At 40.4% G+C, this 58926-nt stretch overlaps 1 protein-coding gene across 1 annotated transcript; it reads left to right on the top strand.

Annotated features, from left to right (window-relative positions):
• The first annotated feature begins 9307 nt into the window (after positions 1-9307).
• LOC124258312 (stress-70 protein, mitochondrial-like) lies at positions 9308-32238 on the top strand. The gene is made up of 17 exons (XM_046692395.1): positions 9308-9473; positions 12213-12265; positions 12444-12713; positions 13606-13730; positions 14469-14542; positions 15626-15732; positions 18653-18815; positions 19676-19768; positions 23157-23366; positions 24410-24499; positions 26028-26165; positions 26487-26591; positions 28415-28532; positions 30014-30108; positions 30499-30591; positions 31432-31572; positions 31798-32238. The coding sequence occupies exons 1-17, from the start codon at positions 9369-9371 to the stop codon at positions 31927-31929; spliced, it is 2112 nt and encodes a 703-aa protein (XP_046548351.1). The 5' UTR covers positions 9308-9368; the 3' UTR covers positions 31930-32238.
• The last annotated feature ends 26688 nt before the right edge of the window (positions 32239-58926 follow it).

The following is a 58926-nucleotide window of genomic DNA, read 5'->3' as shown; positions in this document are numbered from 1 at the left end:
AGAAGTTTCACCTTTATCAGAAAAGTTTTACATGAGAGTTAGGAAGAACAAGAATTTGACTACAATGTTTTAGTCATTGTTGTTTATAAAAGTTTTGGAAATGATTCTGGTTATATATCATCTCTTGTCGTGTCCTCAGCAGCATGCTACAGTCATCAGTCAACAAGAAACCATGGTACCCTTGTTAATTCACTTGAAAAGGCATTGTATCCCAATTGCGTAGATTGATGCTCATGCTGTTGATCACTGGATTGTCTGGTCAAGACTCGATCATTTAAAGACCACCGCCATATAGCTAAAATTTTGCTGAGTGTGGTGTAAAGCTAAACTCACTCACATGAAAATGTGTTTGTTTACCTAAGGGCCCATTATCAGTTTTCATATTAATGCTCATCTATGTAGAGTTAATATGTTCTGGTATTACAGTATGGTTATTCATGGACACAATATTAGGTTAATGGCTAAATCCATTTCACAAAAAAAATTAAAAAATTAAAGATCCTTGAGGTCACATCCTTATGTGCTCAGATTTCATGTGTTAAGAGATCTGTTTTTATGCAATCTTCTTTTTTGTATACTGCCTTGTTGAAATGGCCTCCATGACTGACATTTTGAAGGGAAAAGAACAAAAGCATTAATGGCTTTTTCGCCTTCCCAACTGAAGATAACAGTTTTGAAAGCTGCATTGAAATTAAATTATTTACAGTAATAATGCTTGTACACAAATATATAGGCGAATGACCTTGTGTCTCCATTTTCTTCCATTTAAGACAGATCAGTGATCCCAGCTCGCCTTGTTTTTGTTCTCTTGTACTGATGCTTCTTGTGTTAATCATTTTGTTACAGTGGGACCATTAATGCTCTTTTACTCTCGTCTTAAGTCACCGTCTCTTTTATTTTCAGTTGTTGACTTTTGTCTCATGCTACTTGCCATCTGTTTACAATCAAAGTTTCTGTCCAGAAATAATTATTCTCTGATGGATAGTATACACCATATCTATGTGCAAAACTGTATGTAACTGAACTCTAGTCCACAGTCAATTTGCTGATGGTCGTACCTTTTAGTCTGTGATGGTGACAAATAGATCACAGATGGATAAAGATTCACTACTATCAGTAGAACTCAAAAACCATCTCAAAACACCAAAAATGTCATGTTTTTATGTCTAATGCTTATTTTTTTACTTTTTACCGACTTGTTCCAATATACTTTACAGTTAGTGTTTTTCAGCAGTGATACCTGGGGAGGTACTTGATATTCTAAAGACTAGTTTGATCACTTGGTGGATAGACTGATTGTGTAATATTTTGTACTAATATTTCTAAAAGGTAGCAGGAAATGGTAAATGGAGAGATAGGTTTTTAACAGCTGTTGTAGGAATATGATGTGTTTGCTGATCAAGAGCATTTTATGCGTGAGTGACTCATCCTGTATCTGTTAATTATGACAGGATTCTTAGCTTGTGACTTGTTACTGGCGAGTCAGGGTCAATACTTGCCAATAAATTGTTCCAGTTTATTTGTAACATAGTGTCCACAATAAAAAATATGATGTTTAATAGACTGTTTTGTGTGTGATCTATTTATGAAAGTAATGTTAATGTTACATTCAGCAAATGGATAATATATACCTAAAGAAATAAAAGAAACCAAGAAACTGGAAATGGTACAGTAGAATATTCTAGTCACTGTACCTAAACTTTATGAGCATTAATGCTTCAGTCATAAAGAATTTCAGACCAGGAATAAATTAATGCATGGTTTTGCTGATGCATCCACTGAACCTATGCCGTAGAAGATAAATCGTTACTAACTTACTGATGTCATATAGCCTGTAGAGGAATCAATAGACTGAATGCAAGTGCTCAGAACAACAACATGCACATGTATAACGGAAGCGTTTCAGACAGGCGCCCAGGTGATCTCACAAAATATTGTTTGTCCCAGATTGTTCAAGTCACACGTTGTACCTCTATGCAGCAGACATTCACCAAAGTCCAATGCGGAAAAGGTCTTCAAGGTACGTCCAGTACATCACCAGCGCCAGCATACTCGAATCCCACTTGCAGACGTCTTTGAAGTGAAATGGGAACGCACTTGTTGCAAGAGATATTTCGGGATGCCAGCCCCAGCTGTTGGCGTGGCATGGAATCGTGACTTGGGAGAGGAGTCGAAGGAGTCGAAGACTGAAACGGCAATCCGCCTCAGGCACATGCTCTGTATATCTTGATGTCAGCCTGCTGTCCTTTCACACACTCTTTTTCAGTCTGGCAAGGAAGAATAGGGGACACTCTACCAGGTTGAGCTCAGCATCCAAAATAGGTTGACTGTGACAATAGAAGCTAGGTAGTTGGGGAACCGATTCACCACTTCCACCTCGTAGTAGCTGGTGGAGGTAGCTTGAGGCTTCTGGACCATTAGGGGTTTCTTTCAAGCTGATCGTCATCCTGATGGCCACGCTGAAATCCTGGCATGCACTTAAGAAACGGACAGTACCGTTCTGCAGCTGATTATTTTAATGTGATACCAGAGCTGTATCTTTGATGAGGGCTCTGCACACGTTGGATCTTGCCTTCAGACATGCACGATTGAGCAGCTTCCAAACCGATCTTGTATGGAGGTAGACTCTGTCGATTAAAGATTGAACAGTGTGGTTCACTGCGAAGATGATTTCAAACAGGGTGAGGGCAAGTAGGCAGCTTCATATTGCATAATTGGGAACTTGTTAGCCGCCTAGAACGAGCAGTCAAACTGGGCTGTCCCATTCTTGTCACTGTTGAATTCCTGGATCATGCTGAGGACGACTGTGGGAAAGAAACATTTCAAATTTCCCACTAGACCACAGGACCAGTGAGTGGACAATAATTAGTGGCCCTGTCTACTTCCCTGGTGCAAAATAACATTCGTAGATTTACTTAACTGTCAATACAAAATTCACTGGCCACCAGGACCACTGCAAACTTATCATTTAGTGGTCCTGATGAATTTTTACCAGCCAGAGACTACAGGACCAGCGTAGATTTCACACACTGTAGCCAATGCTTGCTATCTCCGCCCAAGATGAAAGGCTTTAGTGAGGCCCATGAAAATGACATATACTAATGAGTGAGTGAGTATGGTTTTACGCCGCTTTTAGCAATATTCCAGCAATATCACGGCGGGGGACACCAGAAATGGGCTTCACACATTGTGCCCATGTGGGGATTCGAACCCGGGTCTTCGGCGTGACGAGCGGACACTTTAACCACTAGGCTACCCCACCGCCCCATATACTAATGAACAAGTGTATTTTTAAAATATAATACAAATATGACAAATGCTATTTTTTAAAGTAAGATTAAGCCACTTTCAGTACACTTCAGGCAGCTTCCGAATTTGATGTTTTTGTGATGGAAACATGATGCACGTTTTTTAAATGTGATTACTTTCGAGCTGTCGCGTGCTCATAAAAACACATTTGCTTAGCGTAATACCAGTATGTAATGCCACAGCTCAAGTGAAAATCAATTTCTACATGGCGTAAGTGCGGTGCAAATAGGAATGGCACAAAACGACGTTGCCAAGTATAACGTTCGTCGAAACACTATCTGTCTAGAGACATTTTTGATTTTCTTAATCAAAACTTGGCACGGGCTGGTTTTCCACGTGTGAAGTCAACTCAACAAGGCATATATGTATTCGGCATAGCTTAGTGCACACATCATCTGATGTTCAGAAGACCAGACTGGGGCAGTATACTGGACAAGGCAGGTGGTCGTGCAAGGGTATACGGCAATCCAGGAGACATGTTATATAGCAACCCATGCATTACCCAACGTTATCAGTTTAGGGGTGTAAGTGTGGTATGGGGTGGCACCACGGTGCATGGGAGATCACGTTCTACTCTTTGTGGAAACGCAGCCACGCCCGCCTAAATGTTGTAGGAGTCGTGACCGACTTTTTGAGGCATCTTAATATTCCTGTCTTGCCATGGTCGACTGTTTCTCCAAACCTCTCCCCTATAAAACATGTCTTGGATAAGATCGAACATGCCAACAAGAGGGCCAGAACCGATGGGTTGCAAAGCTTTATATCTACACAATGTAGATAGTATTGAGGGCTTGCCCAACCTTTTGAGCAACAACTATGTGTAAGCCCGGGCTTTATTAAATAATGGTAACTACGCCCCAGGTTGTCTTCCATGCGAAGCCACTATCATATTTACCTTTTTCTTTTGTATAATTATATAACACATAAACATAATCAACTCAACTCCCACATTTCCCGCTCCGTTGGATATATACACAAATTGATTGAATCAAACATGGATTCCAATCAGTTTGTCTGTTTTTTATGAGCCAAAGGAACATACGGGTCAGAAACACTCAATATTTTCCATCGTGGTCACCACGAGACGTTTTATGTACTAACGTTCTTTGTGTATAGAACATTAGAAAGTTGTCCATTGTCAGAATAATGACAAGAGAGTAGTAACGTAATAAACATGAACGACAGGCACCACCATCACACAAGTAGGATACTGACACAGGCACCACCATCACACAAGTAGGATACTGACACAGGCACCACCATCACACAAGTAGGATACTGACACAGGCACCACCATCACACAAGTAGGATACTGACACAGGCACCACCACCACACAAGTAGGATACTGACACAGGCACCACCATCACACAAGATGGGACACTGACACAGGCACCACCATCACACACAAGTAGGATACTGACACAGGCACCACCATCACACAAGTAGGATACTGACACAGGCACCACCATCACACAAGTAGGATACTGACACAGGCACCATCATCACACAGTAGGATACTGACACTGGCACCACCACCACACAAGTAGGATACTGACACTGGCACCACCATCACACAAGTAGGATACTGACACAGGCACCATCATCACACAAGTGGGATACTGACACAGGCACCACCATAACACAAGTAGGATACTGACACAGGCACCACCATCACACAAGTAGGATACTGACACAGGCACCACCATCACACAAGTAGGATACTGACACTGGCACCACCATCACACAAGTAGGATACTGACACAGGCACCACCATCACACAAGTAGGATACTGACACAGGCACCACCATCAAACAAGTAGGATACTGACACAGGCACCACCATCACACAAGTAGGATACTGACACAGGCACCACCACCACACAAGTAGGATACTGACACAGGCACCACCATCACACAAGTAGGATACTGACACAGGCACCACCATCACACAAGTAGGATACTGACACAGGCACCACCATCACACAAGTAGGATACTGACACAGGCACCACCATCACACAAGTAGGATACTGACACAGGCACCACCATCACACAAGTAGGATACTGACACAGGCACCACCATCACACATGTAGGATATTGACACAGGCACCACCATCACACAAGTAGGATACTGACACAGGCACCACCATCACACAAGTAGGATACTCACACAGGCACCACCATCACACAAGTAGGATACTGACACAGGCACCACCATCACACAAGTAGGATACTGACACAGGCACCACCATCACACAAGTAGGATACTGACACAGGCACCACCATCACACAAGTAGGATACTGACACAGGCACCACCATCACACAAGTAGGATACTGACACAGGCACCACCATCACACAAGTAGGATACTGACACAAACAATCGGTATCGATTTATTGGCGTTATGCGATAAACTGTAAATTAGTTCATTTTAACATCACATATTTATCAGCACCTCGAACTGCATGCACTGTTACATAACGGCAGCACATACACACACAGATTATTGTCAACCTAGGAAGTAACACTGACAGCAGTCAGAATTCGGAGCCTCTAACTCTCTAACTACTTTCATTCGTGGAGTGTCTCCTGGCATTACTCATCAAATGTGTGATTTTCAACACTGGAAGTAATATTGCTGAGTGCGGCGTAAAACTAAAGTCACTCACTCACTCAACACTGGCGGTATCTGCTATTCCTTGTGGGTGCCTGGGTCAGTTCTTTCAGCTGTTGAACTGGTGACTCCTCGCTGTCACTTAGTGTAAACATACATACTTTATTCAAAAATAGATTGAACATGGATTGGTAAACAAGCCGTAATGACTAATTTAAATACCCATCCATTACATTAATACATGGATACAACAAACATTAAATAATATACAGCATAATAGGAGAGCCAGTAATCTGTGTATGGAACACCATTAATCATTTATCAAACCTGTGCGAATTTATTTTAAAAGTATGGAAAGATTTTAGTATCAAACAAAGACGTTTACTTTTGTTTGGATTTCCATTTAAGACACAGTTTAATTTATATCCATGTACATAAAAATACATATGATAGCTGATATTGGAATAATTAGGACAAGTACAGAAGTAATGTAAAGTGTCCTCATAGGGGTGACCACATGCAGTAACAGGATGGATCAACTGAAATGTGCCGTTCAAACATGTGCGCATTCAAATCACTGCACCCAAGTCAGGCGTGAGTGGATAATTTGGGAAAAGCGTGTACCAAAGTTTTAATGAAATATATTAAAATTCAGTCGTTTTGATGATTGTAATACATTTTTGAACTGGCCTATAGTTTCAATATCAGACATATTCTCAGGCAAACCATTCCATTGTATATTGTATCTGGTAAAAACGAATTGCGATACAAATCACTACGACATCTTATAGTTTAAATGTTATTACTGTTTCTTAATCTATGGTCACCTAACTGTGATACTCTTTCAGGTAGTAGATCAGTTAAATAAACTGGTGTCATATGATGAACCATTTTGTATAATAATGTTAATTTGTCCACGGTCAACTAGGGGCATTGACTTAGTTTCCTTTTAAATTAAATCATTACTTGTTCCTCTAACTGCCCCGCAAAGAGTCCCCAAAGCATCTAAAAAAGAGAAATCTCGTTCTTTAGTACCATTATTCCAAAGGTGATCGAACATTGGTAATATTTATGACTTGTACATTTGCTCTAATGATTTTCTTGATAATCTATATTTAAAACAACCATTTTACCAGTAGACGAACCTTTTTACTAATTCACCAATATGGGAGTTCCATTTACAATCTGATTGTAAGGTTACTCCTAGGTGTTTATGGTAGCTGACTTCAGTAATGTTCTTGGGTTTTAAGCCTGGGAATGGGAACTTGAGTGCCGTCACTTCTGCGAGTGAATAAAACAGTTTCTGTCTTACTAGGATTAAAATCAACCTGCCATATTTCAGCCCAGTGAGAGATCCTGTTATCATCACTTAAGGAAGCGGCAGTAAAATCATGATTATCAACAATAAAACACATGATTATCAACACACACACAAACACACACACACGCGCACACACACACACACACCACACACACAGTATCATTAGCAAAAATGATATTACCCTCAATGATATTATTTATGTAAACTAAAAAGCAAGTGTTGACCTAAGGACAGATCCTTTTGTCACCCCAGCAGTGACTCTCTTTAGATCTGAACTGTAATTGTATGTAGCTACCATCTGTTATCACTATGATTCCTTTATGTCAAACCTTACAAATGCCTCGCTTATGTCACATAAAACTGCCCTGACGTCTCTGCCATTTTGTAATGCAAGATATATGAAATCATGCAAGTATGCCAGTTGATATACAGTACCATCCCCAGGCATGAACCCTGGCTGCAAATTGGTCAATACGATATATGTGGCAAAACGTGTCTTGGAAACTTCAACACCTTATAATGATTGCATGACAAATGTAATGGTCTTAATTTTGTTCAATAATTTTCTTCCACAATAATTTGGTTTTAAATTTAGAAAATATGACATATTACAAACCTCATTATTTCTGAACAAAATATTTTGAATGAACAATCTGAAGCATATTTTACCTGTGTAATTAATTTAGGTACTGATTTTAGATACAACTTTTATAATATACTTCACTTTTCATACTCGCTATCACTTCCGTGCTATAGGTTTCACTATATGGAAGCCTCATCACTTTCATATTAGGTTTCATTGTTCGTACATCTCATAACTCATAACTTGTCGTAAGACGTGACCAATGGGATGGGGTGGTTAGGCTCACTGACTTGGTTAACACATTCTCATCGTATCCCAATTGGCTAGATTGATGTTCATTCTGTTGATCACTGGTTTGGCTGGTCCAGACTCTATTATTTACAGACCGCCGCCATATAGCTGGAATATTGATGAGTTCGGCGTTAAACAACAAACCAAACAACCTCTATATAGACCTCATTGCTTCTGTACTATAGGTTTTTTTCTATAAACCACCTTTTATATACTGTTCAGCTTTATCATTTACTTACTGTTAACGACTCTCTAGGTCTGACAAGTTTCCTTCATATATAACTCTGTATTTATGATGGAATAATCCCGATGCGACACCAGTATATTTCAATAAACTGACTCTATGCTGTGTTCCACTTTTCGCTCGTCTGTGGTACATACACAACCATTGCGATGAGTGTTATATCGGTAACACCTGATAATGCTTGGGAGATGCAGGTGATTTCAGTGGTAATGTCGTAATGTTTATCGTCTAAACAGGATTCAATCACAGTGGACATCCATAAAATTCTTGCCTTTATGTGTATCAATTCTAAATAACCCTCAAAGTATGTTGGACTGCAAAAGGGCATATATAGGCCTATCCATCAGCACAGATCACACATGTAAAACTTGACAAATATATTTGCTCTAAATAGTTAGTAAACGCGAAATCTTTAATTCAGAAAAAAGCAAAGAAGAATCACAGATATGGAACTACCGCAGTTTCCAGCATTTGTACTTATAAGTGCCAAGTTTGGCAGCTTTCAAGGTCTGCTCCGGAAACATATTGCCAGGGCCGACAGACATTGGCCCTGTTAGTGCCCCTCGCAAAACTCCATCCGGTAGAAAAACATGTGGGTGGTGTTTGATTAATGCTCGTGTGTATAGTATAAATTAAGATCCACGTGTGTACGACATTAACCCATATCACGGACATGTTTCAGAAATATTCTGTGTAGGATTATGAACTGCGTAAGGACCCTATCGCATTGTGTGTACCATAAACGTCATCTTCCATTGCAACCATTTTTATGTTTGCATCATTAACTTGGGAGGATCTAAAGTCTGATGAAACATCCCAAAGGGCACGAGCCGCAGAACATTCTGGAAGGTGCACAGACTCGTTTATATAGAGTACGCTTTGCGAGGCTCCGTGAGATTTGTCTGGATTATCGGTTGTTAGCGGAAGTTTCATATTTTCCGCGCAGGCGCAGTTAATGAAATTTTACTCACACGTGCTGTTAGAAGGGCATTGGCGATACTGCCAAAATGACAGGTTTAAAGATGATTTCGACGGCACGATTGTCAGCAAGATACTTGAAAAACTCACCTTTCCTTTTGCAACACAGAAATGCATCTGATTTCTCGAGAAACGTAAGTAAAATGGGTTATGCAAGAGGCCACATTACTCCCGTGCTGAACTTGAGAATGTTCAGTGGTAGGCACTGCGTATCGCCAATGATGTTGAGCTACAGGAAACATTAATTGCATATTTTGCTTTGGGGTGGTACGTTTCTCAGTTTGAGTATACATAACTATTTGTGGAAGGCAGTTTATGTTCTGCGTCAGAGTAGTACAGCTATCGACGCGAGTCTCGAAATGTGATAAGGGGATGGCCCGACCTCACCATTTGACCCATGGCCAACTATTGTCGGTTCAAAGGAAGTTCAAAGGTGTTCAAAATGAAAACTTTGGATAACAAATCAGCTTACTGGACACATTAAAGGGCACAGGTTACTTAGTGCAAACTGTTTCACTCTCCCGATTGTGTTTCTTGCTTCATCCATTGATGGTTATTGTTTGGGTTAGGGGAGATTACCCCAAACTCTTGTCATTAGTCCTTGGTCTTGGATCCCCTCTCGAATCAAGCCCCCACCCCACCCCCTTTGGGAGTTTTGACGCTAGGTGCCCTTTACAAATAAGCACACCTTCATTGTCCTTAGGCCTGGACACTCCTCCACGCTCTGGTGGGGAATTAGTCCAATGTGATTTGAGGAAACTTGAGTATCCGCTTATTATTGGGTTTCAGATGCTTAAGAAACATTTGTTTTCTTGCAAATCACATGAGAATCTGTAGCACACTTATTAAGGATGACTATATCTTAAACATGAACCATCGACCATGTATTTGCAATGTCTGAATGATGCAACACACCTCATCACAACATAAGTAAACACTGCGTCTGAAGTAGTATAGTAATCCACAAAAGTTTTCTGATGATATAATTCCATCAAGTTTCACCTTTTGGTAAAAAAATAACTATTGTGTATGTGCATAAAAGTAGGCAATCTGGTTCTGATGGCTTGTTAGACAAGTACTAATTATTTGTCATTGGTCATGTTGGTCCTGTGGTCAAGTTTTAGCAGATTATAATTACTCATTACCCTTGCCTAGCTTCATGCTTGATCCTAAATCTGTGCGGCAAGGTTTCACATTGCATGATCAGTGTTCTGGGACACACCTTGTGCCATTCACGCTCTGAAAGTTTAAAAGTACTGGCAGGCCATGCTGGCACACTCAGGAAATTAAACATAAATCTGAAAGGAAATTAAACATAAACTCCAAACTGCATTGACTGTAAAGAAATCACGCTACCTTCTTCACGAATTGTTTTCAGTCAAGTCATTTCAAGCATTGAAAAACAGGACCCAAACTAAACACACACGATTTGACTGTATAATTGACATTGAAATTAACAAACATAAGATTTACCTTCCCTCACTGAAGTCAAGCTGGTATCACTTTTGAGTAATCCCTGAACTCCCTCACTGAAGCAAGCTGGTATCACTTTGAGTACCCTGAACTCTGCATATCTCTTTCAAGCTGTTTCAAATCAATGGATTGTCTCCAGCCAGACTCGATTATTTCCAGACCGCCGCCATATAGCTGGTATATTGCTGAGAGTGGTGTAAAACTAAACTCACTCAACTCGTCTGCCATAGAGTCAACATGGCATCAACTGTAGTGTAATGTTGTACTAGTATTTTGTGAGTGGTTGTTTTATTTGCCAACACATTTATTGTGACAGCTTTAACTGATAGGTCTGAAAGGTGAAGCAGGGAGACACATTTTTTAGTAAAACACATTGTAGTTTACAACTAAGGAAGCACTCCTTTGGCTTTAAACATTAGTTTCATGAAAAGGACCCCTTGACTTTAAGAGTGTATAAACTATTCGAAATTTTCATTTCGAAGCACATACTTTTACTCAGCATTGTTTTAAAGAACTGCCCACACAAACGACAAATAATATTTTTAAACATTAGGATTTATTTGCTATATCTACATTAATATTAATGCTGTTGGTAGAAAAACCTTCTTATAGAACTTGCAGCGCTAAAGTGGCATGAATCAGTTTGATGCTACGCTGATAGTGATTACAAATGTGTGGTTGCTGCTGATCCATAATTGGAGTTTGACAACAAGTGTCGACAGCGTGCCCACTGATATGTAGGTTTTTCTGCTGCATGATAAAACTGCAGCTGTTTCCCAGAACTGATTAAGCAGCAATGATTTAGTGAATAACTGTTTACCAAGGTTATAAAAAAACATTATTGAAAACAAGTGCAGGTTCTGTTGTGTTGCGGAATATTTATCGAGGGAGTTGAAAGAGAAACTAGGTCATAGTTATCAGTCATTTACCCTATTGTTGGACAAGCAGTAGTATACATAATTTCACATCATTGTAGATGCTCATGTGCACATGATGCAGTGTGTATTGTTTCTTATTTTACCGAAAACATACATAACTCAACTTGGTATGCATCATTATATTCACACTTTGTTTCTTTGTATGAACACAATAGTCTGAGGCACAAATCAGGATTCTTGTCAGTGGTATTGTTCCTCCTCATGGTCTCAGTGTTGAAGGAGGAGGTAGCTGGGGAACTGATACCACAGGAAGGGTTTTTATGGACACAGAAAACTATAACCTTGCATCTCGGAACTCTCCAAATATTCATTGTACCAGATTCTTGCTAGAAATGTACAGGTCCTGTAATTTGTTATACTACACCATTTCATGTCTTCACAGGACCCACACATTTCCAATAAGGATCCTTGAAATTAGTGAACAGAATGACTGCTTCTATATGTGCACTTTTTTCCTTACAGACGTCCCTTCACAATATCATTGGTAAACAATGTTGGATGCAGAGAAGATACAGGTAGGTGGTAATCACATGGCAACAACAGCTTCTTCACAGTCTGATCTCTTAGTCTCCAAAGTAATTCATGAACTTCTCCTTTCTCAAGGCTATTCTGATTCGTCTTCAATCAGTTATTTGCTAGTCATGTCCAGATACAATTCCATTGCTTGTTAGTGTACGTGTGTTTGTGTTGTAGGTCAGACAAGGTGCGTGGCCATGTTATTGGCATCGATCTGGGTACCACCAACTCCTGTGTTGCCGTTATGGAAGGCAAGGCAGCCAAGGTGCTGGAGAACTCCGAAGGTGCCCGGACAACTCCCTCAGTAGTGGCCTTTACCAAGGATGGGGAAAGGCTGGTTGGAATGCCTGCTAAACGGCAAGCTGTAACCAATGCTGAAAATACACTGTCTGCAACAAAACGTTTGATTGGTCGACGATTTGAGGACAAAGAAGTACAGAAAGATATGTAAGTGAACCAACACTCTTCTGTGATAATGGCAGTGTATATCCTTGAGTACCTGAAGGCAAAAATTAAACTGGGGATGGCTATCGATATAGATCAGAGATCGATAGTCGTTAACTGAATATCGATTGATTATTGAGAATTACAGAGAAGTAACTTGGGCTAAAAAATATCTGAAAGAAATCCACATGTCAGACCTCTGGTGAGTGGTGGCAGATTTATGCTTGGATTAGTAACAAAACACTGTCCTAAACATACTTCACAAACATCCCATGAATAAACTTTATGTAGTGTCTGCGTAAATTAGAACTATATTTCATCACAATAGTGTATGTATGGTATTAGTGATAATTGAAAATCATCCACAATATTTAAGAATGATTTTTTAGCCAGCCCTATTTCATACCCTTTTTACGGATTAAAATGTGAAATGTTAATGATCATAAGAAGGACCGGTGTAAGTCTTTGTTAAGAGTGAGTGAGTTTAGTTTTCCGCCACACTCAGCAATATTCCAGCTATATGGCGGTGGTCTGTAAATAATCGAGTCTGAACCAGACAATCCAGTGATCAACAGCATGAGCATCGATGTGCGCAATTGGGATACGATGACATGTCAGTCTGCAAGAGTCTGACCTCCCGATCCCGTTAGTCGCCTCTTACGACAAGCATGGGTTGCTGAAGATCAATTCTAATCCGTATCTTCACGGGTCCTCAGTTAAGATTGAATGTAAATCTAGAGGTGCTTTCATTAAAAGTAAAAAAAAATGTAGGAATCCCTGGTTGCAAATAGCGGACCTTAAAATATGAGCATCCTCCAGTGCTCCTTCTGTACTACTGCTGAAGTGTCCAGGCTGGGTGAAAGTGATGGTTGATGAGGGGGATTGTTGTTTCCAGGAAAACTGTGTCCTATAAGATCACCAAGGCATCCAATGGGGATGCCTGGCTGGAGGCCCAGGGCAAGGTGTACTCCCCCAGCCAGGTGGGAGCCTTCGTGCTGATGAAGATGAAGGAGACGTCTGGTGGGTGGCACGTTTGGTTCATTGGATATGCATGATATAATCAAAATGAAGTGAACTTGTCTGGTATTGTCTGAAGTCAATTTATGTCAATTTGGTGATTACTTCATCATCATGGTACAGAATCATCATTTAGTCAGTGAAGACCTTGTCATTAAAAGGGTCATTCTCAGGGTTTAAGTTTTGTGAAATTCCTGCATATTAGATTCTATTATTTGCTGAAATATGATCACGGCTGATGCATAAGATTATTTGAGGAAATCTAAATTCAGACAATATTTATAATAATTTGAAAGTCTATTCTCTTCTTTGTAACCCGAGGGGCGGTGGAGTAGCCTAGTGGTTAAAGCGTTCACTTCTCATGCCTAAGACCCGGGTTCGATTCCCCACATGGGTACAATGTGTGAAACCCATTTCTGGTGTCCCCTGCCGTGATATTGCTGGAATATTGCTAAAACCGCGTAAAACTGAACTCACTCGCTTAGAAACCTGAACTTACAGGTGTTCCATGCTGTGTGCTATGGATAGAGGTTTATGTGGATTCTGATGTATTCCAGGTCATTTCTAAATTATACTTATTGGATGGATAATGTAAAGTGATATAAGGTAGTGTGAACTTAACCATAAAAGTGTAAAGAAATCATGATTTCCAAATTGAGAATCACCCTCAAAATGAGTGCAGGTATGTTTCATTTCCGTAAGTCAAGCCGTGTGTGTGAAGTATGTGACGTGTGTTTCCAGAGAGCTACCTAGGTACAAGTGTGAAGAATGCTGTTGTCACAGTGCCTGCATACTTCAATGATTCCCAGAGACAGGTCAGTGCTGCTAGCATGAATCTTTAATCTGTTAACTGATCTACAGCTTACATTCTTCATAAACCTGATGTTACCAGTGCAGCCTATAACTGACCCCACTGACAGTTGAACTCAGTATTACAGTGTTTTTAAGATACTGTTGTGGCCTTACCAAACATGACATGCAGACCTATATTCAACAAGGGTATGCACTGGACACTTGTGTTGGGAACTGGTGTAAATCGCATAATTGATGATTGGTTCATTACCACTGATCAATCATCAAAAATAATTGGTTAGCGTCATTTATGAAATTTGTTAATGCACAAAAAAATAAGAAAAAAACCTTGTAGTTATTTTGTTGTTTTTTTTGGCAAAATTTCTCATCTTTAAAGGATGACTAGTATGTGAGGAACCTGAATTTCTTGGTGTCTTTAGACCGCCCCTGTGGTGTAGTGGTTAGAGCGTCTGCCGGAGAAGGTCGCGGGTTCGATCCCTGACAGCGTCATACCAAAAGACGTTAAAATATGGTACTTGTTGGTCCCTGCCTGGCGCTTGGCATTAATGGGTACAGCAAGGACTGGTCGGCTCGGAGTCAGTATAATGTGTCTGAGTGGGGTATTCATGCTTCACTGCGGCATGGTATCTAAGTGGGCTAGCACTATAAAACCAGCTTAAGTCTGGACTAGTGCAAGCAGCCGCACATACACACACACACACGCATGCATGTCGTCATATGAGCAAAATATTCTCAAGCACGACGTTAAACCCCAAATTTCACCTCACCTCTTGGTGTCTTTAAGATAAATTCAATCATGACTTGGAACGAGCTTGTAGTGCTTATGAAATGTAACAGACAAAACCAACATTGTGAAAAATATTGTTGATGAAAACAAGTGTTCCAGAATTGTTTGTGTTCGATTATGAGAAAACATGATCGATTGCTTGGTCGTTTAGTCACTGACACCAATCTTTGATTATTTCAATTAATCGGATCACCACTACTGGACACAATTTTTATGTTGAAAGCCCTCCAAGTATTATAGCCCTGATGCAGTTTTACTTGGTTGACATTAAGAATCACATGGCTGTCTTTTTTTCCAGGCTACAAAGGATGCTGGTCAGATTTCGGGACTCAACGTGCTGCGAGTCATCAATGAACCCACTGCAGCTGCCCTGGCCTATGGCATGGACAAGTCTGCTGACAAAGTGTGAGTGAAGGCCTTTGTCATTCTCTGTCCTCCATGTTAGCTTTCAGTATCAGTAGAGAGAAGCGTATTAAGTAGTATCTCCCCGGCTGACAAAAGGGGAGTACATAGTTGGTAATAGTTTCAGATATAATTCTCCCAGTCATTACAAATTAAGTGATGATAAATTGATAAATATATTTTATATGGTATCTTTTAACCACGGGTGATATATTGTCACTGACTAGCACTATTAAAAAGGAAAGGGGTGTAAAGAGGTCAACATATCCAGTTTGTTTCACGACAAATTCAACAACGCTCACTTCTAGGGGTGAAACGGTACGCTCTTTCCACGGTACGGTACGTATTGCGGTACTAGGCTTTCGGTTCGGTCCGTTTCGGTTCGGTATATGAAATATGATCATAATGCAGAAAATTGACAAGCGCCAAACCTTACACTGTTTAATAACATGGAAAAAATAACCATAATCTTTGTTATTTTGAATGCACAAACTTGTCAGTTTCATGACAAGATAGAAGAATTAAAGTATCACTGGAACCTTGGAGCTAACAGCTGTGTGGCAAAATAGCAAGTATCCAAGTATGATTAAAAGTCACTAACATCACATCAGCATTTACTGCAGTGAAATGACCATGTCCCAGAAAATGTTCATGCTTAAAAACCCAAAACAAACAACAACACACAAATCAGATGTTGTCTAATGTCACTCCGTTGATGACATATCATAGACAAATAAAGCAAACAAATTAACACAACACAGTTGCCATAAGACAGTTACAGTCTGTGTGACTGATCATTGTCCTTGCTCTAAATCATTGTCTATCTCTCGTTTCAATCGGTTAAACATTTAGAGACTTGGGAAGTACTGCTACACAATCTTGACCCATTCCCAGAAATTTGTTTTATTCAGTTTTCAGATTCATTCAAAATATCTTTTAAAGTTCACTCAGAAATGTATTTCTCCTTTCTGAAAGAAATATGTTTTAGCTTGAGCTGAATTCTCTGTTTATTGGTCATTAAATGTTCATTGTTCTGATATAGCTTGTACTGAGATGGTAGCAACAACAAGCAAACATAAGTCCTAAGAACTGTGACAGAAAAGCCACCAGATCCATACCCATAGTTGCAGTCATCCCTCGCCGTAACCCCGGTCTTGGGGTCCATGAGACAAAATAACGTTATACATGTCCTGGAATAGAGGCCAAGTAAAATGTATTTTCCAAATACATAACAGAACTGCTATTTCGTGTATTGTGCCCAGTCAAAACTATGTCGTATCGTCGGAGATAAAAAAACAAACTTTGTAAATTAATATAAATATGTGTATAGGAAACCTACAATCACATTAAACATCACTAGACATAATAATTCAGTTGCCCTTCCTGTTATGCTACCTGTTATTCAACTAAGCCGGAAATAACAATCAGCTGTGTACAAATGTTTTTCTCCAATCTACCGGTGATTCACTTAAAAGCAATCTGAAAATATAACATCAAAGAATTTCTATTCCATTACCAGAATAATTTATATCTCAAGCAGTTATTCTATAATATATATCGCTGTGGTTTTAGTATTATGCATGTTTTCTACAAATATATTTATCATAATAATTAACATAGGCTCAGCACTTTGGGTTACGTGGCTGGATACATTTTACGTAGAGGACAGTTTGACAAATCACCGTTGACTTACCGCGGTACCTGCCACTTTGATTGTAAAAACAAAATGTTGGCAATTAATTGTGAAATCAGACTTCAATGAGTCAATAACGCGGATCTTGGGGTCCATGGATGACCGGGCGGTAATCTGTTCGTGATTGCTGAAAATAATTGTGAAATTGGTGCTATCGCGGTGGGGGCGCGAAAAGCGGACCCTTATGAACAAGGTAAGCGGAAGTGGTACGCGTTTAGAAAAAGGTGATGCCATTTCACACACGTTTTCTCCGATGTTACTGTAAACAGTTTTGATGAATAAAATTGGGATTAAATTTAATAAAATAAAATGAAATCGATGAAGATCGTTTTATTATGAGTTTTCTGACATCATACTCTACGTTTTCGGATGGCAGTGTTTACTCGTGCTATATAATGCGTTGTGTTGCATCACAGCAAACATCGTAAGTACTCGGCTGATGGCGTGTCTTTATGATAATGTTGACTTTTTATTAGTTATTACGATGTTCCGCAGTTCGTCTGATTTGAAATAACTGAAAAAGACACGGAACCCGGCTACTGATCTGGTATCTGCAGTACATTGCTGTCTTGCTGACTTTGTAAGTAGATGACTTGAGGCGATCTCGAATTTACTTCCAGGAAAGTAGCGGCCACCAAGCAAAGAAATGCATAGATTTCGACTAAATGATTCGATTTCTAGACATTTTAGAAAAGGTTTAAAATAAATAATAAAATGACTGTACGAAAACCAAAAATACCGAACTTTTGCATTGCATTGCGGTATACCGAACCGAGGGCAAAATACCGCGGTTCTACTAATACCGTGGTATACCGTTTCACCCCTACTCACTCCCGTACAAAACTATACATACATTTCCAGACAATAGGTTTTCCTACAAATTGAGACATAAATCACAAAAATCAAACATTTAACATTGTGTGAATGAGACTGTAAAATACAATGAGAGATCCATGTACAAGATAATTAGATTGTACCTGTGGGATGGGGGTGAAGGTTGGAAAGTGTGACAGTATCCTGTAAAAAGTCTTGTTGTCCTCCTTTCCTTCTCCCTTCATTCAAGGTGGCCAAGTAAACCACTCACCTTGTAGACAATAAACAGTTTGGGCATATATTGGTGTACATGTTCCTTGTCAGGTGGGAGTGTTCCAATAGCTGCTGCTGGATTCCATGTGTCAGCCCATACATGGGTGTGTGTTGTAGTTTCTTGAATATAATGGTTTGTTGCAGTATTGCTGTGTATGATCTGGGAGGCGGTACGTTTGATATCTCCATCCTGGAGATTCAGAAAGGGGTATTTGAGGTCAAGTCCACCAATGGCGACACTTTCCTGGGTGGAGAAGATTTCGACAATCATCTAGTCTCTTTCCTAGCCAAGGAATTCAAGAAAGATGTAAGACCAAGCACATGTTGGATGTTTTGCTCATTGTTTTGTGACTGAAGTTCTGTGTTTTATATTTTGTTCTTTTTTCAAAGTGATTAGTTCACCCCTTATATTAACCTAACAAAATGCTGGGCAGCCATTTATATAATGAATACTGTCATGAGATCAGTAATTTCAACTCCTGTAATCATGGAATTGGCAATGATGATTATGACATTTGTAGGGATGGGACCAATTGCTATTTTGATGTACAGGAATCAAATTTTAGTATTTACACCTAATATGGCAAGAAATATATGAAAAGATGGTATATTATTGGAATGCATTAGACCTGTTGTCCTGTCTGGCTTCAGCTGGGGTACCATGAGAAGTGATCTCTTTACAGAACGTAGTTACACCAGTACTGTGGATGACCTGTGAATTCCTTGTAACATTACAGCATGAAGACAAGTCACTGCTTTGAGTAGAACTTGGCAACTCCATACTGAAATGTTTGGGGTGATAGCAGCATCAGTGGTTACGCTACAGTAGCAGATTAAAATCCAACTTCAGCTGAGTGGGTTTTATAATAGGTCACATTCATTTGCCTGAGCTCATTTTGTCCGTATTTTCAATCCAGCGCTGTTTTGATTAGTCACTTAATAATGTCTGTTGGTTCTTTGATTTTTCAAGTGTATGTATGCATGTGAATATCCCAGGAGGAATGCTTACATGATTCCTTCTGATTTGAGAATAACAATGCATAAGTCTATGGCATTTTCACATACTGTTGGACAATTTCTAGGCATTCACCCAGAAATCATTGTGATATATATGCATAATTTCAATAGGAATAGAGAGTCGTGTTTGATGGATGTATTTTATTGCAGCAAGGTATAGACATAACAAAGGATACCATGGCAATGCAGAGGCTGAGAGAGGCGGCAGAAAAGGCGAAGATCGAGTTGTCGTCATCCTTACAGGTCTGTGCAGGACAATATTACTTATCCACTAACTCTATACAGCTGGTGACAGATGTATAAGACAATATCTTGCTTAGTTTCCCTGACACACTGTTATTGAACCCTTCTTGGTCAAGTTTTAGATTTGATTGATCTATACTGTGATGTTAGTAAATGACTAAACAGCATCTAAGGGTGAAACTTGGTATAGAAGTGTTTGTCTTAACCACCACAGATAGTCAGCAGGTGGTACTTACCATGTATGATCTTGCGTTACATCTGTGGCAGAGGAATCTCGGCAAAGGACGCAGCCATGTTGATCTGTTCTGGGTCTTGGGTTGTTTTCCATGCTGCGAGAGTTCTTGAGAGTTGGTCAGATGCTTGTGTGGCTCTGGTCATAGTTGTTTGAACTCACAAATGTTTCAGCATCACACAACTAGAGCTTGGCTGTGATGGAATGTTTCACAAGGATTTAACTTATTGTAGATTTTGGGTGGTGGAGTAGCCTAGTGGTTAATGCGTTCGCTCATCATGCCAAGGGCTGGGGTTAGATTCCCCACATGTGTGAAGCCTATTTCTGGTGTCCCCGGCCGTGATATTGGTGGAATGTTGCTAAAAGTGGAGTTAAACTAAACTCACTCACTACTGTAGATTCATATTCAGCCAGCGCTTGTGCTTTCTTCACAGGGAATTTATTACAATGAGAAACAAATTTGGTTTATATTAAAATATTCATTTCTCATCACAGGCACCAATTTTATTGGCATTTGGCAAAGATTTGAATTAAATTGTTTTTTGACATATATACTAGCCACATAAAGAAACTGTGCATTGTCAAAATATTATCCCAGTTGATAAGTACGATAACAATGTCAAAGGTACATATAAACTTTAATGGAGGGATTATGAGACCATAACAAGTCTGGAGAATTTCAATTGAAAAGTCAATCACAATGACGTCACGAGTAGCCCACACCAGTTAAGTTGCCCTGAACAATCACCAAAGGAGTTCTTTGGCGTGCTGTTATTCCACCCGTAATCATCAAGGAACCACCACCAAAGCGATTCCTCTCCAAGACACAGGCCTGTGCATAACGTTCTCCCACGCGTCTATAGGCACGTTGACGTCCATCACTATGGGAAATGTTAAACCTGGACTCATCTGTAAAAAACAACATTTCTACACCAAAACAAGGGTCTGCGGACATGATTTCGGCACCACATTCGGCGAGCTTGTCGATGACGTTGTGTCAGGATAGGCTGTATGGCGGGACGTCGTGGTCTGATCCCGTGATGACGTAAACGTTGTCGAACTGTGTTGGGGTGGATACGGCGAAGTCCTGGGATGGTTCGGGCAGTCATCACTGCAGTCTGAAACCTGTGGCGAAGATGGGTCACCCTTATCCATATGTCCTGTCTTGGCGTTCCGATCAATGACGTCATTTGTGTTCTGGTAGCGTCTCACCAGTGCAGAAATGGTGTTCCGGTGGCAGTGGAAATGTGCAGCCACTTGTCGTTGAGACATTCCTCCACGGACCATCCCAAAGGCCTCATGACGTTGTGCAGACGTGAGCCTTGGCATGCTATGCGTTTCAATAGCCGTTTAATTTTTTGAACGATCGCAAGGGCAGGGGTTGAGCTTTCCAAAGTGACAGTATTGTGTGGCATTCATTTGCTCTGTTTCTCTTTCCCGGAATGCACGTGCAACAACGTATTGCACGTCTCAAGGACGAACCTACTGATGTCACGGAACATGACACGTGCATGCATGTTGGATACATGTCACTAATCTCTGAGTTTAAATCCTTATGTGTCTAAACAGGTTTGATAAATTTAGTTTTTTAATTTTTGTATGCACAGTTTCTTTATGTGCCTAGTATATATACATATATATTCGTGAGTGTTAATTGAATGATCTAAATGGATTTGATAGTCCTGCAGATTGTCCTGAACTGTGGACTGTTTGTTTTTGTCCCCTGTCGCAACGCGCAATGGGGGACTATGTATTCAGTGGCGTACGTCCCGATTCTTGTTAACACGATATCTCATGAACTGTTGTACCCAATATCTTCAAGGTCACCACGACTTGTTGACTACTTTTCTAACTCTTGTTAACGGAATATCTCATGGACTGTTGTACCCAATATCTTCAAATTTGGTGACAGCCTACGTTAGGGGATTTGGGAGACCTTGACCTTATTTTCAAGGTCACCACGACACTGACCACTTTTCAAACTGTTGTTTAAGTGATATCTCATGCACTCTAGTATCCAATATTGTCAAATTTGGTGACAGCATACATTGGGGGATTACGCAGACACCAGTCAATTGGGTGACCTTGACCTTATCTTGAAGGTCACCACGACACTTTGAACACTTAACTCTTAACGCGATATCTCATGGACTGTTGTACACAATGTCTTCAAATTTGGTGGCAGTTTACATTGGGGTATTACACAGACACCAGATTATTTGGGTGACCTTGACCTTTTCTTTAAGGTCACCACGACACTTTGACCGCTTTTTAAACGCGATATCTCACCCAATGTACATTGCACCCAACGTTTTCAAGTATGTTGACAGCCTACATTGGGTGATTATGCAGACACCAGTCATTTCAGGCATCTTGTATGTGACCAAAAAATAAAAAGTAATAAATATAGATATTCCATTCTTTAGCGGCAGGGGACATTGCCATATCGGTGGCAAACACTTATTTAACAAGTTTTATATATTTCTCATTATTAGTCAAATAATTGTAAGTCAGAAGACATGAGCAGTGATGATACATTGATGAATTCTACAATGATATCAGTAAATACTGGATTGTGATTGGTTAATCAAAGTCATTCAGAGGTATATAATCACGTTATATACTTCTGATTTTCCAACACAGTATGTATTTAAAAAAGAATCTTAATAACGCGGTTATAGTAGAATGGAGGTAAACTTTCTGTGTTGGAAAATCAGAGGTATATAATGAAATCATAATAGCTCTAAAATTTGTATTTAAAACCTCACGCTTACCTTACAACTGCAGTCAAATTCGGTCTTTCTGGAATTGGAGTGAACTTTCACCACAGATAGTCAGCAGGTGGTACTTACCATGTATGATCTTGCGTTACATCTGTGGCAGAGGAATCTCAGCAAAGGAGGCAGCCATGTTGATCTGTTCTGGGTCTCTGGTTGTTTATTTTGCTGAGAGTGTTCTTGAGAGTTGGTCAGATGCTTGTGTGGCTCTGGTCATAGTTGTTTGAACTCACAGATGTCTTCAGCAAAAATGAGACATAATTCCCACTACAAATACTCATAGTAAATTCATTATGGTGTTATCAATACTTAAGCCACACTATGTTTTGGAGAATTTTGTGACCTGAAACCTTATTGTTCCTTGTCCATATTACTTCAGACGGACATCAACCTCCCCTACCTTACAATGGACTCCAGTGGCCCAAAACACATGAACCTGAAGTTAAGCAGGTCCAAGTTTGAGTCCATAGTGAATGATCTCATCAAGAGGACAGTGGGACCCTGTCAGAAAGCTCTGCAGGATGCGGAAGTGAAGAAGTCTGATATAGGGGAGGTCATCCTTGTTGGTGGCATGACCAGAATGCCCAAAGTAAGTCACTTATCCTCCCTGAGTTAAGCTAGCTACCTCTGACAGATAACTTGCTTGCACTTTACATTGAAAGTCTCAAGATGATAAGTTTTGTTTAGAGGCTATTCTATGCAATGGAGTGCAAGAGGGTTTGAGTGCTAAACATAGACGTAGACTACAGAAAGGTAACAGCAATAATGGGTATCACATGATCAACTGTCACATGATCACCTAGTGTTTGGGTAAGGATATGTTCCAGCATTCACACTGTCATGGAACAGACCTTGTATTTTGTTGGTAACTTTGAAAAGGCACTAGATTTGTCAAATGATTCTATGAAAGGTTGCATAGACATGATCAAATAATGCCGTAACTACTAGTCTGATTCATTGTTTTCTGGTTGAAGTGGATAAAGGGTCTGTGAGAGGAATGTTAATGGTTCAATGCCCAGCCACATTGTACCAAAACATTTAAAAAGATGGACTTTTATGTTTCCCTGCCTGCCATACTTCATTAAGAGAATGATAAGGGCTGGGACGATACACTATGTCACGATATGATACGTATCGCGATAATATACCTGCGATACGATACGTATCACGATACATACACCTTGAAAGAATGACACAGTATTAAGATTTAAAATGATTTATTAGACGGTATTTGTGTATAACAATAACACTATTGTAATAAACAAGTAACTCTATCATACTTGCGTATTTTTCTCTACATAAGTACTTTGACATGTTTAAGAGAATACTGTTTTGAAGAAAAGTTGTTTATTGTTTTGTATCGATGCACCCTGCGACGATACGATAGCTGTATCGTGATGTATCGGTGCATCTTTGAATTGTCGCAGCCCTAAGAATGATACAAGGACAGAATGGATCAGTGTCACATAATGTGTAGGTTAAAACTGCCGCATGGTGTCTCAGTGGGCTAGTACTCTAAAACCAACCTTAGTCTGGTTTAATACAGGCAGTCACACAAACACACATATATATGGACCTTAGTGTATAAGTGCATGAAACCTATCTCCATTTCACCTCATTGTTTCCTACCAGGTTCAAGAGACAGTCCAGGAGCTGTTTGGACGTACTCCAAGCAAGTCTGTCAACCCAGATGAAGCTGTAGCCATTGGAGCTGCCATCCAGGTGAGGCATCAGAACATGCAACTGACATGTGACTCACATCACTTGCGCACCTCTCATACACACCTCACATACACATTCATATCATATACATCGTACCTAATCATCACACACGTGTCATGAACATGCATTACATGAACACTCAGCTCGAGCTCATTTGTGTGATTTGTTGTTCACTATGAGGATGTGGTATCCCAGAAGTGATTGGTGTGTTGGCTGGAGATGTCACGGATGTGCTGCATCGTTCTGTAACGTGTATGATGTGTTTCCAGGGTGGTATGTTGGCTGGAGATGTCACGGATGTGCTGCATCGTTCTGTAATGTGTATGATGTGTTTCCAGGGTGGTGTGTTGGCTGGAGATGTCACGGATGTGCTGCATCGTTCTGTAATGTGTATGATGTGTTTCCAGGGTGGTGTGTTGGCTGGAGATGTCACGGATGTGCTGCATCGTTCTGTAACGTGTATGATGTGTTTCCAGGGTGGTGTGTTGGCTGGAGATGTCACGGCTGGAGATGTCACGGATGTGCTGCATCGTTCCGTAACGTGTGTGATGTGTTTCCAGGGTGGTGTGTTGGCTGGAAATGTCACGGATGTGCTGTATTGTTCCATAACGTGTATGATGTGTTTCCAGGGCGGGGTGTTGGCTGGAGATGTCACGGATGTGCTGTATTGTTCCATAACGTGTATGATGTGTTTCCAGGGTGGTGTGTTGGCTGGAGATGTCACGGATGTGCTGTATTGTTCCATAACGTGTATGATGTGTTTCCAGGGTGGTGTGTTGGCTGGAGATGTCACAGATGTGATGTATTGTTCCGTAACGTTTTTGATGTGTTTCCAGGGTGGTGTGTTGGCTGGAGATGTCACAGATGTGATGTATCGTTCCGTAACGCGTGTGTGATGTGTTTCCAGGGTGGTGTGTTGGCTGGAGATGTCACGGATGTGCTGTATTGTTCCATAACATGTATGATGTGTTTCCAGGGTGGTGTGTTGGCTGGAGATGTCACGGATGTGATGTATTGTTCCATAACGTGTATGATGTGTTTCCAGGGTGGTGTGTTGGCTGGAGATGTCACAGATGTGATGTATCGTTCCGTAGCGTGTATGATGTGTTTCCAGGGTGGTGTGTTGGCTGGAGATGTCACGGATGTGATGTATTGTTCCGTAACGTGTATGATGTGTTTCCAGGGTGGTGTGTTGGCTGGAGATGTCACAGATGTGATGTATTGTTCCGTAACGTTTTTGATGTGTTTCCAGGGTGGTATGTTGGCTGGAGATGTCACAGATGTGATGTATCGTTCCGTAACGTGTGTGATGTGTTTCCAGGGTGGTGTGTTGGCTGGAGATGTCAAGGATGTGCTGTATTGTTCCATAACGTGTATGATGTGTTTCCAGGGTGGTGTGTTGGCTGGAGATGTCACGGATGTGCTGTATTGTTCCATAACGTGTATGATGTGTTTCCAGGGTGGTGTGTTGGCTGGAGATGTCACGGATGTGCTGTATTGTTCCATAACGTGTATGATGTGTTTCCAGGGTGGTGTGTTGGCTGGAGATGTCACGGATGTGCTGCTGCTGGATGTCACTCCCCTCTCCCTAGGCATAGAGACTCTTGGAGGAGTGTTCACCAAGCTCATCAACAGAAACACAACCATTCCCACAAAGAAGAGTCAGGTAAACCTGCAACATATTTATGTGGAGTACTTATCACCACTTCTTATGAAGTGATGGACGGTGGGGTAGCCCAGTGGTTAAAGCGTTCCCTCGTCCCGCTGACGACCCATGTTCAATTCCCCTCATGGGTACAATGTGTGAAGCGCATTTCTGGTGTCCCCTGTTGTGATATTGATGGAATATTGCTGAAAGCGATGTAAAACTAAACTCGCTCACTTATGAAGTGAGAAATCGAGGTTACACACTTCTGTTTTTTGGTCACTTTGGATGCAGTACTTACCTGTTGATATGACAATGTTATAATGGCTGTGTTTGTTGCAGGTGTTTTCGACAGCTGCTGATGGTCAGACCCAGGTGGAGATCAAGGTGCACCAAGGGGAGCGAGAGATGGCTGCCAACAACAAACTCCTGGGACAGTTCTCTTTGGTGAGAGGGTACTTTGATGTGTGAGATGGGGTACATAGAGGTGTGGGTGCCTTGAGCTGTGGGAGTGGATGTGTGGGGGTGGGGTACGGTGCTTTGGGGTGTGGGTGCTTGGAGGTGTGGGTGCTTGGAGGTGTGGGTGCTTGGAGGTGTGGGTGTGTGGGTGCTTGGAGGTGTGGGGATTTTGGTGCTTTGAGGTGTGGGGATGTGGGTGCTTTGATGTGTAAGGGTGTGGGTGCTTGAATGTGTGGGGATGTAGATGCTTGGAGGTGTGGGGATGTGGGTGCTTGCAGGTTTGGGGATGTGGGTGCTTTGGGGTGTAGGTGCTTTGAGGTGTGCAGGGATGTGGGTGCTTGGGGTGTGGGTGCTTTGAGGTGTGGGGGGGTGTGGGTGCTTTGAGGTGTGTGGGGTGTGGGTGCTTTAAGGTGTGGGGGTGTGGGTGCTTTGAGGTGTGGGAATGTGGGTGCTTGGAGGTGTCGGGATGTGGGTGCTTGGGAGTCTTGGGGGATGTGGGTGCTTGGAAGTGTGTTGGGGCTTGGAGGTGCTGAGGGATGTGGGTGCTTGGAGGGTGTGGGTGCTTGGAGGTGTGGGTGCTTGGAGGTGCACTTGGGGAGCTTGGAAGTGAGGGATGTGGGTGCTTGGAGGTGATGGGGTGTGTGCTTTGAGGGTGTGGGGTGTGGGTGCTTTGAGGTGTGGGTGCTTGAATTTGTGGAGGTGTGGGTGCTTTGAGGTGTGGGAGCTTTGAGGTGTGGGAGTGTGGGTGCTTTGAGGTGTGGGTGCTTGGAGGTGTGGGGTGTGGGGTGCTTGGAGAGGTGTGGGGTGCTTGGGGTGTGTGTGTGTGGGATGTGGGTGCTTGGAGTGTGGGTGTGAGGGATGTGGGGGTGCTTGGAGGTGTGGGTGCTTGGAAGTGTAGAAGTGTGGAGTGCTTTGAGGTGTAGGAAGTGTGGGTGCTTTGAGGTGTGCGTGGGTGCTTGGAGTGTGTGGGTGCTTTGAGGTGTGGGTGGGGGTGTGGGTGCTTTGAGGTGTGGGGGTGTGGGTGCTTTGAGGTGTGGGGGTGTGGGTGCTTGGAGGTGTGGGTGCTTTGAGGTGTGTGATGGGGTGCTTTGGTGTGTGTGATGGGGTTCTTGGATGTGATGGATGGGGTGCTTTGAGGGGGTGGGGTAAGGTTTATTGAAGGGTGGCATGGTTGAGGTGTTTTGAAGGAGTGGGAGTGTCTTGAGGTGCTTCGCGGGGTTTGATGGGGGTGGTAGCATGGATGCCTGGATGTTCAGTGTCCTGGAAGTCTTACATGTGTGAACAGAACATGGATGCTGTTGCTACAGTTTGGAGTTAGTAGCACAATGATTTGTCTTGGTGATAGATGAGTAGAACATGGATGGGCAATCTGTATGACCTGAGCACAGATTCACAACTGGTTGATTATCGTATTTTTGCATCTTGAATGTGATGATTACTTTCTGATGTCAATGTGTTTGGTCCTGGCTATTACGTGACTCACAATGCTATGACATCGCTGCACTGCAAGTCTAATTGCAGTACCGTGTTCAGAGATGTACATTTTTCATAGAAAACTAATGAAGAGCAGTTTTTGATGATAAATAGAATCTCAACCCTGTGTCTTCTGATATCAAATATATCAACACTCAAGCCTTGAATTTTTGTAACTTTATCAACTCGTGATGATATATTTGATCTCAAAAGACTCTATCTATTGGCAAATGTATTCTCTATCTATTGGCAAATGTATGAGCCAAGAAAGTTAAATAGAAAGTTCGATTATCTTGCGGTTGACTTGACTTGAGGACACCTTGTGATGTATATTTCAGGTTGGTATTCCTCCAGCTCCCCGAGGCGTACCACAGGTTGAGGTGACCTTTGACATTGATGCAAATGGCATTGTTAATGTCTCTGCTCGGGACAAGGGTACTGGTAAAGAACAGCAGAGTAAGTACGATCTTGTCTTTCGGGATAACACCACAGATAGTCAGCAGGTGGTACTTGCCATGTATGATCTTGCGTTACATCTGTGGTAGACGAATCTCAGCGAAAGAGGCAGCCATGCTGATCTGTTCTGGATCTCAGGTTGTGTATTTTGCTGAGAGTGTTCTTGAGAGTTGGTCAGATTCTTGTGTGGCTCTGGTCATAGTTGTTTGAACTCACAGATGTTTCAGCATCACACAACTAGAGCTTGGCTGTGATAGAATGTTTCAAAATATTGCACCCTTTCTGGATGCATTGTCACTGAGGAGGAATCAGTTATTTGTTAACCTTACTGGTGGGTTTTACCCTTATGTACAACACCAGGGGTCCAGGACACATCAAAATTAATGTCAAATGTCCCTAGGGGAAATTGTCGGAAAGGAATGAAATGGCGTAGTATAATGGGCCCTGTTATACAAAGCGATTGTTGCACAGTGATGATTGTAAGGCTATGTATAAGGATTTTGCAATTACCTCAGTGTTGCAATAGTTGTGGGGAACTGACCACTGTACGGTAAGACTGGATACATTACTTTATTGACAGTAGCTGTATATTTCTCATCAAGAATGTGTGTGTATATAGAGGGAGAGAGAGAGAGAGAGCATAATTATATATAGATCAGTATGCTTAAAAAGTTTTGGAGGGAGGGAGAGACTGCGTACTTACTTGACAACAATATAAGGATTTATACACAAATGTCAAATCACGAGATACAGAAGTTGCCATCCAGAAAGCATCTTGCGGTTATTGAGAGAAAGAGAGAGTGTCCTTCTTTTCAGGTCATCCAATGAATGATTTTAATGATGTGACAGTGGTGTGCGATTTAGTTGATTTGCCTCACAACTAGTGAAGTCATTGCAGTAAGTTTGTAAAATCTAATTGCCATTAGATTTGGCTTCATGGTTGTCTCAGCTATGAACATGATGTAGAGAGAAGAACAAGTTATGGAATTAAAAATCATGCATTAACTGGGATGTGATGTGGACTTCTGATATAAGATTGTACTCAAGACCTTTATAGTATCTGTTTATAACATCATCACCACAGATAGTCAGCAGGTGGTACTTGCCATGTATGATCTTGCGTTACATCTGTGGCAGACGAATCTCAGCCAAGGAGGCAGCCATGTTGATCTGTTCTGGGTCTCTGGTTGTTAATTTTGCTGAGAGAGTTCTTGAGAGTTGGTCAGATTCTTGTGTGGCTCTGGTCATAGTTGTTTGAACTCACATATCTCTCTTCATATGACCCATTAAAGTGTAAAGAGGCAAATGATAGGATACAAGAACAGTTATTGAAATGTTATTATGTTTGTGCATTTAACAGAACTGAAGAATACTGTTTTGTTTCCTTGTTAACATTGCTGTGTATAAGTGCGTCATCTGATCATAAGACTTGCATTTTCCTGATTCTGGTGTGATGATGTTAACCGTCTTTGTTCATGTAGTTGTAATCCAGTCGTCGGGAGGTCTCTCCAAGGAGGACATCGAGAACATGGTGAGAAATGCAGAGAAGTATGCTGAGGAGGACAAGAAGAGGAAGGTAAGCAGCCTGAAGTGTCGTCATGGCTACCAACTAGTTTAAGGTTGTGGATTAGCTGTCTAGTTACGTAGTGCACAGGGACTGTAGGCAGGGGAAGAGCACTGGGTTGAGAACTGTAGGCAGGGGAGAGCACTGGGTTGAGAACTGTAGGCAGGGGAGAGCACTGGGTTGAGAACTGTAGGCAGGGGAGAGCACTGGGTTGAGAAGTGTAGGCAGGGGAGAGCACTGGGTTGAGAACTGTAGGCAGGGGAGAGCACTGGGTTGAGAAGTGTAGGCAGGGGAGAGCACTGGGTTGAGAACTGTAGGCAGGGGAGAGCACTGGGTTGAGAAGTGATGGTGTTTGAAACTATGATGAGGCTGTGAGATTTGACTGTTTGATGCGTGTTGCAGGAAGTTGTGGAGGCAGTGAACAGTGCAGACAGTATCATCCATGATACAGAGACAAAGATGGATGAATACAAGGACCAACTGCCAGCTGATGAGGTAAGTATCACTCCAACCTCGGTCCTTCCACTTGACACAAGGCAGTGATGTCTCTATTTTTCGTCTCCTACAGGCTGTTCTGCTTGTATGAGGAATCTTATGTCTGAGCCTTGGTCTTATCAAATCTTTGAGTAGAATCATTAGAAACAAGTTTAGTTAAAGAAATATTTCTGAATACTGATGAGGAATGTTGGGAAACTGGTATGTTCTTCTGTTGTCTGAACACCTTGGGAATGTGGACCCTGTCGCTGAAGTCACTTGGGTGGGTGTGTTTAGGGTGGAGGAGAACAAGTCACTTGTTGATTGGGTAGTCATGTCATGAGGGGCCTTGACCCATAGTTCAGTCACAGACAAGCAGATGTCCGGGCTGATGGATTTGGTGTCCTATATCGAAATAGGCTTATAATTAACCTTAATATTGTCTGCACTGAAACTAACCATGCAAGTGGATAATGTGCCTTGAATGTCAACAGCTAGCATCAACTGGCATATCTCAGGCCCATCTGAGGTCAACTGTTGAAATCTAAAATATATCCATTTGTAAGTTGCCTGTTACGCTTGACAAGCATGGATGTTTCCTTTTCATTGATTGGCTGCTTATGATTATAATAGATTGAACTGAAAATTTCAGAAGCACACCATGTTTTAAAATGTGTTAATAGTGGTGAACATGGCAACATGGATGGGAGAGACAATTTAGTATCCAATTGCTAATGGTCTGACGGTTTCAGATAACACAATACCATTTTAAAACAAAATGTACATATAAAGAATATTTTAGAATTTAACCTCAAGTTTCGTGAAATGATCTTGTCTTACACCCTGTGTTTGTGTCAACAGTGTAACCAGCTGAAGGAGAAGATCACCAAGGTGAGGGAGGTGCTTGCCGACAAGGACATCGAGACCGCTGACAGCATCCGAGAGGTCACATCGGACCTCCAACAAGCATCACTCAAACTCTTTGAGATGGCTTACAAGAAGGTAAGAACACCTGTCTTTAAATTCCACATTGCCATCTGTAGGACTATTCCATTTACATTCCAAGGCCATGATGTTCTTATTTTTCGTCTCCTACAGCAGCAATGCTTCTGCGGAATACAAACTCTGAGCCTTGTGACAATTGTCTGTTATAACATGTAATGGGATGTCTTGTGTATTCAAATTGTGTCCATATTACTGGATTAACACTTGTTTTTCACATGGTAGATGGCGTCAGAGAGGGAATCATCCTCCTCCTCATCTTCCTCTGAGGAATCCAGTGATTCCACATCATCATCATCATCATCATCATCATCTGAGGAGAAGGAAGAGAAGGAAGAGAAGAAGGATAAGAACTAAGTGTTATGATACGAGTTGTGAGATACACGGAACAGTGGCTTCGTCTGCAAGCACACGCCACAGACACTTGTGAGATACACGGAAGTGATCATTATTGTGTGTGGGTTAGATATTCATTGAGAATAGTAGTCAGCTCATCTAGCAGATTGCACCCAGTACATACAGACATACATTCTTGTACAGGTCATCATCAAGTTGCACAGAGTCATCATCTGTATTGAAAATTCCTTCATGATAAAAATCAAAGTGTTTGATAAAAATATGGTTCCATCGCCAAGCAAGATGTATGCTACGACAGCACTGCGCTGCATGTCTCATCCTGAGATTGTTACAGATGTTGTTAGTGCTGGATGGAGTTGTGTCATGTGGGGAGGGATGGTAGTGGGGGTGAGGGAAGACACCAGAATAAAAGTGTTACAGTATCTGTACATATATTAGCTAGGCAGAAAAGCATTTAGTTTGTGATATTTGAGTGTGTGATCATATTCAGTGGAAGGATGGAAACTGTAGATATGTGTGTGATTCATAGTCATGCGAGACGACACGAAATGAGACATTGGTTACTGTTTGTAATCCCTTGTGTCTTTGTATCATTGTATCATAATATATACTTGTGAAGAAGAATGTCTTGTTTCTCTTCCTTCCTTATTTAGTATTATGTTAAATGTTGGATGTGAGGCTTGTTCTGCCAACTATAATTATGACTGTAATGATAGAATTCTTTGCATTTCAGTGCATATCTCAGTGGTAAAGGGGTTGCTGCTTTTCTTAAAAGTAAGATTAGGGGGTGTCAGAATCAGACTATAGGGGCAAGCCTCAGAAGCCCCATGTAACCCCACTTAATTTGAACACAGTAGGTTTTGGAAGTGATACTTGAAACAATAAATGAAAACTTGCTACTTGCGTTGTTATGGAAACGTAAACTTCAATCATTTAAATTAAGGCAGCACAACTGAAATATACAGAAGAATTACGTTTGAAAATTTAAGAAGGCTTGACACTTTCCATACCAACAAGCAGAAAATATTTTGCTGTTTATATTCATGCAAAGTCACCCTTAATATATATGTCTTCTTTTGTATTCTAGCATTTACTCCCACCACTGTACTCGCATTGTGGCCTGGAATATTACACAGAGCATTCAGGGAATGGTTTCATCCACTCCCTTACATGTGACGCTAGGTTTGACCTCTCTTGCCTCCACTAAGGTGAAACACTAAATGGTAATGATCAACTATTTCACAAAGAAAGATGAATTTGGAATCTCATGACAGTATTAGAATGGTATTTGGATTGTGTCATTGTTCTGTGTGAGATAACAGACTTTGTGGTCATGCGTTGAGTTTGTTTCCCTCTGACATAAGAGAACAAATGGCTGAGATTGATCCTGAGTACCTAATACATGCTGTCACAGAAGGCAGTGTTGTCTCATTCATATTCCACGTGCTCGGATATGTGTGTGTTAAAACATTTGGTTTTGTGACCAAAGTTACATGAATGATACGGTTCAGATCTTAGATTAGCCAGTGTATGTTTTACACACACTCACTTGGAATATTGGATTTTATGATTTACAAATCAAGTGTAAGGCCTAAATGCTATCATACTGACAAATTTCATTTGAAAAGAGTTGCTGTTGATTGCATTGTATCTTTATGGAACTAGTATTGTAATTATTTGGAAGTATAAAGAAATGAAATAAAAATAAAAAGAAGGCAGTATATTGTTTTCATGCTTTTAGAATTTGTGTTTGAATGCATTCATGGTGAAAGTCACCTGTCGTGACATCTGGGGTCATGGTATTGACTTCTCACTGACATACTTCTAGATCATATGTACCTGTGAAGATCAGGGTAAGGATTGAACAGGTGATGAAGTGGTGACACAACCAGTGTACAACGCAAGCCCATGAGGTGATATTAGGATGATGTGATGAAGTACCCATAGTCTGGGTTGATTGTAAGAAACACTTATGATACCTTCAAATCTATCTTCACAGATGGATCCAAGCTCTATGGCAGTGTTGCTAGTGCTACTGTCATTGGATCCAGCAGGGTTAGCCATTAACAGGTTGCACCTTTGCAAGTTAATTTTAGCTGGTGCAAGTACATTTACCAGCAAGTTGCACCCAGTGCAAGTAAGTTGATAGCTTCAGAACATAGTAAATCATCATTGCAACTGCGTTAATAATGAAACTAAGATGTTCATTACAGTAAAAAACATGTAACGAACTCCATGGTACCACTGAAATTAGTTCGTTATATCCGTAGTTCGCTATTCAGTTTTTATATGATAATATAAGGTTTATTAGGGACTTTTAAAACAGGTCACTATAGCCGTCACTTAAATCCGTGTTTGTCATAAAAGTATTCTACTGTATTTGATAAAATCTTTTTAAATCTGAATTATTTTTTTCCTCATTGAAAGTTTCATTATGAAAAAGGGAATTGAATTAATCTGTTGCACAGTGCATTACTAACATTTTTTGCTCTTTTAGATTTGGTAAGATATCCATTTTCTAAGGCTTTTTGGGGGTGATTTTGAAACTACAACCAGAATTATCCGTCACCTGATGCAATCTCTTCAAGGCAAACTAAATCGCACCCTGTCCAGAACATTATCTTAAAGATTACCTGATGATGACTCCATTTTTACAGCAGAGGCTAATGCCATATTATCAGCTCTAAATATATACATAACCAGTCTAAATATACACAGTCATATTTTCAGGCTCATTTTTGTGTCTTCAGGCTATTAAAACATGTCTTCTAAACATCCACTTTTAATAGAAATTGTTGAACTATTTCACGTTCTTGCTTCAGGCCAATACCACATCGTATTTTGTTGGTTACCCAGCCATGTTGGACTTGCTGGTAACACCATGGCTGATGCTGCTGCAGCTAAAGCAGCACTCAACAAATCTGTGACACCACTTACTTTCTATACTGATTACAAACCTATCATTAGAACTACATCTGTGATCTAATGCAAAAAGAAGTGCGACACTGAAGTAGGTATCAATAAATTACATGAAATTGAACCAACTATTGGTCATACCTACTTGGCTTGTCAGTCCAGATTTGAAGAAGTTTTTATACGACGATGTATTGGTCATTCTAGATATACTCATTAGTACCTGTTGAAAGGCGAGGATCCTATGTATCCCTTGTGATGAAATAATCGCCTGTGTTGGAATGTTTAGGGCTGTTGTTGTTATTTATTTCCCGACTGACTTATACTATGCTACGACAGGTGGTCAATGGTCTGAGCCTTACGGTTATGGACTGCTTCAATGTGTGTGTATTTGCTGATCATATTTCCACATTATCGTTGGGGAGGTCTAGAAATGTGTCAAAGATACTGGAGTGTACGGATCCCATTGACGTTGAAGCCTTCCTCAGGAGAGATAACATCATATGCAGGATGCTTAGCGAACGGTTGTTTCTTCAAATTTGGGAAGTAGTGGAATCTGACGAGGCAGATCTGGTAAATATGGATGATGTTTGAAGCAGTGTGGGGACAGGTTCATTGGCCAGGCGAAACCTTTGGTGACTTTTCCAGGACTTAAGGCCTTGATATTCTCAGCAGTTGCAAAAGCAAATTAGGATAGTCACAGCCATCAATGGTCCGAACAAAAGGTAGTACAAGTAGGCTTATTCTGGAACCGGAGAAAACAGAGGCCACCATGTTACACTTAGCTGTATGACGTGTGGTTCGATTGGGCATTTGGGCGGTGGCTTAGCCAAATGGTTAAAGCGTTCGCTCGTCACGCCGAAGACCCGGGTTCGATTCCACACACACGGGTACAATTTGTGAAGCCCATTTCTGGTGTCCCATCCCCATCCCCACCGTGATATTGCTGGAATATTGCTGAAAGCTATTTTTATCACCTTCCGCGCGTTTAGCGCGAAGCGGGGTAAATAATATAAGGCTCTGTCCGTCCGTACGTACGAATTGGAATATCTTAAGAACCATTGACTAGATTCTTTTCATACTTGGTACCTAGGTTCATCACAGGTATAAGAAAGGTCCCAGTCAGGTTTGGTGACCTTGACATTTATTTCAAGGTCATAAGGGAACTTTAACCTTTACCCTTGTCAGCAAGATATCTCAAGAACCGCTCACTGGATTTTCAAAGGTCACAACGACACTTTGAAGATTTCAGCATGTTAGCCTGCATGTTAAGCTTGTCAGCGAGATATCTCAAGAACCGTTAACTGGATTTTCATCATATTTGATACCAAGCTTCATACAAGGAAGGCGCAGAGCCCAGTCGATGTTGGTGACCTTCACGTAATTTTCAAGGTCACGGCGACACTTTGAAGACAATTTTAGAAGGCACAAGCAAGATTAAACCTGAGTTCAAAAAGCCAATGTTATGTTTATTAAATCTGATAGTGAGGTTCATGTTAGATGTATATCATGGGCTCAGATATTTTAAGAATTTAACTGTGATCCAGACACTCATGTACATTCAGAATCACTCACATTTTGCACTTAACCTTGAAAAATTAATAAAGAGATTTCAAAATCATAATCAAGAATTGTACTTAAGATCACCGAGCTTCAGAAATCGATATATGTGCATTAGCTAGTTCGTGGTACAACATTCACTTATAAATAGCTTGTTGCCTTTTACTATAACCAATATTTCTTTCAATGATGTGCCTTTTGTGGATGTAATGTTTAAAGTGATCAAAATTTAAGGTTGTTTCCAAAAGTTGGAATTAAGCTAAGAGCAACCGCAGGACAGTTGAGCATTGGATTTTTATTTCTTTGCCCACAGTCGTTTCCATGAAATGAGAATTTTATTGCCTGCAAGGGACAGAGCGTTTGGAACTCTGTGTTAGACAACCAGATGAGGGAATTACCCACAACCAGAGCATTAGCCATGCAACCGTTGCTGCTAACACCACGATCAGCATGCTTAATTACTGGTGATAATCACGGACGTTTGCTATGGCCTCGATGCGAAGTTGCATATGGTTTTCAGTTAAACCCTGGGATTTTTGGGACAATAATAGATTGTTCCAAACAATGCTTTGGTTTTACCAAAACGTTTGAATTGTTCACTGGAATGCTGAATGTCCCGAAAGACTGTTGGGCCCCTCCACAGTTACACAACACATAATTATGTACCTATTTCTCCTTTACATAATATTCAGCCCATTTCAACAGTGAACCTGTATGTGCACTACAAGACGACACCATTATCCTGGCTGAGGTATTTGTTCAAACGTGTGGTGTTTGACAGGCCTGTCTTCCTCACATTTATGAATACGGTCAAGTCATCCAACCATCACACGGTCTGTCCTACTGGTGATCTCCGCTGTGTTAGATGTATTACAGTTTTGCAAGTTTGACATCTCGACCCAAGAGCTTTCAATAACAATACATCTATTGTTTTCCGTCTTCTTTCGAATTTAAAATGTCTGTCCAAATTAAGAATCGATTTCTCATAGAAGCTTAAATTAATTGTAACGTCATCAAATCTCACCCTGTGAACAGTGCATATTCATATTAAGATTAGATACATCAGTGAAATCCACATAATCTACACGTATCCACTCTCTGTCCTTTGGGTCATGAAGGATCCAGAAGCCAGGAAGGTAAATATCAGCAGAAGCTAATGGCCCAAGAAAAACGCATCGCTTCTATACACAACATCTGGACCGGGTTCATCATGTCTGGCTGTATATAGAATAAGGGCTGTCACATGAAAAACAACCATGTACCAATCAAATCCACCAAGTGTTTGTGAAGCCCATTTCTGGTGTCCCATCCCCATCCCCGCCGTGATATTGCTGGAATATTGCTGAAAGCTATTTTTATCACCTTCCGCGCGTTTAGCGCGAAGCGGGGTAAATAATATAAGGCTCTGTCCGTCCGTACGTACGAATTGGAATATCTTAAGAACCATTGACTAGATTCTTTTCATACTTGGTACCTAGGTTCATCACAGTATAAGAAAGGTCCCAGTCAGGTTTGGTGACCTTGACATTTATTTCAAGGTCATAAGGGAACTTTAACCTTTTACCCTTGTCAGCAAGATATCTCAAGAACCGCTCACTGGATTTTCAAGGTCACAACGACACTTTGAAGATTTCAGCATGTTAGCCTGCATGTTAAGCTTGTCAGCGAGATATCTCAAGAAACGTTAACTGGATTTTCATCATATTTGATACCAAGCTTCATACAGGGAAGGCGCAGAGCCCAGTCGATGTTGGTGACCTTCACGTGTCTGTCCAAATTAAGAATCGATTTCTCATAGAAGCTTAAATTAATTGTAACGTCATCAATCTCACCCTGTGAACAGTGTGTGCATATTCATATTAAGAATAGATACATCAGTGAAATCCACATAATCTACACGTATCCACTCTCTGTCCTTTGGGTCATGAAGGATCCAGAAGCCAGGAAGGTAAATATCAGCAGAAGCTAATGGCCCAAGAAAAACGCATCGCTTCTATACACAACATCTGGACCGGGTTCATCATGTCTGGCTGTATATAGAATAAGGGCTGTCACATGAAAAACAACCATGTACCAATCAAATCCACCAAGTGTTGGAGAAGAAATACATGTGGGGTTCTTTCGTGGCGATTGTGAAGACACAAATGCGAAGGTCATCCCATCAGACAACTAAAGTTCTTTCATCTGAAATACCAAACTGTGAACTTACGAGGAAGGCATAATTTTGCAATAGTACATTTTTATGAAATGTTACAATTTATGAAATCTGTCTTTTAAGTAAAACGAGATCTGGGTGAAGGTAACGCCAAGTAAAGAAAATCTGACACTGCAGCAAGGGCATAAGCAGCACTGTGTAAGGAACTGAACAGTCTTTACAAGTAAAGCAGCCTGGGAATCAATGCAAGGCATACAGACAGTGTAACCCAGAAGCATCTCGTACAGCATCAAGGTAACAACATCCTATCTAACCAAATGAAAAACAGCCAGGTGTAATTTGAGGAGGTCACTGTGTGTATTCTGTTACTAATAATCTATAGCCGTTTGTAGTAGTTTTGCCGACAGAGCGCGGGTGACGGGTAGTTCTGCGTTAATGTACACATCCCAGTCAACAATCTTTTTATCGTTTCCGGAATATCGCGATGGCGTCAATAATCTGAACTCAACATTATTATTGATTTGCTTCATCCAGAATATTTGGTTAGCCATGGTTGTATAGTTGAAGTGAGGTTTCTGATGCAACTCACTGACACGGTAAGGTTTCAACATTGACAGCATTACACGTCTTTCAGTTATATTTCTAACGCTAGGCCTTCTGCTGTTCTAAACCACGTTTTCATTGATGTCGCCGGATGCATTTCCCCATACATTTGCGTATCTCTAACTTCATTCCTCTCTGCTCATTTACTAGCGCTTCTTCTCTCACTCATTACCTGTTCCGTGACGTAGGCATCTTCATTTTGCCACTTAATGTCACGCCACGGCCGAGGTGAGTTGATACACCCTCGGTCATACATCATCAACTGATGTTCATATATATTTTACAGGTATGTACCTTTTCATTAAGGTTCGCGATATCGTAATATTGATAAGATATCTATTGTATATCTATTATAAGGCACCGCGTTGCACGAGATTACTAATTAGACACTGGCACCAGCACGTAAGTAAGTGTGAGTGAGTGATATCTGCTTTCCTTAATCTGCTCATAATATTCTACTTTATATCCAGTGCAATATTATATGAAATACTGTAAATACCATACCATGAATGCAATTTGTGCAATGGTAAAGCATGTGCGATTTTGATATTTGCCACTTCATGTCACTTGCCACGGCCGAGGTGAGTTGATACACCCCTCGGTCATACATCATCAACTGATGTTCATATAAATTTTACAGAATAAACAGATTTTAATCAACTACGCCTCAGTCCGATTTATCTCCGGCCAGGACCCGCGACATTACTATCCTAGTATGTTGCGGTATTCCCTGTAGTTTCCTACTACCATATCTGCCGCAGTTGTAAGTAAACACTATCCCCAGTAAAGTATATGCAGCCTGTGTGAATGTGTAATCCAGGAAATTGTGTAATGGAAACACGTTTTCAGATGAGCGATTTAGCTGTTCCAATTTTAAAACCACTCATGCTAATATTACTTTGGTGCATTAATTCCAAAGTTCCTGCACAAATAACAAATATATTGTGGTATTGCGAAGAATTAAGAGCCAAACACATTACCAAGCACACTGGCTATGTTCAGCTGAATGTGTCTATCCAGGGAACTTCCTATACTTCTAAACAGATTTCTCGAAAGAATGAGCACTAGGCTGTGGCATCCATTATATCAAATATTAACCATTCGCCAGCTCATCGATTCGATGTAAAACCTTTCTGGTCTTCATTATGAAAGACGGGAAAAATACTCTCTTTTCGATTTGGGCCGATCCTGAATCGTGAGATGCTTATAGTAGATATATATATTGGCTTCAGGCTGTCAAAGCATGTCCAGTTAGTCCTGTTTAGCGATGCACTTTATCGTTGATATGTTGATGGTTCGTCTTATGAACCCTTGATTTAGTAATCCTATTAACATGGAGCAAACGGAAAAAGTTTAACAAATACACTAGGCGTCATTAATAAAGGGTCAAATGATATATAGCACATGTAAAGAAAAGTTTCTCAGAAATAATAGAACTAAGAGTGTGATCATAATGTTTAATGTGTTTGTCATAAATGACACATCGTGACATACAAACAAAAAGTTCAAACACCACTAGCAAACATCAGTTGTATAGACCAATCCCCCCAAAATGAAAATGACAAACATGAAGCACTCGGTCAATCAATATTTTGTGTACCCTCCTCGCGCGTCCAAGACGCAGGTGCACCTTGTTCTCATGCTCCTTATCAAGTTCTTAAAGAAAGCTTGCGGAATCGCATTCCATTCCTCTACTAGAGATCTGCAGAGTCCTGGGAGCTCCACTGGTGCTGGGTGACGTGTGTACCCACGTCGACCGAGTTCATCCAAGGCATGCTCAATTAGGTTGAGGTCTGGCGAGCATGCTGGCCACTCCAACCCCTCTACACCTTGCTGCCTGGGGAATTTCGTGACAGTCCTGGCCCTTTGAGGCCTAACGTTGTCGTCTTGCAGTAAAGAGGGTCGACCATAAAAGCCATGTATAGCTTGCAGGAATCTCGTCCCGATAAGGCTGTCCAGTAAGATTACCATCGACCACGTGCACTGCAGTACGTCCAGTAGGGGTTATCCCTGCCCAATTCATGACCGATCCCAGCCAAATCGGTTATGCGTGGCCACAGTTGCATCTGTGATTCGCTCTCCACTGCGACGATTAATCCTCTGCCGACCATCATGGAAGAACAAATTGAATCTGCTTTCATCTGGGAAGAGCACACGAGACCACTGACGTTGATTCCAGCGGCCATGATGTCTACTCCATCTCAAACGCGCCTGCCTGTGACGTGGTGGACTAACTACAGCGGAGTACGGCTGCCCTTAAATGTCGACGAACGGTGCTCCTGGCATTGTGTAATCATATCCTCACATTGTTAACATTGAAGTGTTCTGTCTGAAGATCTGCTACTTTAAGGGTACATTGTTAACATTGAAGTGTTCTGTCTGAAGATCTGCTACTTTAAGGTACATTGTTAACATTGAAGTGTTCTGTCTGAAGATCTGCTACTTTAAGGTACATTGTTAACATTGAAGTGTTCTGTCTGAAGATCTGCTACTTTAAGGTACATTGTTAACATTGAAGTGTTCTGTCTGAAGATCTGCTACTTTAAGGTACATTGTTAACATTGAAGTGTTCTGTCTGAAAGATCTGCTACTTTAAAGGTACATTGTTAACATTGAAGTGTTCTGTCTGAAGATCTGCTACTTTAAGGAATCTGGTACGTAATGCAGTGTTAATCATCTCGGACTGTTGTGACTCTGGGGCGACCTGGATTACGTGCATATTCCACGGACCCATTGGCTTGAAATCTCTGCCACAGTCTACCACATTCTACTCTGACTCACATTAAAGCGGACAGCAATCTGCCACTGAGTTTGATCAGATTCCTATAGCCTGACCCCTTTCTTGACTTAGTCCTCGTTACTCCTTGAGGAGCGTAGGGCCTCAACAGTTGTCATCCACGCTTGCCGGTCAGTGGCTATGCTCTTGGTAGCCTCCCAGGTTAAACCGGTTTCCCTCAGTTCCTTTTCCAGGCTTCGTCTCCAGGTCTGTTTTGGACGTCCTCTTATCCTCTTGCCTTGTGGGTTCCAGTCAAGCGCTTGTCTGGTGATATTTGTTTTGTGCTTTCTTAGCGTATGTCCAATCCAACGCCATTTTTGTCGCTTGATCTGAGCAGAGACTGGGTCTTGATTCGCTGCTTCCCACAAGTCAAGGTTGGAGACTTTATGAAAACACTTGTTGAGGAAAGTCTGTATTTTGATGAAGCTGGTCTTGGTTACTCTCCACGTTTCCGATTCATAAAGCAAGACAGAACGAACATTTGAGCTGAAGATCCGGAGCTTGTTTTTCAGGGATAAGACAGTGTGACCCCCTTTCAGCAAGTGTTACAAAACCCCGTTTCATTTTAAGCTGTGGTTTCAAACAAGGTACCTGAACAGATACCAGAACAGTGAACGAGAGTAAAAAGCATCAATGCATGTGTATTGTCCTCCACTTTCCATGGATAGAGCGACTTGCACGTGCAAATAATTCACGTTAAGTGGTATATTGACAATTTGAAAAAAATGTGCTATTTGTAACAGAATGTATCGGACGTTAAAGAACGTAATAATGACATTTCAATGGCCTGATGTGTTCTACCATAGTGTTAGATATGTTTGTAAAACATTCAGTTGTATATATCTCAATCAAAAACGAAGATTTTACAACTTTTCGGAAATAGTGTTACCAATAGCTTGACCCTTCATTAATGACGCCGAGTATAGTTTATAATAATAATAATAATGGATATTTTTAGCGCGCCATTTTCCACCCACTGATACATGCTCAAGGCGCTACATAAAAGCATACATACAATGCATACAGAGGATAAAATAGCAAAATAAATATACATTGAAATTGATGACAGAAAGATTGATTTTAGGGATAGGCTTTGGAAAAAAAGAAAGTCTTCAACTTAATTTTGAAAGTTTCCAATGTGCATGACTGCTTTATGTGGAGAGGGAGGGAATTCCACAGAGTAGGACCAGCGTACTGGAAAGACCTCTTGCCAAAAGAAGAAAGGAGAACTTTGGGGACGGAGAGAAGACATTGGTCTTGAGATCTGAGAGTTCTGGTAGGGGAGTACACAGTGAGAAGTTCAGAGAGATATGAAGGAGCTTGATTATGCAAACATTTATAAACAATGCAAAGAAGTTTGAAGTCAATCCTGAACTTGATTGGAAGCCAGTGTAATGATGAGAGTACAGGGGTGATATGGTCTCGTTTAGTGGTAAGGGATATAATACGTGCTGCTGTATTTTGGACTTTTTGGAGTTTATTGAGATGTCCGTTGGTGAGTCCGTATCGTATATGTTATTGAAAACTGGAAATGTTACAGACTAGTGACCACGTTCCACTACATCATCCCGACAAGTATATCTGAAGCTAATAGAACCAAGGTGTAGTACGTGTATCTGTATAGTATGTGTTTATACTCGCAACTGGTCATCCATTACACACATTTATCATCGATGCTCCGGACAAAGTAAATGATATAATTGCAAGTTCACAATAACAACGTTATCCTAAGTTTTATCAGTAAATGGAATAGGTATAATACGGACGTCAGTCACAAATCATTCAGTGGCTGTGTAGTAAATCCCTCGATTATTTACTCAGGTGTTGTGTTGTGTTGTTTTGTGGGTTGGTATTGTCAACCTCTTACCAAGCGAGCTGATTCCCCAACACTCGCGTTTTGATAATACCACTAGGAAGCTGTTCATATCTAACAAACAGAATTCATAACGTTCCTGTAAATGCCAGGGCTTTGGTTATTTTTCATTGTTTATTTCAGTACTTCATTGGTAAAATTTTAAACAGTATTTCGTTGTTTCTTTGTCTCTAACTTGGCTTTGTCTTGGTATAGAGTTTTTGTGTTGGTACAGGATTGTATGATAAACCGCTTTTCATTCTGATCACGTTCCCTTTTGTTCTGCTTGAATATTTAGATTGATCATCTTTAACCATTAGTCTACTGAAACAATAGATCATCCATACCGACGTCAGGCTTGCCGCCTACATCTGTGTCATCTTTGCGATAGCCAGTAGTTTCTTTAACAGCATGATTGATCAATTCTACGTTTGTGTCATTGTAAAGAATAGTCACTGAACTTCCAGTGCCCTGTGCCATTTGATTCTTCACTTGTTTTCAAATAAGGTTATACATGTAGATTGAGTGAACGGATCAATATCTTGGATCAATTCGAATTTTACCAATGCATTTACGCAGTTACCCAATTTTCATGTTTGAGTTGTGTAGTTTGTCTGCATCATCTTATGGATGGATTGTATTTGTGAAACTAGAATATTCATTGCATTCTGGAATGTTATGGCAAGACTTTGTTTTGTGGGTTTTAAAATTGTAGTCATTCAGTCGCCACACGAACATATATCAACGTGAGAAACAACATCTGGTAAGGTAGAGAGACCAGGGTCTAGATTTTCGAAGCTCTCTTGGCGCTAAGATGGACGTAAGTGCCATTCATTAACATTAACTTACGACGATCTTAGTGTTAAGAGAGCTTCGAAAATCTAGAACCTGGCAAATATATATTTAAGAGCTTAAAAGAAATCAATACAGTTTAGTAGAAAATTAATCAGAAGCATCTTACAATGAACGGTGTGATAATTCAAGACGTGGTAAATCACCAGCATCTAGACTTGACCCTTCACAATAACTGTTACTGGGATACTCACATAATCTCTATGATTAGGAAAGTTAGTCCACTGATTAACTGCTTAAGAAGTTTGACAAATCGACTATCGCGTAAAAGTTTAGAAAATATCTACAAACCTATCTTACCTATTTTTGATTATTGCGGCCACATTGAGGGACAACTGTACTCAGGAACAATTCATTTTACTAGAAAAATTGAATCTAGACGCTGTGCGATCAATAAGTGGTGCAGTTCGAGGAACAAGCCACAACATCATATATGAAGAAACTAACCAAAAACCGTTTAAAGAACGTAGATATAAGTTTCTAAGCTGACAACATTATATCAAATGAAGAATAATCTCTCGCCTCAATATCTCCGTAACCTCTCAACTACAATACCTAATAGCAATGATTATAACCTCAGGGGAAATCTATCGGCGCGATCAGTTAAATGTAGAACGGCGACATATGCCAGATCATTCCTACCTGATACCATAAAACTAAGGACTTTACTAAGTCCTGAAATTCAAAACATTGATGCCTTATCCCCATTAAAAAATCATTATGCAGACCTAATAAAAAAACTATTTTCTTTTACCTAAACTATGGCTTAAGAATATGCCAAATTATCCATTCTCGCCTCAGGCTCCGTTGTATACTGATTTGAATGACGATAGGTTTTACAAAAGCCCACCTGGACAAAAGCCCCTCGAAAAATGACCAAAAGCTCCTTACTTTATATATTAATGGGAAAATAAGATTAAAGACAAGAAATGAATAATGACATAAAACATTTTATTGCTTCATAATATACTAAGCAGCAAAAGAAACGTCAGTTTGGAATTTCCCTTCGCAGAAACGGATAACTGTAAACTCATTTACTGTTTTGATTGTACATTTTTTACATCTCCAACTTTACCTGAGCAAAGACATTCCTACCCAAACTCAGATTTGAACCCAGGAAGTGGTCTCAAAAACGCAACCTGACACTCGGAGATGGTACGGTGTTCTCCGTGTTTTTCATGCAACTCATGCTGCACGTGCTGTTCACAAGGACCAGCCCTATAAAATGCACCCCCAAACCTGGTTGAAACAGTCACATTACAACGTCAGCAGGATGCCGCGACTCACGACAGCTCAGAGCAGCCAGGCGCTTCCCAGCGGGCACACAACGTTGAATCAACGTTGAATCAACGTTGAATTTTGGTTGTTTGGTTGATCCACCTTTCATAAACGTTGATTCAACGTTTATCATGCGACCAAAGAAAGTTAGTCGAGATTCGTTTAGTTGTCAACGTTGTTTCAACGTAAGGAACCAACAAATTGTCAACTAATTGTTTCCTTGGCAAATTTGATACATAATTCATATTGGTAATAGGTATCCAACTTAGCAACTATCATTTCGGAACATTATTTTCATAAAAGATCAAGATCGAGCTAGTGACAGATATAATCTTATATATTATTTGATTGTGCATCGATCAACGGACGGAAATAGTACGTAAATCGCAGTTTTAGGTATAAAGTCATCAGTTATCCAAATTGCATTACATTTGATATTTTCCCACAAAACTGTGAAAATTGTATAATTCCCGACAATTTGCTTTCAAACACAAGCCAGATGTTGACCTTTCGATCGCCTCGTTTGGCCATATCCGGACATGCGCACAATTATCGCGCGCGCAAAGGCAGCTGATCGTTGTCAGTTCACTTTGGCGAAGTTCAACTCAATATCGTTCTATTTTCACCATCTTCACGGCATGCTGGTGTTTATTTGGTAAGTATGTCCTTCATGTATAATGAAAACGTAGGAACGCCGTTTAAATCTAGCAGTAGCAAGAAACTTCGAATTAGGGCTCATGTTTTATCTCACAAAATTTAGTTGAAGCCCGTGTTTTCCATGAACTTGTTTTGTTATTTTTCAATATATTTGCATGCATATATTTGGCATTTTATTATATAATCGAAAAAGATTTCCTTTCGTACCCATCACCTGATTTGAATTTTGCAAATATACATTTTCAAATAATCAATGAAGTACATCAATATAAGGAACCGTTCATAATTAAATATATGGCTGCGGGTGGGGTGATGATTGTAAGGGTTGGAGGGTGGGGTGGGGTGTCACCCATTTTGTTCAGGGGAGCTAAGGGGTCAGCATTTTTTGTACACACGCACTATGTTTAGAAATTATGGGAAGGGAGAGGGCGTCACAGATAATGTACATGACATGCAGGGTGGGCCGTCTCTTATTCTGTACATACTCATACACTTTAGTGTGTGTGTGTGTGTGTGTGTGTGTGTGTGTGTGTGTGTGTGTGTAATTCACATTGTTCATAAAAATCAACATCACCCCAAAGCCATACATTATGAACGATCCCTAAGGGCGGCTATACAAATTCGGATAGGATTAATCAACATTTTATATTGCATCCCATTATTATGAACATTTGTTCGTTTGAATAGATCTATCAGTAAATGATGCATTGAGCACGCCCTGAACCCTCTCAACATATGTATATTATTGGGGGGAAGGGGTGGTGGAGAATGGCGTAAGGAAATGCAACGGAAATTTTCACTTTAAAATGTCTTGTGAAAGTCTTTGAAGGATGAAATTGTATCTAATTTATTTGAACTTTTATTTATTTACAAAAAGTGTAACTTCACTAATGATTCTTTGATGGGACAATTAACAAAACTGCACCCACAGACTTTCATTCTTACACTTGTTTGGAAGGGATATGATAATTCATGTCTCGTAAAGGTTAAAATCTTACATACAAAAGAAGTAATTTTAATGTAAGGAACATTTAATTATGAAATAAGATTATTTTAATGGAATTTGCAGAAATCTCATCTTCGAAGACTGGGTGGCAGCAATTTTGTGGATCATATAAAAGGAGCAAGGCTAAGGTAACACGTTTTTAACATTTCACTTGTTTCCAGTATATACACCACAAAGTTTAAGAGAAAGATAATAATGCTCTTTCATTACCACCTGTTTTGAATATTTGTGATAATGTTTGGGTTGTTTTGGTGATAAAAGTTGGTCTTTATTTTCATTTATATATTAAGGTTGATCATTTAAGAGAAAAAATTGACAATGATTTCTCCCGGAGATGTTTAGTTTAATGAACACTCCCTTGCTTGGCGCCATATTGTTTTTCGCCGTAAACAGCTGGATGCAAGATAGCACGCGAGAGGACAGAAGTCATACATTTATAGATATATAGAGATGTTTATTGCTGGGAAACACACTCTTCAGGTATTTGGTCAGCTGTAGAATTTGAATATGATGTTTTTTATTATTGTCAAAGGGTAGGTTTTGCATTATTTGCAATCTAATATGTGTGCAGTGAAACATACTGAGATTTTGAAGAGTCCATTATTTAAAGTACAGGTGTTGTTAGATATCAGCATTTTATGTACATGTTCCCTTGTTAAGATCATCTATCGAGTATATTAGAGAGAAGATGTATATTTGTAGTGTTTTTAAATCAGAGTTATTTTCAGTGTATGACCTACATTTCAATATGTTTGGGCCACCTGTCACCTTTGGTCAAATAGAGTGGGACTTCCATTTCTTGGAATTGAGAGTCAGAGATGCACTGTTTCCAAGAATTTGCGTGTGCCAGCGATGTTTGTTTACGAATACATTTAAGTCTTTTTGAGTGTAGATTGGAGTTGTAAGAGATGTTATTCAATGTCTTATTATTCAGGGTATGATAGATTATTTCTGGCAATGTAGAGTTTAATCTCATTATTTTATTGTTCATGATTCAGAGAAGCATAGTTATGACGTCGCAGATAATACGCACACATAATTCATTATATGAGAGATTTTCTAAGCGTTCCTATAAGAGATTAAGTTATTTATCTGAGTTTTATGAGTGTACAAATGACAAAGAGAGAGAGACTAGATAATAGAGAATATATTGCATACTTATGAGAGCTCATTATTGTTTTCAGAACTCCATGATCCATACTTCCTTGTGTTTGGGAACAAATGGTGTTGGGAGACCTCCCACAATAGACTTGTTCTTTGACCTGTGAACCACCACCCATTTTGTTTTCTTATCATTTAATGTAAAATGGCTTTTGTTACAATTTATGACTCCTGTTAGCAAAATTGATACATCAGTTCAACTCCTATTAATTTGAAATAATCATTTCCGAGAATCTCTAAAGAAAACTGAATCTGACAGAATAACAACAATCTTCCATTGTTTTGCAGGACAATGTCAAACAATTTGATGTCAAGAATGAATGTTGATGGGCAAAACGGCAAGTTTTCTTTTAAGAATACAAGGTTGTATTCAATCATCTCTGGTAAGTTAATTACCAAGTGCAGCATTTTCATCATGACCATAGCAAATAATATATGACAGTAAAGCATCGTCTAATTCATCCTATCGGTAATTCATAGTCTAATTAAATAATCAACTTGCAATTGAGGATTTTCTTTGAAAATGTTTAAAAGAAAACTTCCATTCCTTAGGTTGAAAATATAAATTGTTTTACACTTTTTGTCATATTTTGTATTGATGCTGTTCATATGTTCACATGCCAAGTTACAGCAGTGAAATGAACCTTTCAAGTGATTGATTAAACAAATACTTGAATCATTTAAAGACAATATATCTTCCATATAACTTATTCATGTATTTAAATATAAAATTTCAGAATGTGTCCTATCTCAAGGGAATGAGATGGGAATGCATCGAAGCAAATTTCAAGAAAGAGTTAGGAACGTTTCTGAAGTATCCACCTGACCGCCAGGCAGGGAGTGGCAAAACGAAGAGGAGCTGATAATTGTGTTTTTGGAGTTGTAACTGTGTTGAAAAATCTGAACTGTGGTATTGAAATTGGTGGCGTAAATGTCACTTTGATGCTATATGCAGATGATATTGTGTTATTAGCACAACAGAGATCACCTACAGACTATGTCATGTGTGATGTTTTACATTATGCATTAAACCACGTTTTCTGTGTGCGTGTGTGTTCATAAAGATTTCATGAAAAGTGACTTGTTTTATGTGCTGTCTTCAGGTATAGTTCCTGGTCATCTTGGATCCCTTTCATGGTGAAAGTAATTGCATTGTGTTTATTCAGGGGTCTGTCGAAGAGCTGAAATTCAGACAAAAAATGTCTTCTCGGGACAATTTTCACCTTTTCAAGGTAACAATACAACAGTAAATAGTTTTTCTTAATTTGGAATACTCTTTTCTTCTTACTGGAATTATACGTCCAACTGACATAAAACTTAAATGAACATTATATTGAATGTGGAATTTGAACCAAGTATTTTATCAGGTAAATATTTTTACTGCAATTTTCTGTTTGAACACTGTTTATTGCAGGTAGCTTTTTGGGTATTTTAGCTGGATGCAGGAGTTTGGTGCTACTTTATTGTAGTTTAAAGATGAAGTCCCGAGTCTATTTACAGGAAAGCGTAATACCTCCCAGACTTCAACACCGGATACGGAACAACCCATTTTCAACGTTCAATAATATGTCAGACTTCAACATTGATTCCCACGTCGGATATCTACGTCAACAAAACTTTCATATACAACCTATTTTCAATCTATTTTCAACGTTGAGGATCAACCTATTCTCAACGTTGATAATCGGTCAAACTTCAACGTTGATTCCAAGTCGGATATCTACGTCAAAAAAACTTTCATATACAACCTATTTTCAATCTATTTTCAACGTTGAGGATCAACCTATTCTCAACGTTGAAACAACGTTGATGTGCCTGCTGGGTTGGAAGACTTGAAGGTGACCACACTGCACAAGCCGTTGCCAATCACTTCCAGGTCAACGTTCGGACCGTCTACAGGCTGCAGCAACGTTTCCGGGCCACCAACACCACAAATGATCACCCCCCTACTGGCAGATCAAGGGTGACCACAAGACGACAAGACCGCCATGCTGTGCGACAGCATGTACAGAATCCCTTCATGCAGGCATCCGAAACAGCACGCCAGACAGTGGGAACACACGGAAGACCAATCAGTACTGATACAGTACGTCGACATCTTAACAGCGGGAACCTCCATTGCCGTAGACCTTAACGTGGACCTATCCTCACCCCTCGTCATCGGCGTGAACGTCTACAGTTTGCCATACAACACCAAAACTGGCGATCCAGGCAATGGAGAACGGTTCTGTTCACAGATGATAGTCGGCACTGCGTATCAACTGCAGATGGCAGAACAAGAATATGGCGATGACGTGGCCAGCGTTATGGAAAGAGCCTCATGGGGAGGTGCAAGCATCATGGTATTGGGTGGAATAGGCCTGAACCAGAGAGTGGGTCCTGTGGTGTTCCAGAACCTTGGTCCAGGGAGAGGCGGCATCACAGCGGTCGCGCTACATCGACCAAACTCTCAGACCCAACGTCATACCATTTCGCACGTCACCGGAACAACATTTTCCAGCTTGATAACGCCCGGGCCCACACCGCCAGAGCTACATAGGACTTCCTACAGCCGTACGGTGTAAACATTATCACAGTGGCCAGCCCTTAGTCTTGATTTAAACCCAATTGAACATCTTTGGGATGAAATTCACAGGAGACTGAATAATGTCATACCAAGGCCGAACACAGCCGATTTATTGCGCCAGGCCTTTCTCAGAGTGTGGTTCCAGGTGTCAATGGCCTTCATCAATCGAGTCGTGCACTCCATGCATAGACACTGTGCTGCAGTTATTGCCGCTCGTGGTGGTCACACTAGATACTGAAGTCAAGAGTCTGAATGGACAGCAAACGTTCACGTAATGTCTTGAAATTATGCTGAGTTATTCATTGATGTGTCCAGATATTGCAAATGTTTTTCATCCGCTTATTATGTCCATTTCTGTAATGATTTGATTACAGTGCCTATCTAATTTTGAATTCGTATTGACGGTTGTTTTGCTGATGAGTATATAATGAAATAAATATCACCAAACAAATCAACAAGAAATGATTAATGGCATGGAAAACTGTATTGCATAATAATTAATAATTAAACAAATCAACACAACCTAATGTTGTAATATACCCATTTCCTCCTTGGGAATGTTTGGCTGTGAGAAATGTTTGTTTTGCAAAATACCAATTTCCTTTAAAGGTTGCAGACTTTCATTGATATGATAAACTATTTAGATATGTCTGTAAAGGTACCGGCCAAAAGCCCCTCAGGACAAAAGCCCCTCTGGCCAAAAGACTCTCGCTAATTTGAGCACCCTTGTCAAAAGACCCTCGATTCATGTATTTCTCATTGCTATTATATATTTTATACAGTATTCTAAGTAGGAAAAGGGGGTTAACAATGGTGTCTAAACAAAAGTTGCTGAACAGGTTACTTCTGATGAAATGGCTTTTGAACTGGAAATGAAAACCACTAGATCAAAGAAGGCTTTGACAGGTTAGCATAGATGTAGTTTTTAAGAGAAACAGCAGCATCCTTAACAAGATCAAAGCAACTGGCAAACCACCAACCAACCTGAAACAACAAGCACTGGGACCAGTCAACCACGTCTCATGTTTCTGTGGACAGGCTTATGTAGGCGAAACATCAATACCCCTCACAACCCGAATCAAAGAGCATCGAACTTCAGTATTAATAGTTGATTCCAAATCAACCGACCACTGCATCCAGTGGGACAGAGTCAAAACTTTAACAACCAGCCTCAAAGACTTTAAAATCGGGAAACTCAAAGAAGTTATCGACATCAAAAGTGAAAAGACCTTAACCATCAATCAACCGTGACCAAGGCTATTACATACCTTCTGTATACTACCAACATCACCAAAGAGACCCGTCTTTGATAATCCCTTTGTCTATACTACAAGCTCCACTAGGCCTGTTAATATTGCCGGCTTCACGTTTCCATCTACTCAGGCAATGTTTTGTTGTTATTGTCATTGTCTTCCCTATGCCATTGCCGTCCTAATCCGCAATTGTACTGTGCAAACATCTCCTCACGCTTGTATATATGTTTCAATATCCTCATTCTGTTCATCACTTTCTTGATAACGATGTTAGAACCTACATCGCTCTCACTGTACTTTAGAAATTGATCATCAATATATTGTCTTCCTTCCTCACAGCCGTAAAACCAAACTGTAATGTATCTGATCTAATTAACGCAATTTGCCATCAAGCACGTGATTACCATTCCAAAAACTTATTCCGGCTTGTCCAATCAATCACTATCAGTAAAAATACCTCATCTATGTGAACCAATCAAAATCGTAATCAAAAGACCTATTATATGTTTTGGCCAAACAAACGAATTCCATTATTGATCAGGGTGTTTCGACTATAAAAAGAGGTCAGCGTTTTCCTATCAACTACGGGTGCGTAATCTACAACACTGTAAACGACTCACTAAATAATAAACTAAACTTAGTACAATACCTCACTTACCTCACTACACACACTAACAAGCAACTTCCCTTTAGAACTAAGACAAGAACAGTTAACCATACATTTCTAGTTATCAACCCAAACAAACCCCTTAATCAAACAACTCAAAATACCAATATAAGCCCCAAACTCAAAGCGCTTGCCCACCAAAACCCTAGTTCTAACCTCATAACTGAACACAACCTAAATAAGCTAGAACAAAACATCACCCCAACCAGTATCTTCTCACCTAAACTAAAAATTCCTAAACTAAACACAAAACTCTCCTTAGTGGAGCGGCTAAGCAGATAAATTGTGCATTTAATGATAAAAAAGCATGCAACTTTGCACATTTATAGTTTGATGGATAGTGAACATTTCAGGATATGGAGGCACTTAAAATAATTTCATTTTGCGCATGCGCAGTAGATGCCAATATTTTTGCCTTTTCTGGCTACCGTTATAGCTTTGGGGCTGCCATCAATACACTAATGGGATGATTTGTCCCGAAAATACTGACCTGAATTACTGGCTAAACATCTTAAAAATATAGCAGGGTCAATGTTATGAACACCGGCCCTCGCACCAACAGAGTCTAGTGCATTTAAGTGAAGACTGTTTGCATCGGTTGTTACAGCCCTTTCTACAGCCACGAGAGACCAACTCCTGACAAGATTGTGATGCTTGGTGTACTCTGTTGTCCAGTAGGGAACAAACTGTCCACTTTCCTTCTGTGTCCAGCCCCTCTCTGTTGGAGATGGGAGTTCAGGCTGTGGAAGAATTGACTGACCCCATATGTGGCCTGCCTGGTAAGCAGCAGCCTTTGACATGTTGAACAAGAGCTGCATGTGTTGGTGGGATGGCATTAATAGAGTTTTTCTTTGCAAATAGTCTCTTTCTGGCTTGATCAACATTTGTGCCAAGGCTGGTCCTGTCATACATCAATATGATGAACTTCTCAATGATTTTCATGACATCATCTGTGATGCTTCTTGGAGCACTAGACAGAGCAATTAGAGCCTCTCGTCACCTCTGGAAAGATTTCCCATGTAGTCCAGGCTGTCTTCTTGCCGTGTCTTGCAAATGCTGATACAGTATCACATCCTGTCAGAGCATGAAACATTGGAAGAGCACGCGAATTCTCAGGTCCAAGACATGCTTTGATTTCATGAGCTGCCAAGTAACAAAGAGTTTTCCTGTCCCAAAGGCAAGCCACAGTTCGGAATGAATTGGCAACAAGATCTGGGGAACCATGACTACAAGCACGACAACGTCTGTATCGACTGTTCGTATCATAATCCTGTCATGGCCATGTTTTGCAGCATGAGCAACATGAAGCATTATCGCGACTATCAACTTCTTTCGTGGTTGCAAGGGACAAGGGAAGAAAAATCAGGTTGTAGAGGAACACAAAGTATCTCTTCTCCTTCTGTGACAATAACTTCCTTGTGCTGCTCTTGGACAGACTGAATAAGGGCCTTTGTCAAAAAGTGGAAAAGTTCTCCCTTGTTGCGATCGTCATGTAAAAAGCTCTGCCAGTTAACTGGCATGGTAGCAGTACCAATAACATGTCTTTGAACACCTGTACCCCCGTTGAGCTCTGACAGTTGCTTTTAGACTGTTGCTTATGTATCTATCCCAAATCAAATCCAAACGTGTCACATTTCGTAGCTGTGAATGGATGTATGGTATGAAAACCTCACGAGCATATTCATCAAATGTTTTGACTGTACCGGGCTTCAACATTTGTACAGTGACAGCGCCATCAACAATCAGACTGGTCACAGCTGGCATTTCTGATACTGCTGGAGCACTTGCTTCAAGACATGCCAACAGGTCACGTTTGGTTCCAATACGCAGGGATCCATTTTCAGATAAGGATGGTGGATACGTCTGATTTTCATGACGGAAAAATTCATCTAAATTTCCGCCTCGTGTCTGACAGCCAATGTACATCCTGGAAAAGAGTTCCATGTCAGTCTTCATTGTTTTCAGTTCTTCTTTACAATGTTTTATGACCTTCTATTTTGAGCTGCCAAACAAAGTTAGATTGTTGCGTGAAATAACACTGCTGATAGGCTTTGTTCTGTCCACAAGGCGTTCCTTTGTAAAGTTTCAAACTGCTCTTTTCCTAGCTGCTCTACACACCTGACAGATGTCAGAACCTCAGCACCTGCTATTTCTCTCTGGTATCAAGGACAAGCAAATCTGGACTGTCCTCCTCAAAGGGGTTTCCCAGTTCTTGGATGACAACTACAAGAGAACTGACATCTTCAGCAAAATCTTTTTGTACACATGTAGTCTGATCATGATGGTGTATTTTTTGTCTCCCCTTTTGATGTAAGACATTCTCAAATTCTCCAATCACCCTTGACACCTCAGGTCCAGAAACCATCCAGCGTCTGAGTGCACTTGGATTTTCTGTAAGTCCAATGGCACCACCATCCCCCTTGATACAGGCATTATTTTACTCATGTGCTTGATCAATTGGAATTGCAGAAAATGCATGCTGTCTTCTGTACTGTGAAGTAGCCCAAGTTGAATGCTGTTGCTACTGTTGGATTGGTGTCTGATAGCTCAGCTCATATCTTTTGAGATGAACTGGTATCCAACGAGCGTAGTTAGTGTGATCCAAGGCAAAGAACCATGGAACAAGTTCTGTTAGCACATCCAAGTACATGGCAAAGCTGCTTCTCGTAGAGAACGCACATATGCTAGAATGCATAGCTCTAGTTTCAAGGCAATTTCCTAGAAGTGAAACATAGGAGACGTCTCTCTTAAGCTTGGTACACCAAGCATAAAAATCAGCGTATCTTCTCCTTCTACGTGAGTCGAGGTAGCATATGTTTCATAGGCATTATGCTGTAAAATATCCAGTGAAGCTGCTGTGATTTGATGAGCTCGTCGTGTGCGGGTAACCTGCATTGCCTTGATGAAAGAATCTGCTGTTCTAGGTGTTGCAATCTCTGCCTGTATGCACTAAGGGCATGTGTCCATCCGCTTGCTTTCAGCCAGTCACCAGCAGTTTTAAGGCAGCCATCTCAATATGTAGACCCCAAACAAAATGACAAATTTGTTTTCAGCATATTTCTCAGGCCACTTCCACTGTATTTTGCTTTTGGCTATAGCATACAAGGCTGGTCAAATGTTATGACACAAGACTGTCCTGGGTTCAAATGTTCTACAGCACTCTTCACTACATCCATAGAATGTTTGATCATTGACACTGTGTGAGCACTTTCCTGGGACAGAGGAAGAAGAGCTGATTTGGAAATAATGCTATCTTTGTATTGGCCTTTGTTGGCATGATATGCAGCCCATGATATATTCATGTGATGGATATCATCTGTTGTGCTGATCATCCTTCTTGTGTGTTCCAACCATTTCATCTCCTCGTGCATGTGTTTATAGTAGTTGCTCCTGTTCAGACTTATCAATCCCCCACTGAGATGTTTGATCACTTTGGCGTCTGAAGAAACGGAAGGGACATTTGTATAGTAGTGTGGCAAATGTCTTACAGTCTTGGAACTAAAATGCCCATTCATCGAGGTTGTTGTACGATTACAACCTTCACTTTCAGTTCTGCAGTGCTGAAACAGCGATATGCTAGTTCCATGAAATGAATCTTTGGCGGTTGATGAGCTTGGGTTGTGATCAATGTTGTCAACAGCAGCAGTTGTGAAGACTTGACCTTGCAATGTCAGAGGGGCAAACAACATTTTCTTTTTCAAAGTGTTCACACCCGTTGCCTAAATCAGTTGAGATATAGAGTACTCTGTCATAAGAGATGCTTATGCCAAGATCATGTAACTTGTCAACCAACTCCCTTTTCGGAGTCTGGGCATGAAGCATCAATCCAATGTAAATAGAGACTGGGGTTTTCCTTATCTAGGTTGTGCCGTGTTGAGGTTACACTTGCTCGGGGTTGGCTTGTGTCTGACACTATTGTATTTAAGAAGCTGAGATATAGTAAGTGTGGCCTGAGAAGAAGATTCATGACTTTGGTCTTTTATGCTTGGTCCTTCAAAGTATCATGCTTTACTAAAGCTGTCAATAAACTTGGGACAGAGTCTTCTTGGCTGCTTTTGCACGAATGACCCATCAAATGATGTAACATCATTGAATAACTGTTTGCGTACGATCTGCGCAGCTCTTGCAAAGGTGAACAGCATCAGAGTCACTATCACGTTCACAAGCTTTTGTCAAAGCATTGCATTGCCAATGTCTTTGTCAAATACAAGGATAACATCTCGGCCCTTGTTAATGGCTTGTAAATCTGAAAACTGAGCAAGCAATCGTTCCTTCAATCGAGTGGTATGTACTCTTTGATCAGGGTCAATCCCAAACTGTCGCAGTCTAGATGCATAGAGATATGCAAGGTCTGCAAGTTTGAAGACTGGAGCAGTCGACTGTCCTAAGCGATTTTCTCTATACATGACAAGTTCAGCAAATACAATACCAGACACCTTCCTCTCACAATCAGTTGTGGATTCTTCTGTAATCCTGGCCGCTCTTGCCCGATTGTAGAGTGCCGCCAAACACTACTATGATATCTGGCTTCCAAAGGCAACCATATCACCCATGCTTAACTTTGCTAATAAGGTAGTGTCTTCAAGTAGCGTAACACATTCTCGAACTCGTTTATCTACTTCAAATGTTGCTGCATCATGAAGAACATCAGTCCCAGCTGCGGGCAGTTCACAGAAAAACAGTGAGTTTTGTGAGTGTCTGATGGTACCGAAAACAAAGATCTGGTGCGCTTACATACTCAGCCATACTCGGTCTCTCTGGTTTCTTCTTTCAATGACCTTTTTTCTGCTCTTTGTATCATTTTATTGTTAAAGAGTCTGCATGTTTATGCCACTTTGCCATTTTGCAGTCAGAGAAGTCTCAATACAAGAACCATCATCTATTTTACCCAAGCTAACTGTAAGCTCTTTAAAATCTCTTAAATTAATGAACCTGCACTTAGATTATCAGCGAACGATTTATATCCGCTTCCGATATCTTTCCTCTTTGTGTGCTGGACACTGGAGACAGTCATTTTTCTGCTCTTGACAAATGATACACAGTTCCAGTTCATACAGTCGGATGTGGAGACAGTTGGTGAATTTGATGTGTCTATAATTTTGAATTTCGACATATGTTGGTTTTATTATTGTTAAGCATGAGTCCACATTCAATATCTAACTTGTGATTTGTATCGCATGGCTGCAATGGCACCTGTAAGTTAAGAAAATTTCATGTTTTACCAATTTGACCATAAACATTTTATTATCTTCATCTTTCTGGAAAGCTAACTCTTGCAACTTAACTTTGTGAAAATAGAATATTTTAGGGAAAATTTTAACCAAACGAGAAATCAATATTAATGATATTTTGAAAATAGAATTAGTCAAAATAGCTATTGAACATCAATAAAATTGCATTTTTGCACTAAATTGGTTGCTGTGAATTTAATTAAACAATTAAAACTAGTAAAGTGATTTTTCTCTGGAAAAATGACTGCTCCCTTGAAAAAGGCAAGTTTGGATTATCTCCCTTGATTGTCCTTGGGTTTATGAAGTTGGGAATAATCACTTATATTGTGATTGATAAGAATAACGCACAACTTTACTTTTATATTTATTGTGCTGCAGTTCTTTTTCTACATATTATGTGCAATTACAGTCTATTTCGATCAGATAAATCCCAAGTATACATACATTTTGTCTAGAGAGATTCATAC

Source organism: Haliotis rubra, unplaced genomic scaffold (genome assembly GCF_003918875.1).
Source record: "Haliotis rubra isolate DU_JTF1 unplaced genomic scaffold, ASM391887v1 Scf69, whole genome shotgun sequence".
In the NCBI taxonomy this organism is placed as follows: Eukaryota; Metazoa; Mollusca; class Gastropoda; order Lepetellida; family Haliotidae; genus Haliotis; species Haliotis rubra.
The sequence above is the reverse complement of the archived record's forward strand: the minus strand, read 5'-3'. Positions and strand labels throughout refer to the sequence as shown.

Bases quoted from the DNA above. Each gene is read 5' to 3' on its own strand.
- LOC124258312 (XM_046692395.1), top strand. From the start codon at position 9,369: ATGACAGGTTTAAAGATGATTTCGACGGCACGATTGTCAGCAAGATAC. The intron at 18,816-19,675 runs GTAAGACCAAGC...ATTTTATTGCAG, and splicing joins CCAAGGAATTCAAGAAAGAT to CAAGGTATAGACATAACAAA. The intron at 28,533-30,013 runs GTAAGTACGATC...TTGTTCATGTAG, and splicing joins TACTGGTAAAGAACAGCAGA to TTGTAATCCAGTCGTCGGGA.